At 30.6% G+C, this 72,089-nt stretch overlaps 1 protein-coding gene across 1 annotated transcript; it reads right to left on the reverse strand.

Annotated features, from left to right (window-relative positions):
- Positions 1–13,654: 13,654 nt before the first annotated feature.
- LOC148308482 (lachesin-like) lies at positions 13,655–44,892 on the reverse strand. Its single transcript, XM_088261640.1, has 8 exons — positions 44,856–44,892; positions 42,440–42,579; positions 31,122–31,262; positions 27,886–27,979; positions 23,268–23,461; positions 22,376–22,481; positions 17,316–17,457; positions 13,655–13,825 (listed from the first exon to the last, which is right to left on the reverse strand). The coding sequence occupies exons 1-8, from the start codon at positions 44,890–44,892 to the stop codon at positions 13,792–13,794; spliced, it is 888 nt and encodes a 295-aa protein (XP_088117766.1). The 3' UTR covers positions 13,655–13,791.
- Between the last annotated feature and the right edge of the window lie 27,197 nt (positions 44,893–72,089).

A 72,089-nucleotide genomic window follows, 5' to 3' on the forward strand; every position in this document is an offset into this window, starting at 1 on the left:
TTGAACAAATACTAGAGTGAAAAATATCACTTATATTTATTTTGACCCCTCTCTGAGAATCGAACCCGGAACCTCCAGAACGGTAGCCGAAGGTGCTGACCATTACACTACAGAGGCGCACAAAAATTTATTTACATGCAAAAACTTTAATATGTTTTATTTACTTGTGGTCTCATAGGGAGAAAGATTATCAGTTTCATCACTCAAACAAAGCCTATGACGGATTGTTAGAGCTACGAGTAAATAAACTCAGATTTCCAAAGTCTTCACAATCTTTAGTTCGTTGGAAGATATTGCTTTTTGGCAAAAAGCCCGCCATTGTACTTATTTATTTTATGTACTTGAAGTTTAAATAAACAAATAAATATATCAGTATAAAAAAACTCCTAAGAGTAAAAAACCCAGATTTAAAAAAATATTGACACACTAAAAATATTGTAAAGTTATTATTATCATTTGCTATATTTAGTTAAAGTGAGTGTTATATCGTAGTTATACAGGTGAAAGGGACCAAGTGCATTTTTTAACAAAAACGCGATTATTGACTATTTTATATCTTACTAGCTTAATATTGCATTAAAAAATTCCCAAAGGATTTTAAACTTGGTAGTATATTATATTGACGTGTTAAAAATGACTAACTGCATTGGTGTTTATTTTGTTGTCAAGCAAAAGTGACTTAAATGGCCCTCGTGAACATTTTACGTTTTGTTAGTTGGTCACTTTCTCCTGTACGACAACGATATATGAGTAACATGTTAATTATTCAATTTTGAACGGTTAAATAGATTTCGAGTCGTTTTCTCTGCATACACATGACAGCTTACGGTATTTCAATATTAATAGATTAGTTATTTAAATCACTTTCTAGACATTCATTTCGAAATACGATTTTAATTATTTGAGGGGTCGTTTTATGTATTTTAAGTGCAATTGGCCGTTAAACTGAGGCGCCCTCTTGGGGTACACAGCGATGTTATGTATAATATATGATTTCATGTTCAAACAGCCGGTGACTTTTCAGCACTTTGAAATCTACAGCTTGCCTTGTAATGTGAAATTGTGCTAAAATAATCGCACTCAAGAGAACAAGGCATCTTTAATACTTTATGACACTAAGGAAAATTTATATACCTCATGGAAAATTTTACAAAAATATGCATTTTCAAACATATTCGTTTGAAAATGCTATAACTAGGTGAATATATATATATATATATATATATATATATATATATATATATATATATATATATATATATATATATATATATATATATATATATATATATATATATATATATATATATATATATATATATATATATATATATATATGTCTAGGCAATATGTATTTCTATAACCACTGCTGACAATTCGCTCGCAGTTCTCTTCAGAACTTCGGGACGCGGATCTGACTTGGGAGGATGCAAGGGAGCTGGCAGCTGACAGAAAAGCCTGGAGATAGTTTGTGGACTCCCTATGTTCCACCTAGGGAGCGGATATGGTTTTAATACTAATAACTAGGTGAAACAATTGTCACAATATTAATTTTTATGTCATGACTCAAAAAGTCTGTGTTTGATTTATAAATTAATTTTGAAATACAATTTATGTACATTAATTTTATATTTTGAATTAAATTATTCATCAGACATTCGTAAAGATTATTCGATATTAAATGTACTATAAATCTCGGTAAGCTCATTTCCTTATTAATCAGAGGTACTATTAAAAAGGCTATATGGGTACAACCTTGTGCAGATGTATGGCACCCATACAACGACACGCTGTAAGGGTTAGCACATCAAATTTATGCAAAGTTATTCCACTATCGAGAACACCTCACTCGATCGTTTTTATTCGCACACTATATTCTATGGGGCTATTACGACACTCATACTTAGTACAGTTAATTCATGATAAGGTAGTCTACATTTCTACGAGCTTAACAACCCCATATAAAAATATACATAAGTATACACTTATAAAATATAGGGTAACTTATTAATTCAAAAAGTAACAGAGAGTAGGCAGAGAAAAAAGAACGCCATACCAATCTGTAATTGTAAACAATATTCGCCTCCAATTTATGCACTTCCTTATACATACCAGTCGATCAATCTGACCTAAACAGTCAAGTATATGAAAATCGAATTTATCATGTCAAATTTTCCTCGGTCTTCCTCTGCTCTTATTTCTATCTACGAGTACATTCAGCTGATAATATGTTTCCCGTTCTATCTTCATTCATTCGTTTCTCACCACCTAATATATATGTATATATATATATATATATATATATATATATATATATATATATATATATATATATATATATATATATATATATATATATATATATATATATATATATATATATATATATATATATATATATATATATATATATATATATATATATATATATATATATATATATATATATATATATATATATATATATATATATATATATATATATATAAATATATATATCATTTTCTATATTTTATCTCAAGTAAACGTATAGTACTGAATAATTTCCATTGTTTGTATTATACGAGTATATATTTGTGAAAATTTAATTTCATTCTGATTAATATTTGTGTTATTATTATTTTTTTTAATTGGCATCTTCATTCGTGTCTCTACGAATGAAGATACCTTTTAATTAAAAAAAATGTCATCTAATTGGTAATTGGTTAGATTAGACAAATTATTTAGGTAAAACTTTACCCTAATTTGTGTCAAAGTTGGTTGAAACTGAAAAAAATACATCAAATTGAAAAGCTTTTTTAAACGCTCACACAGATTAAAAGTCTTAAATGCCCATTGAAGGGTAACGCTAGCTTTGAATCGACTTATTGGGACGAAAATATCGAAAGTCACCTTAGATGTCCTTCATTCATTATTAATCTAATCTAAACTCCGAGTGCTCCCAAACTATTTTATATTTTACCAAAGGAAATTAAACTTGAATTTATTTATCAGAAATTCGTAGAATTTTAATGAAGAGCTTTAGCTGATGGTTAAACTTTTTTCACTTTAGACATCTCAGCATAGATGAAAAAGAATATGGAGGTCTGGGTTTTACAAGGCTTATGACCTGTCAGAGGTTGGATAAAAGATGTAACCGGTAACGCGTTGCTGTGGCTTTAATTAGTTAAACGAAAATATATCAGATTTACAATCATATTAAGAAGGAAAAAGAGGAAAGGAAAAAGAAGGAGAAATAGATGTACATAGGATAAGAAAAAGAAGAAGAAGAAGTAGAAACAGGTGAAAAAATGCAAGGTTGAGAAATGCATTATCGATAAAATAATGAAAGGTGTATTAAGATGACATGATGATGATGATGATGATGATGAATATATTAGGAAAAAGGGGCAACGGAAAACCGTAGAAAACCTTGCATTAAGTATTTTAAATATTTGACCATGTCACATACTTGAACATATCAAGATCATGGACGTGATCAGATTAGTAGTCGAAATAATTGGAGGATATATATAAGATGATTTTTCAATGTTTAAGAGGCGAAGATTATTTGCGAAACAGATTGTGGTGACATCTATCCTCCCAACATACCTTTGCATGGAAGCAGTGTGACGGTTTGTTTAGTTTTTAACAAAATAAAACGTTTGTTTTGACTAACTATGCACATAAACGTGAAACAAAAAGAACAAATATATTAATTAAACTTTAAAAGGTCAGAGAAGTCAAATATCGATCACTTTATATTTAAATATCAATCATAAAACCCTGTTTCACAGTCAGCTGAATTTGTGAACAATAATACAACGATATGAACGGCAAATCTGCGATTAATATATAGTCCGAATAATTCTGGATGTTTCTGTCGTGTATCGTGGTCAGACGTGTCATAGACACCCTGGTTGCGAAGGATGTACAATCTGAACTACATACAGCAGTAAAGCAAAGCGTCGCTTCAAATGTATTTAAGCGCTATGTCTCTTATTTTAAGAAATATAAAAAAGCTTTAGAAAATGACAAACCCATCATAATAAAATTCTTCCATAATCAGTTTCTATTTAGACCTGAAGATGGAAGCATAGCTTCTAAAACTAGTCGTTATAATAAAATAATCTCAAGTGCTAAAAAACAACTGTTTTTTTACAATTTTATCTTGTCTCACCACAAAGTGAATGCCGAAACAATAAATAAAAATGTGTCATTCAGTATATTTTTTCTGTAAATATTTATTTTTTATAAGGCAGTTTTAACTAGAAAAAAGGATTGAATAATACCGAAATTATTAAAAAACTCGATTCCTTAAATCGCAATATGTACTCATATGAAGGTTTAAAAATTTATGATGAGATGCCTGAATGTAGGAAAAATGAAAAGAGCTGGAATAAATTTAATAGTAAATGATTTTTGTATTGTATGAAGATATGTTAAATTACGTGCAAATATTGGTTTGTTGACTTAATGTTATTCAAGCTAACTTAATACAAGAAGTAAACAAATAAATAATATTAATTAACACAGAGGGTGTGTTAAAAATGAAGTGACTTAAAGAACACGGGTTTCCGCTTTAATTCATGGGATATGCTTGATGGCTGAATAGTTTTACATAAATTTACAGGGGTTTGAAGCAAATGATGGCATGCTCAAGCCTATGGGATGAAAGCTTAGTAAGAAATGTGTTGTGGGCGAACGTAACGAAATTTCAATAGTAAGCGGTGCATAATAAGGGATAAGAGCCAAAGGAAATTTCCATTCAAAGAGAGAAAACATGTTTTTGTACCTCACGTGTATTTCGCCTTCGAAATAAAAGGGTTAAACCATCCTTCTATTATAATAACTTCTATTTTCTGCAGATATTGGAACACATCTATATATGAGAGAAACATACGTTGAATAGCATATTAGATGAATATCAATAGAAAGTGGATATTTATACTCGTATCACGAGATAAAATACAATATAGCATGTCTGTTTTTGTAAAAATATGAATTTTCGTTCGAAAAAGAAACAAAAAAATGTTTATACATTACAAATAAATACAATTGAAAAATAATACAAAACGTTAAAATCCAACATCTCACCAAAATCCATTTAAATTATATTATTAATGAATCGGCATTAACTTTGTCGAATGACATGTTAATTATTTAAAAAAAATTAAACACTGGAATATACCACTTAAATGAGTTTTATTTATATAAATACGACTAGTTTCAAAAACTTACAAATGTTTTCATCTTCTGGTAAAAATTAAAACATAATTTTAATTTTCATAGTTTAGTGGTAGTTGATAGTTTAGTTTAAGTGGTATAAAGTGTTTAATTAGTAAAAATTAATCAACAATTCAATAAGTTGATTTGGTAAATACGAACATTTATTAAAATCTGATGTGACACGTGTTTCGATGCATTCATTTTCATTTTTCCGAAAAAAATCTTTGTATGAAATGAATTTTATGAGATTTTTTTAGAAGGATTATATAGGAAGTAGAATGGCCAAGGCCGTCTCCTAATAATATTATTTTGTCAGTATAAATAATTAGCAAAGTTTAAATGTCAAATTTTTTATTTTATTTAATTTTTTTAATTTTTTTTTATTATTAGATTAAAACCAATATTTTTAGCTTTTCCACTTTTTTATTTGACCAGCGACCGGGTTTCGTCGTTACCGACATCATCAGACTGGTCGGTAACGACGGTAATGTCGGTAATGTCGGTAACGTCGGTAATGTCGGTAATGTCGGTAACGACGAAACCCGGTCGCTGGTCAAATAAAAAAGTGGAAAAGCTAAAAATATTGGTTTTAATCTAATAATAAATTAAAAATGCGATTCCATCACGAAGTGTCAGTGGATAATATAAATCTATTTAAATGTCAAGTATTTTTTATATATGACGTTGTTGAAAGGAGTGAGCGATATGTTATGTATATTATCGTGTGAACGCAAGTTTCAAATTGTAACATCAAATCTGCTCAAATGTTGATCCAATAAAGCCTTCAAAGCAGCGTCGAATAACCTGGATAACTTATTATTATAATAATATCAACCGCAAGAGACGCTTTATTAATAACTTGAGCAAGTACTCACGAAATATTATCAAAAGCAGAGAGTTATTATGCTGATAAGTTTCTCGAGAACTCTCACCGACTCGAGTGCTACTTTTGGTTGATCCTCATGAATGGAGTTACTCTCAAAACGATAATAATTCATTTTGATTGTACCTATGAGGTTATAAAAACAAAAAAGGGTCATAGGCGTTAATGATATGATATAAAAAAGATATTCTGAATATTGTCAATATTTAAAGCTTTTACTTTGTGGTTAGTTATTTTAATTTTTAATTTTTTTTACAAAAATGTTAGTAATATTAGTATATAACCACTCACTGACATTTTTATGTCTACCGGTTTCGAGTTATGTAGTTTTAAGTGAGTGAGTAGTGATATGGTGGTGAAGGGTAGTATTGTTTGCATGCAGCAACTAATAAGAACATATATTGTAAAGATAAACTAACAATATTATTATTTTTATAGAAATATATTTATGTAAGTGATTAGTTACATTTTCTCATTTGTTTCTTTTCAATATGCTTCTCACCTTAGGTTTATTTTCTATTTTTTAAACCTGTTTATTGTTTTATATTTTGCCCCGGTTTGTCTATGATTTTGTATTTTTTGTATGTTTCGTATTTGTTTTTCAGTCTTGTAAACCTTTATCATACAAACATATTTATTAATTTGGCGTTTGATTTAAAGAACTCCATTTTGATGAAAGTATTAATTTTTAAAGCAAAAATTGAAACAATTGTCACAGTATTAATTTCTAGGTGTTTTTTTCTTAATAAAATACAACTTAGTAGACTGAAAAATCTGTGTTTGATATAAGAATATATATATATATATATATATATATATATATATATATATATATATATATATATATATATATATATAAATATATATATATATATATATATATATATATATATATATATATATATATATATATATATATATATATATATATATATATATATATATATATATATTTATATATATTATATATAAATATATATATATATATATATATATATATATATATATATATATATATATATATATATATATATATATATATATATATATATATATATATATATATATATATATATATATATATATATATATATATATATATATATATATATATATATATATATATATATATATATATATATATATATATATATATATATATATATATATATATATATATAATTTACATAATTTGATACTGTTACATTGTATATGTCAACGAAAACTTATTAGTGCCTAAAAGTTGTCGAGTTAAGTAAGCGATTAACGTTTTTATTTTGTATATGGCTAAATTTTCTGCCAAATCAGTGCCATAAATTATAATATGTATTTAAAAAGAGTTGATAAGGTTTTATTAACCTAAGGTATTGTTTCTCAAACTTGGAGTCTCACAGCGAAACGTAAAACCCACAAATTAAGTCATTCAGGTGTGGTAAACTTCTGCTAGTTAAAATATGTAAACTAGTAATTTTATAATTAATTTATTAATTCCTCTACTGACGTTCTGTAAATTTGAGAAAGGCAAATTCCAATTTGTATGTTCTGGGATGCTTCAGACTTTCAGAGTCAGAAGCAAAGTCAAAGCAGTCGGGTCAGAAGTTGAGATGATCGACGGGTATGTACGAAGAGATGCATGAATGTGTAAGAAGCTAAGAATGTTTGCAAATACAGAGTAGTGTGGCGTTCTATTCTCTCTCCCTATCATCGAAGGGAAGCTGTGTGATGTTTAGTTACTTGGTTAGTTTTAAATAAAACTGATAAAAAAAAACCATTTTGAGTGTGCCCAAATACTTGTTTTCAATTCTGAGTTACTCCACTTAGGAGAAATTTTATATTTTTGACATCTCAACGTAGATGAAAAAGAATATGTTAGTCGTCGTTTAAAAAAATTGAAAGTGTGTTGAATGGTGAATTTTAAAAATAATAAAAAATATTTTGGATAAGTTATATAGCGCCATTTCCGTAAAATACTACCTCGAGGGCCCTTATATTTTACACTTAATAAGTCTATGATAAGGCGTTAGCCCTGCAAATATCCAGTCTTTCATATACTTCCTCATCTGTGTTGGGATATCAAAATATTTTTGTTTTGATCGTGTAAAATAAAAATAAAACAGTTTGATTTTCCAAAGTTGTTTTTTTTAATGCATTGTGTTTTCAACCACTGCATGTAAGCATACCGTGCAAACTAAGTCACGATTCGGCCAGCGGTCCGAGTGGATGTGTTAACAAGGGCTTCATCGTTTATGTTATTAAAATATTCACAGGCCAGCGACAAGTTTGAAGAAATGATGTGATTAAATCTAACGACGCAGTACCCAACTATTTCACGAGGCAGATTATATCGGCCCGGACTGCCCTTTAAAGCGCGGACCGTAGTCGTCACAACGGCTGGACTAATTGAACACAAGGATTGTCTAGAATCAGCGCTGGAACAAGCGTCGCGCCACGTACTGAAAAGAGGCAAATTTGTTTACAAATTTTGCGTCTTAAAAGCAGTTAACTTTTTTGTACGGCAATATTACATATAACTATGAGACTTGTAAGCTGTCCCACCGCATGCCCAGATCTGATACAGAAGCATCTAGGCTTTCTGACAGATCAGCTATTGCAAAACATTTTTTTAACTAAGTTGCGAAATTTATTGAAAATGTGAAACAATATAAAATTGTTTTCCGATTTTACGGTGAATTTATATTTAAAAGCTTTCAATATCCCTGTCACTGCCATTCTAAATAAATACAAGTTTGTAAATCCGTCACCAAATTTTCTAGAAGTACCCCCGGTCTAGGCAGTAAAGGGATTAGATCCGATTCCGACCCGACGTTGGCCGGTACACAGACGCCGACAACCCCGACCAGCACAACAGACGGACACGGAATAGTGCAAGACATTTACAGAGAATAACTATGAGCAGTCTATCGGCTTGGCGCTTTTAAGCTGCCTAAATTATTAAACTTTATAAAATACCTACAGACAAGAAAAATTTTAAACACCTAAAACACGCCAGCTTGCATCTACTACATTGAGAAAAAGAATTTGGACTTGTGCGCCCGTATACCTCACCGCCGTGATAGAATACCTAGCTGCCAAGGTGTTAGAGATGCCCAGCAATACCGTCAGAGACAACAAGAAGACCAGCATCACCCCCGATATCTAAAGTACTGACTTCCATATCCTTCTTCATCTTTGATGATTCTTTGAGATGTCAAAAATAATAGCAAAAATTCATTATGACATCCATATTATTCCCTTCTTCCTTGTAAGGAGGTGCCTGGGTCTGCGATGGCAAGTGAACCCATGTGGGTCCGGCGCTGCGAGAGTAAACAGTAAACCGTTTTGTAAACACGCATGCCCGAGTGGGGGGCGGCCGAGAAAACTTTGAGAAGCGCTCATTTTGTGGCTACACACTATTGGTTATAATCCACGATGTGTATATGATGGTTTCGAGGAGGTTTCTGGGGCAAAATTAACATGCGTAATATGTAGTCTGTCCCTTGACACGAAGTCGGGCACTTTAGCATTTCCGGATTTCTTTGGCTCGCGAATACACTATACTTAAATATTATTGACGTATAGTTAACAACATTTTAAGCGTGTCCTAATACTTGTTCACAAATCTGGACCATCTCCAATTATAGGAGTTATTTATTAAATTCTTTCATCTCACCAATGGATGTCTCTAGTGAAATTCTAGTGATTCAAGCACAATGTTTCGAAATTGGATCATATATATAAAACTTCCAAGAATTCGAGTAGTGTGGTTGTCAATCATGGGTAATATTGCTGAATGTTACACGTGTGTAAAGTGATCGCTTAAACCAGCCTGCGGCAGTCGTAAGACCCGTAAATGCACAGACTTTCAAATTCTTCTTCATCTTTATTGAGATGTCAAAAAATAATATGACGTAGAGTTAAATTAAATTAGCTTGGTACAGTCGTATCACATTCAGTCATCATCAAACGTGGTCATATTTACATGTTGCGGTAGAATTTCCATATATTGGTTTTTGTATACAGTATTGTCACCTTTCATCAAACAACTATTACTTCTACTTCTACTTTTGATCCAATGGTGCATAGGGCACTGCAACTTTACGTTTTTGCATTGACCTATAAAGCTTAAATAGATGTTTCAAATATGTTACGTTATTCAGTGTAGGTTGATTAATGTACTAGTATTTTGTCAGTGAAATCATGCCTCTTCCACATTCATGAGTCTCCTCAAATATACCCGTAGATAATTTCGACTCCTGACCTTACCACTTTCAAGTTTTCCTCGATCTTCGTCTGTTTCTTTTACTACATTCGCCTAATAAATTTGTTTTGCCGTTCTTTCCTCACTCGTTCGTTCCAAATGTCCAAACCAACACAACACACCTTTCTTAATTTGATCGATAATGCTTATTTCACATTTGCATTATTTCCTTTTTACCACACGGACATCTATTAAATAAAGATAAAAAAAATGCCTTTGGATTCTGTATTTCATTTAACATTTTCTTCTTAAACTGATTGTTTTCCTGATCAACTAAATTTATAAATATTATTTTAACGTTTTTCACCGAAATATTGAGAAAAAAAGGATTTTTGTACTTCGACTTGCGTTGTAACCCATTTATTTATATTTTTACACCCAATATGCTACTTCCCATTCTGCTTACCTTATATCTGTTTTTTTTTATTCAAAATGTTATAAATAGCTTTAAGCCATTATATTACCCTGTGTAATTTTTGTACAACGCGTGATGGCGTTTAAGACTCAAAATAAAAATATTCTATACGGGGGTTCGTGTGTTCTTACATTTACAGTCCGTTCGTTATCCTTGGATTTTCAATTGTTTATAAATATTAATGGTTGTATTATACTCGTAAGGTATTATTATAAATTAGGTTTACTGTTCTCTACACGCAAGATGGAAAATAATACAAATGAAAGAAAAGCGATACAATTTTGCACTAAAATAACTACGTTTAATTCAGATTTATTGTAATATTTTATTTGAATGGATGTACTTAAGAATAAATAAATAATTACATCAAAAGTATTTGATATTTTTAAATGGCCTTTCAAATTCAAAAAGGTAGGAGGCTTGAAGTAATAATGTCATATCTTACAGGAGCATTGTACCATTGATAAGGATATAAGACGCTAGTAGGTACTGTGTTCAGTACATGTGGTCCAATATGCTGGCACGTCACTTTGCACACTGCTCTACACTTGTAATAAAGAATTTAATATAGTCCTATGTATGCGACATGACACCAGTGAATTGAAGTGTAAGTTTACATAGAGATGCCCAAAAGATATAAAAAATGATGGATACAGGGCCCTCAAGAAGTAATGCGAGTGGTATGTTTGCTTCAGCATACTTACCATACTGGGATGGGCTAATAAGACATTAAGTGGCAGGCTTCTTGGAGAGGCTGATGAAGAGCTCCAACCTTATCATAAACTGCTTATGGAGTACAGATATGAACTGGACATGTGGCAGCATTGGAGCGTTGTGTTGCAATTACCAGTGAGTTGATCTTCTTACACCATCTCTCCAGAATCACAATGTTATTAAATATTTCTTTTTGTTTTAATTTTATTATTTTATTTCATAATATTATATAGTTGTAAACAAAATATGGCTGACTAAATATTAAGTATTGTCTCCACCCCTTGGTCAAGCCGAAATAAAAAAAATACCATGAAACGGTTAATAAGATCGTAAAAGTTTTCTTAAATTACTCATTGATCTGTCGTCAATGAAATCTGATCGTCAAAGAAATCATAGACTTAAATTATGTGAATTTAAATTGTAGTGACTCTTTATTATACTCTCCTTATCATTTATTGTACATATTATGTAACACATGTTTATTAGTAGAATTATACAATGTGAACGATGAATGATAAGAATAGCGTTATAATACCATAGTAAAAAGTTAAGAATGCCTTTAATATACAAAATATACTCTTCATTTTATTTTTTCTGTGGAAATCCTGACGATTTTATAGGATATTTTATAAGATTTATGATTCTTAACGAGTGCTATAAGCAAACAGTTGTCAAAATATGTCTGTCTGTATGACGAGAGATCAATCTTTTCTTCACATCTTAAGTTTGATACTGATAAAATCGTGATAATCTGTAATATATAAAATCATGGCATTTATTACATACATATACTCGTAGTCCAGAAAAATCAATCATATTTTAGGATAAACCTCAAAATAAAATAAACAGTTTTGTTTTTTGGCATAAGTGTTCCTCAGGACCCTAAAAATGTCCTCTCAAAAGTCCGTATCCTTCGGATGTCTTCTCCCTACTCCTTAATGTATCCCTGGTCGATTTTCAACAGTAAGTTACTTAAGTATATCAACATCGCATAATTTTTATTATTTTATGAAAATAAAACAAAAGTTGGAGTTTTAATCATTAACATTTTATTTACAGTTCTGTACATTAAATTTAATGTTACAAATGTAATAATTAAATGGAATAGTATTTCTCTTACATTAATTATGAGTCCACCTATTTTCTTTAATAAATAAAAACGACATTTTATTTACAATTTAGGTTAGTATGCAGTACTAATATTTAGCGTATTTTGCTTTGACTCACAAATATTTCCTAGTACAAATAAACTCAAATATTTCAGAATACAATGTTCATTTAATATATTTGAAAAATGTACATAATTATTTTTATATATATAAAAAAATAATTGAGAAAATTTACATACAATGTTTTTATTTTTGAGAAATCACAGTAAATCATTTAGTTAAAAAAATAACTTAGTGAATAAACACAAATTCCCTGTTTGTTTTGTATTTTTATGAAAAAAATCATTGATAGTTAGAAAACCAATTAAAAAAGATAAAATAATGATTTGCTTAAACAATAAACACTTGTTTAATACCACTTATTGAGATTTATATCATTACACACGACTAGTATCGAAAACTACAGTTGTTTTCATCAAAAGGTGATTAAAAAACTAATAAGCATTTTTTGCAGGTATTATGTAAGAGGTGGCTAGAGTAATAACTGGAAGAGGGTGGGGGGGGGGGGGTTAAAGGCGGGACTTTTCAATGGAAAAGTAGATAATAATGGTGATGAATTTTCATATTATCAATTCATATTTTATCACAATGATTTTTTATGTATATCTGATTTGTTTCTGACTTGACCTTTGTATGTGACTGAGTGTACTAGTTTGAGTTAAAATAAAGTGGTATTATACAAGAACTCAATAAAAAAAATCAACATGTCATTTCACAAAGTTAATGCCGAATCAATAAAAAATAATGATTGGAATTGTTTAATTTTTAATTTTTTTTTATTCCATTTTATAAATCCCTTTTCTGAAAAATTTAATGCACTGAAATAGTAAAAACTAATATCTAATTTATTTTTAAGTTTTTTTTCGCCGTTTATCGAAACAATTTTACAAATATTTCTTAACATTAAAAAACAATAAACTATTTACAATTAACTGGAAATGTTTGTATTTTTTATTCATTTATTTCGTTTGATATTATATAATATAAATATATTAATATTTTAACATTGTCTATAGTATTATTTTGATTAGATATTCAAAATCTTATCTATTCAAAAATTACAATTCTTATTTAAGTTATTTATCTTAATTAGTGGACATTATTTACACTCCTCCAATTTTTTTATTTTTATTATTTTGTTCTTCTATTTTCCATCGTCATTTTCGTGGCAAGCAATTCTGCAACAAAAAATATCACATTAAAATATGTTTTATTGTATAAAAACCACATTCAAAAATGTTTTATTGTATAAAAAACCATTTCAAAATATGTTTTATTGAATAAAATACATTAAAAATAAGAAATTGAACAGGTAATCATTAAACATTAATTCATAATAATAAACGAAAGGAGAGACGTCAAAATAGACAGCAATATGTGTCATTTTCGGAACGATACATCGGTAGTGTAAAGGCAAACGGGTTTATCTATCTCAGACCAAATTTTACAGGAGAGCAAAAACAAACATGTAAAATTAAATAACTCATTTGTTTTATGTATTTTTGTATGCACATATCTTAATAAAACTAAGTATGTATTGCAACTATAGCTATATCCTTTTTCCAGATTATGGAATACACCATTTTACACACTTTTGTGGAACAAAATGAGAAAATGAAAAATTTGACAAATATATCCCTTTGCCTTTACACTACCGACATATTATAGTCGATTTTACGCCACTCGTCGACGCGATGAATCAATCGTATATAAAGGTGGCATTTAAACGGTGGCCTTTACATTGACACCGAATAGTCCGCTATATGCAACCGCTAAATACCATAAAAATGTAAAATTGCACAAATTTTCTTTTGTATTCTAGCATATAATTAAATTGAACCTTCCTTTTTAAGTTCTTAGTTAAAAAATATTGATAAAGTGATCACTCAAGCCAGCAAAACGCAGTCTAAAAGTCCAAAACCCTACGATTCTCAGACTTACATCTTCTTTCATATTCGATACATGTTTCATACCAAGTTGAGATACCTTTGAATTAACATCTCATCCGTAGAGTGAATATTACAGTGTCTGATATAATAAATTATATTAAAATTCCATATTTTTATTCATCTACGTTAAGATGAAAATATTATTAGTAAAATTATTATTAATAAAATTCCATTGTGGATATCTTCTTTTATATACAGATAAGAACGATACACGATTTAAATTAAGTTGATAGACCCTATTTATTGATTTGACGTTTAATTTGTAGAACTCGATTTTAATTTATGCTGTATTTTATTGTTAAAAAAACACATCATTTTCATAATTCTTAATTTTTTTCAAACCGTTATCTGCACCCGATGGAGCAAAAAGCACTGCACCATAGAAATGCACTGTTATCTTGATCGTTAACACATGAAGGAAAGGTGATCAGCCCTCCGCTTCAGGTCCAAAATAATTTTGAATAAACATTAGAGTGAAAAATCACTTATATTTATTTTACTCCTCCCTGAGAATTGAACCCGGGACTCCAGTGCGGTAGCCGAGCGGGCTGACCATTACACAACAGAAGCGGATAAAAATAATTAAAGACAGTTAAATTCTTTACAAAATTGAATTTATAGTTGACGAAGTATGTAATCAATAAGTTTCTCGATAGAGTTGGGGTCCCTAAAATCTGGATTTACATACACTATCGACCCATTAGTAGTGCAAATCAGTGTTCCCCAAACTTTTTCTTTTCATGATACACCTACCGTATCAACCAATTTCTAAGGTGCATATTTACCATATTATGGTAACATAATAAACAAATTATGTTTAATGCGAAATGTGAGCCACCTCAACTGAACACATGCAATCAAAATTTGGAGTAATTGTGTTATTTTCAAAAACACTAGAATTTTGAAGATTCTTGGGAATGATTGGAATTTGAAGGATGGCCCTATTATCGACACCAAATAGTTCAATCGCTATATACCGTAAAAAATAAATAATTACACCAATCAAATTCCAATTTCCTTTTGTATTCCTTCATTTCATTATGTTTTACCTTCATTTGTAAGTTCTTTGTCCAAAAATATCGATTAAGTTCAAAAAATTATGGTAGACAAAAAAATTCTTACATAATGAGTCTAAAATTAACACAATATAAAATTCAAGATGGCGTTCATGGATGGAATAAAAGTGAAATTAAAACTAACATTTTAAAATTGTGTTAAATCTTAAGATCTAAATATTTAAATAAACGACAATGGTATGCGCATGTGAGGAGAATTGAACCATCCAGACTCCCCCACATTGAATTGCATGGCCGAAATCAAGCTAGACGACTCAACATCGCAGGAGGCTAATCCCTCTTAAATATAGGCCACAAGGCTGACACCAAGAAGAAGAAGAAGAGAAGCTAAGAAATGCAGTTTCACTCAAATTTATTTACTTCAGAATACACATACTTCACATATCGTTCACTCCTTTCTAAAAACGTCATAAATCAAAAAACTTGATTTTTCAGAAGAACGTTTTTAAAGTTTAAAAATATAATACAATGTATTTCAAATAAATATCAAGTCACTTACTGAACTTTTTACTATGCAACAGATCTTTTTAGGTAAAACCTAAAGGTTTTTTCTCCATTTGAAAAATATTTAGTTTTTTTAAAAAATAATTAAACAATACATTTTCTTCAAAATGCAACAACACTTTCTGTCATGTGGCGGGTAAATATTAAGTTAAAATATGCTTTTTTTGCTGGAATATAGTACATTCTCTGGACATTCCGAAAACATGCACAACTGAAAATTGACGATTTTATTTATGACGTTCTTGAAAGGAGTGAGCGATATGATTTTTTTTTGAAGAATGAATTAATTCATCAGTGCCCTTAAATAACTTAACACAAGCAAGTATCAAACTCCCCATCCACACTTCTTTGTGAACCTTATTCTTGAATTGCGGTCATAATTTCTTAAATGATAAAAATAACGCATTTAAACTATGAAAAAATTCTTAATATTATTAATATTTAAAGCATTTACTTTGTGGTTAGTTATTTTTTTTTTTTTTTTACAAAAATGATAACAATATTAGTATTAGTGCATGTTTAACCACGGCTCGTAACGCATGTCTGTGCTGAAAACTTCAGTGCATGTTGGTCTTCAGGTCGACCAAAAATCGCATGTGTTAAACATTTTGTGTAGTTTTAAGTGTGTAAATGGTGCTAGGTGGTGAAGGGTGGTATTGTTTGAATGCTGTAGTAGTGACTGTTCCGACGAAGAGACGGGTATTTCTGAAACCGGTAGACATAAAAATCTCGGTAAGTGGTTATATACTAATATTATAAACATTTTTGTAAAAAAATAAATAAGTAAAAATGACTAACCACAAAGTCAATGCATTAATTTATTGGTTGTTATTTATTATTTATTATTATTGTTTTGTTTGTAAATAAAACTAAGTCTTGGAACTGGCAAAAACATCCTCTCGATGGATGACTTATAAAAAAAAGTGGTGTACTTATATTTTTTATAACAAAGGGTTAGAGTCCAAAAATATGGATTTATACCACTAACGGGTCGCAATGGATTCTAAAACGAAAATTGTCCGGTTCAATTTCAACTTCTGAACTAACTTTACTTCTATAATGGTGCCTTGAAGGTAATATATTATATCAAGAGTAGATAACAAATAATTGGCGAATTTTGGTGACAAAATGAAACTCACATGATAATCACAGCAATCAGTAGTAGTAAAAGTTTGGGGCGCATGGCGAGCAGTAGGGCGACCGGAGCCGCCGCCTGCTTCAGCTCGGCTGGTCGCGCACGCGCCCCGCTGTTTCCGTGCTGCATCGCAGCGGGCTGCTCTCCTGGTAAACAAATACAATTTATATTATAACAGTAAATCGTCGTTGACATAATAAAAGGTACTAACTCGAAAACAGACATTTTTACAGTGGTGTAAAAAATTAAATGGTGTCAATCATGGGTAGAATTGCTGAATGTTACACGTGTACAAAGTGATCACTTAAATCAGCCTTTGACGGTCGTTAGCCCCGCAAATGCCCAGACTTCTATATTTTTCATCATCTATGTTGAGATGTCAAAAAATAATACAAAAAAGCTAAACTGACAGTACACAACGGAGTCCTGGTTTCTCCCTTATGTATGGAAGCGAAGCATGGAGTTAGTAAAATAAGGATAAAAGCAGACTAAATGCAGTCGAAATGCGATCCCTCAAACTAATTTGCGGCAAAAAGATGTATGGCAGATGTTCGAATGGTGAAATAAGGAAAGAATGCAAGGCTGAGAATGCGAAGTATCGATAAAAATAAACGCTTGTTGAGAGGATTTGGATATATGGAACGTCTGAGTGAGGAAAGAACGGCAAAACACATTTGTGAAGCGAATATAGTTGGAAAAAGAATCAGAAGAAGACCGAAGAAAACTTGGCAGATCAGGTTTATCAAATAATAAAATAAGAGGCTGGGTCAGGAGTCCAACTTATCGGCAGGTTTGTATGGGGAAATGCATGAATGTGAACGAGGAGAAGAATGTTTGCAAAGACAGATAGTTGCGAAGTTCTATTCTCTCTGCCTACCCCTGCAGCATATAGGCGTGATGTTTAGTTAGTTAATTTTTATCCAAAATAAATGAAGTTCTCTTTATTATAAAACAGTTGTTAATTTTGAAAAAATTCTTAGTTAAATTTTTAATTATTATTAAAAATGCAAAATGCAAAGTATTGAAATTGATAATAATTAAATAAGCATACCTTAAATACGAATATAACATAATTTTGTTATTTTAAGCAATACTGTTTTATTTTATTACCAGAATATTGATAAACGCACATCAAAACTTATGAATTTTTATTTCAGAAGTGGCATTTTATGGAGCTTTTCAATTCATTCATTCCTTCCTTCCAAGTGTTAGTTTTACATAATGCATATGACCCAGATTTTTGACTTCAACTTGAATTGGTATTTTATACACATAACAACACTTGTAACATACCAGCAAATAACTAATTTTCTCATCATTTAACCATAACAAGAATTTGCACAATAAGTGTATTGGAATCAAGATAAAAATTAAATGTTATCAATATGTGTAAAACTCATTTTTAGTATAAAGATGCAGAGCATTCTGTTTAATAAATAAAAAAAACGAAATAAACTACAATTTCATTTATTGATTTAGCATTCACTTTGAGCGCATTAAAATAGTAAGTTATCCATTTTTATTTAACTTTTACTTGGTAAATGTCACTTTTTATTAAATTCTATTACGAGACGTGTTTTAATACAGTCTACAAAATGATTATCTTTTGTGATATCTTAACAAAGACGAAGAAGAATATGGAAGTCTGACCATCACTTTAATCATCCTACCCATAAATGACAACCACACTACTAAAATTTCGGAAATTATATTTATGCTTCAATTGAATTATTATTGAAATTATTTTATTTCAAACTTTATTTTTTAAAAAAAACCTTCAATATTCGTTTGTTTGATATCTTATAGGCTTTTAACATCTTAAGAAGGTGTTTGATAATAATGTCGACTGCATCGAAGCGAAAATTTGAATTTTACTTGGTAAATACCAAATTTTCTTTTATCTTTTTCAGACACAAAATGAAACAGGTGTCATTATATATTTTAAGAAAAAAGTGGTATTTATCACGTGAAATTAAAATTGGAAATATGAGTACATTACCACAAAGTGACTGCTGAATCAATTTATAACGCGATGTATTATTTGATTTTCAATATTTATTTTATCATTTTTATTGAATTAGACAGAAATAAAAAAAGTGTTCATTCTAAAATTTTTAAGAAATATTTTCTAAGTATACAATTTTCTATTCTATGCATGATTAAGAATTCACCTCAAAGGATTAAGAAGGATGGTGTTTGTCATTTCAAGGACACGTATGGCAAATTCCCATCGCCTAGCGAACCAAAAATCTCCATGTGGTTGCAAGTGATAAGACCTCGAACAACACTTAGCTATCTAAATATTGATCTAGCAAGGATAAAGGTAGCTTTGCTCTCGAATCCGTTATTGAACGAAAGGTGTCCTTGTGGTTTAACCCTTAGACAAAACCCCATTGTTAGACGGCACTAAGGATAATATTATTAAGTCTAGTAAGAGACTTATTTATCAGAGCTGTAGGGTGATATTTAAGAGGGTTGATAATATTTTTTTCTCTAATTTTCTGAGGGCTTCCAGTTACCTTGATTACAGTGGTAGCCTTATGCGGGTCCTGCTAACGTTACCGCGATTAAGTCTAATTGATTACAAGCCGTTTTTTTCAAAAACCATTATTCATTTATTTTATTTTATTCTTTGTTATATAAATAGAAATACAAAAAAAAAATAAAAAAAAATCTTGATTAACTGCTAAATAAACAGTTTATCATTGGGTTATTAAAGTAATCGTCAGTGAAATTAAAAATACGGGCCTCTTGTCGCTGCAGTATTTTCCTTGCAATTTTTCACAGAAACAACTAAAAAACTTTTTTTTAAATTTTCTTATTTTCTTCTGGGTAAACTAAAATAAGTGATTTAAAAAAATGACATTATAATTATAAAAATAAACTTTTTGATCAGCATATTTTTCGTTTGTTTTTTAAAGTGATATTACACATTTTGTTAATTTATTTAGTTCATTTAGAAGAAAATTTAGTACTAAAGTAAAAAAAAAACAAAACATTTGTTTAAAAAATAATCCGCTATCTAACCCATTTTAACTATCATGCCTACCGATTTAGAAATTTTTGAAAATAACAACTGGAGAAAGCGGGTTTCAAAGTATTCAATAACAAGGCGAGCACTTGTACGAGATATCTGGCACGATGCTCGTCTACTTTCGGCTTTATTTTCTTGGAAATATTTGGATTTGGCATCTGTCACTTTGAAAACATATTCTTAGATAGTATATCTATCGATTAAAGCAATAAAAAAAACAAAGTTAAAATAAAATCTGATTCAAGACACCCCCTTAAGCTAAATGCCAGGTCATAAGCCCTGGGATGCACAAACTTCCACTTTTTTTTTCAACTAATAAAGAGGTATGCCTCATTTCATATATGTATATAGATGACTGAACTGCAAAATTAAATAGATTTAACGTATTTCAAAGCATGATTTTTTTAAGACACGATTAAATTATTACATGATTAGTTAATATTTAAACCCGTAGACAGAAGCATCTGTAGCTTCCGAAACTTGTTAAAATTTAATACTCAAGAGATAAAATAAAAGTGTTTTATTTATAATTAATTTCAAAGCATTTTAAAATCATTGCAAAGTTGAAAAGAATAAGATTGTAAATTGCTATTAAATTGCATTAATATTACTAATTTTTCTAGTTATGCTACCCATAATATTTATTTTTATAATTCCACATATTTTACACATGCACATTCACCCTCTCATAGATATGTACGCGTTTGTTTGCTAGATCTACACTATATTTTGTACTAATATTTTTGTGTTTCTGTGGTTAACTATAATTGGCTTTATGTAATTATATTCTTTAAACGTTTTATTTTCCATATGTTGCTGTTGTTAACCCAAACAAACAAATAAATAAAAAATAGATGCCAGATCGTTAGCCCTAGGATGAACAAACTTCATTTTTTTGTAAAATAAAGAGAGAGATGCTTCATATCATGTTGAGACACCTATAAAATTTACATTGTGTATATTGTACATTCATTTTTCACTTACGACCGCGTAAATTAAATTTTTCACGAAGCAATTTAAAGCAATAATAAATCACGGGGGCAAACGTAAAAAGAGGTTATTTGTGTGAATTTTATGTAAAACTCAAAAGTAAAAATACTTAAAAGTGATTCGGAACCCGCGCCGTTTTATGTAAATATTTAAATAAAAAAGAAATCACTAATTGCGCCCGAAATTCAAATTCAAATTGTGCTCACCGCGGACATATTTCAGTCAGCGCGGCGGCCATTTGCAAATCCAACTTACGAGCGAAACAAATCCAGGAATATTTTATTCAGGCAAAACCTATAAATAAATAAATTCGACGCATTAATCCTGCACTGGATATGGCAAAACCAAAATGGTCGTAAATATTATTTTATCCGTTTTTAATTCGCGATACTTGCGAACAAAGCCGCCATTCATATGACACCGGAACTAATACCAATAAATGGTCAGGAACAATGATTAAATCTGTCCTTTTTACCTTTATAAATAACGTCATTAGTTCCGCTAATAAGGGTTTTAATTATTAAACGCAATAATTTTTGATACTGTTATTTATATCTTCGTATTATGAACCGCGTACAAAATTAACAATAAACAAAATTAATAAATATGATATTTTAAATTGAATAATTGAATATTGTTATTATTTTGATATTTGTATGGAAATTCGTACTTTATTGTCATTAAACAACAATATTCAGTAATTAATTTTTCTCCAACTGGTTATTCCATGTAATAAATTACCTCTTCGGGTAAAAATAATTAAAGTAGTGTGGTTGTCAATAATGGGTAGAATAATGATTCAAGAACAAGGTTTCTAAATTGGTTCATATATATAGAACTTCCAAGAATTTGAATGTGGTTGTCAATAATGGGTAGAATTGGTGAATGTTACACGTGTGTAAAGTGATCACTTAAACCAGCCTATGACGGTCGTCAGCCCCGTAAATGCCCAGACTTCCATATTCTTCTTCATCTTTGATGATATGTCAAAAAATAATGGGTAGAATGGCAAAATGTTGCAAATAAATGTTTTTTCTTACCATTTAGAACATGGAGCATTACGCTGGCAGAGTCTAAGTTGGAAGGACTACAGGAGTAATTTCCAGAGTCCTCTCGCCTTGTGTTATAGATGATAAGAGTCCCAACCTGTTAAGGTAATAAATACATTAGTCAGTATGGCCTATTGAAAGGGTGTCGAACTAAAAAGGCACCAAAGGCTGCATACGGTATTTTAGGTATGCCGGCGGGCCACATCAAAATACTCAAAAATCTCTTTTTCATATTCATCTAACTTTAAGTGAATAATTTATCATCAAAGACAGTCACATGAGGTACAGTAGATTAAACTTAATGATTTGGTAAAAAAATTGTTAAAAAAAAAGTTTTCAATGAAGAATTAAAATAAATGAAAAATATAGCCTGACATGCCTGACATTTTGTATTGTAAATATAAATCAATACATAATTAACAACCATGTAATTTGCACAAAATGAATTTAATTTGACCAGCAACTGGGTTTCGGCATTTAATTTCCGGGGAAAATGACACAGTTGTTTTATTCTTTGAAATGGAGTTCCACCAAAGTTGCAGCAAAGTTGCAATGATCAGTTGCAGTACGGCTGTCCAAACTCAAAACACAGTAAGGAACATTTTTTTTGTAGTAGTTTTTTTTTGCATTTTTGGACTAAGTAGAATCTACTTAGTCCAAAACTGCAAATAAAAAACCCACAACAAAAAAATGTCCCTAACTGTGTTTTGAGTTTGGACAGCCGTGAACATGAGTGGACAGGAGTACAGAGCGTCAAGGAGCTGTTTTGGACTACGCAAAATAGGGACACATTATCACAAGTGATAGTCAACGTTAACCCGACACGGCACGTTAAGAATAAGTGCAGTCATAGTAAAAACAGGCTTTGATCAGGGCTACTCACGGTGGTGTCGGCGCCTATCCGCTCCATGCGGATGTCTATGAGGCTGCGGTCGTAGTTGAGCACCCTCTCGCTGTCCCGGTACCAGAAGATGTAGGCCGGCTCCTCCAGCGAGCGGCTGATGACGCACCGCAGGCTCACCGTGCTGCCAGCCTTCACGTACATCTCCGACTCTCCGACGATCTCGATTTTCGGAACTGTGAAAAAAGTTCAATGAATAAATTGTTAAATATAAACCGTCAATGGTTATATTTTTCAAATTTCAATTCGAACTTTACTTTGTTTCTTACAACTATTTTTAAAATGAAGTACCTATGTAAAGTGTTTCGATGCATTCAGTATCATCATAATAATGATTATATTTAATGCATCGAAACACCCGTCAGAATAGATTGAAAGAAAACCTTGAACTAAAAGCTGCGTTGATGAACGTTTTTGTAAGGTTTGAAAATTTTAGCATATATTACATGTCCGAGATTTATTCAAGATTCGATATATAACCAAGCACAAAGGTCAATATATGTATTTAGTACACACATACGAGTATATTGTAGTTTCGAGGCATTCATTTAGTCTTCTGATGTATACTTATATAAAATATTAATTGAAGGTCACGTTGTTTGAGTTCGTGTAAGGTTTGAAAATTGTAGCACATATTATCACATGTCTATATTTCATTCATTATTTGATACAAAACCAAGCAAACGATCAATATATACATTTATCTATTAAAAATTCGTGTTATTCATATGGTTTTCATACGTATTCTTTTATAATACTCAAATTTACAGTCAAGTTGATATATGTCGTGTAAAATTTGAATATCATAGCGGTTATTACATGTCCATGTTTCATATGTAACATGTAACATTTTTTGACATCTCAACATAGATGAAAAAGTATATGATTGTCTGGGTATTTATGAGTCTACGATCGTCATAGGCTAGAAAAAGTGATCGTTTTACATACGTGTAACATTCACTAATTCTACTCACGGTTGACGACCACACTTCTCAAATTCTTGGAACTTCTATATATATTGTTTGAAATTCGAAACATACTGCTTGAATGACTAGAAAATCACTAGAGACATGTCAAAAAATAATTTTTTTTTTCCTATAATCCAGATTTGTGAACAAGTATTTGGACACATTCGAAATATTGTAAGGTTACATTAATAATGTAGGTCATGTAAGGTTTGAAAACAAATGATTTTTTTTAAATAACCTAACGTCCAAGTGACTCTAAAATCTAGCTACGGCTTATGCAACACCGCTTATCATGACCCTACTCAGGCTTCAACTTTTTGAGTTTCACAGCCTATGCCTACTCGTGAGTGGATTTACTCTTTCATTCATGTATTAATTAATTACATGATTTCATGTAATTCATGCGTCTAAAACTAGGCAAAAACACTCGCAATGAGGTATATATTACATGTCTATATATATATATATATATATATATATATATATATATATATATATATATATATATATATATATATATATATATATATATATATATATATATATTTTTTTTATGTTTCAGATAAGATTCTTTACGTAACCAAGCAAAAAGGTCACCCATCTCGACTTCAGAATCGATTCAATATTCTATCATGTTCTTATTCCAACAAACGGAATCCTATATCTATCTTATTGTGAAAAAGAAACAATATACTTTCGACACGCGTGTACAAAATCGTAGAGGCTTTAGTCAAACAGCCACGGCGTCTTCATTTCAGGAGATGTATTTAGCTTTTATTCAGACTCCGCTGGGAAATCTAAAGGCAATTCTCCCGATCTATGGTGTCAGGCCAACCTTCTGTAACTTACAAGCTGATTTTGATCCTTATTTTCTCGGGAGACTTCTATTATTTCTTTACTATGTGAATCCTTTAAATATACTTCGGAATCGATGAAATGTAAAGTTACTTTTCAGGGGACAAATATGTACAATGCGAAATATAACACCGAATCAGATATTTCTCATAAAAATACAGAAGTCATCCTTTTGAGTTGCAACAAAAGGCTACTCTCAAACGACGCTACGGCTTTGTGAATTGTGTTCTATAGATTTCCTAATGAATACATTTTTTATATCAAAGTGCGAGGATATTATAGTCAAATAATAATAAAAAAACTCCTAACAGTTGAAATGAAAAGCAATATTTCTGCTTTAAATATATTTTTGTATTAGTTCATTGTTAAAATTATTGTTTTATGACTTCATCTCCAAATAAATGATATTAACAAAGACATAACTTTACTGCTTAAAAAATTAATATCTTTTGAAGTGAAACTTTTTGAGCGGCGATGAAATGATCGATAATTGGACGCAAATTAAGAGCGAAATTTAAAGGACACGTCACGTTTATTAGGCTCATTTCGTAACGTGAAAAAGAAGAAAAACATTTCGTGGAGAGAAGGAGAATGCGAACTATACAATCTGACGCTACGGGAGCAAAAGAGAGAGACTTATAGTACACAACGATACAAAATGATATTATAATAATATAGTGTCATGCATCGCGCGTCGTAGATATATACGTCAGCTGCTGTATATGAACAGTTAATGTATCACGTATTGTGTAAATAATATTTTTGAATGTGTTAAGTGATAAAATATATTGTGTATTTCATCTATAATGCAAATTTTGTATTGTTGTGTTTCTTTTGAAACACTCTCTCTGTCTCTCACACTAAATCTCATCAATCCTTATGTTGTAAGAAATTTCACATTTATTTGATATTTTTCCTCTGCACATATTTTTTCGAATAGACAGAATATTGAAGGCCCGAATGGGTTACAATGTTTGCCCGAAGGGCCAACCAATAGCAGAGTCTACCGTATGTCATTCAAAATTAATTATATTTATGCGTAAATTTGGGGAACAGGGTAGTAAAGATAATTCCAAAAGGTGAAACGTATTAAGAAATCAAAATTTTATAAGCAGAATTAGTGTGAACGGATTATGAAAATGTAATGATATAATAAAGCAACATTAAAATCAACTTTGGCGAAGTTCAATGTTTGTGATTTTGGTAATTGAATATGCCATCAAAAATTTACACGCGAATGCGAAACAACACAAATTGTTCATCGCTTTTCCTTAAGTATTCATTAAAAACAAGTTTTACGAAGTTAAATACTTTTTGAACGTATTTAATGGGAAGATTAAATATTTTACATCCTAGGAAAGTGATTAAAACTAGCAGTGCACAATGGAATCCTGGTCCTAGACCAAATATGTTTATATTTTCTCATTTATTATATCTTCCCATTTGTTTACTTTAAGTATGCTTCTTTCCTTATATTTTTCTCATTTATTTCTTTTAAATATGCTTCTTGCGCCTACTTATTATACCTGTTTATTGTTCTAATATTTTGCCATGTATTAGTGTAAAGGTCAAGGGAAGACGGAATTACGAAGTATGGGTAAAATAAAGAAATTGGATGATTTAAATTTAAGGGAGTATTTTTTTACCTTAGTATTATTTTGTAACAGTAAAAAAAGGTGAAGGAATAATAAAAAATAAAGAAAAATGATTTTTTTACCATACATTAACGCATAATTCAGGCCCATTACACAATGCACAGTCTCCACCCCGATGCCAGCTAATATTATTTAATAAGCAATATTACTGGACTAACATATTAGTAAAAACACTAATTCTTGTTAATACTTTTGTTGATTTACAACATTTTGAGTGTGCTTAAATACTTGTTCACAAATCTGGATTACCTCTAATTATAGGAGTTATTTTCATATTATTTTTGACATCTCATCAAAGTAGGAGAAGAATATGGAAGTCTGGGCATTTACGGGGCTGACGACCGTCATGAGTGACCACTTTAACCAGCCTATGACGGCGTAATAAAAATTAGGTTTTGACGTATCATAATGTGTCTCTTTTTTATATTTTTTAAACATTGGGTGAAGTAGCAACATATTATATAAGGTATTAACTAGTGAATATTTGTTGGCTGAAAAACATCTTTGAATTTGCGATTGGTACCTTTTATAGAAATCATTAGATTTAGCTTAATTATGTAAAATTAAATCCGGCTAATGGCTATCTCTAATATTCATACAAGCGCAGTTTTAGTGCACTTTTTGTGACATGATAATATTAGCAGTATTCTTGTCGATAGGTTACCTTTTAGATCGGCAAGAGACTGTGCATATTGATTTTAAAATACATATTTAAATAAAGGAATGGGTAAATGATCAACAGTTAATATTGTAATTTTTTTCTTGTGTGTATATTATATTAACATAGTTAAAAAATAATAAAAATGTGAGGAAATAAAACTCCATCGATAAGACATATAAGGGGACTTAGTGAGACGCTGCAATTAAAAAGGGATGTTAATGAATTTATAAATGCACGTGTATATATCATTAAAATAATAGCCCGCAAAACCTCTACTATCAGAGGTTTGTCTGCAGGTAGGATAGTAAGTATAAGGGATGCAGGTACGTACCTACCAATTGAACATAATTTAAAAAAAATATATATTTGCAATTAATGGAAATCGAACTCCCGATGCCAGTTTCGAAGTCAGCTACGCCACTGGGCCTGGTATTACACTGTATTTGAACAAAAATACTCACCAACAACATTAAGCTGGATAAAGTGGCTCATTTTAGGCTCCGTGCTGACTTGACACTCGTATTGGCCTGCGTCTCTTGGTTGCACGTACTTAACCTGTCAAAAGAAAATTGCATCAGTTACGTGTACAGACAATTATTTAGGGTAGTGAATAGAGGTAGAAAGTAGGGTAAGCTAGGTACTACTTACAAGGGTAGGCAGTAAGCTGGTATACGTAGTAAGCTAGGATAGGGTACTGGTTGCGTTTCTATATGTCACGCGGGTGAGTTAGGATAGGCACTGCTTTTCTGCTTATATGGAATGAGCTTCCCTGATGTTCACTGATGAGTTTCATAATGTACAAAATATTTACAATAAGCACCATCCTAAATACAAAAGAATCAGTTAAAAATTACCAAGCTTTTTATCAGTCTATACTAAAGCATGGGAATATTAGTTTAAGTACAAGTGATGCATCATTAAATAGTGTTACTGTTGGCCATAAATCAGTCTTGAAAATAATATTTAAAGTTCAAATACGGACTCCCATAGAGGAAATAATTACAACTGATGACAGTCAAACTTCTAACTATGCTCTAAAACTATCCTCACAAATACATTTCAGAATTATTCTCGCATAACATAAAAAGCACCTCACAGAAAGTACTAAAATCACAATTAACACACTGTATGGAACTGATGTGCATAGAACTTCAAGATTCAAAATACAGAAACACATCAAACAATATCCAACACATACCTCTTTTGTTCAAAAGAGCTTTCATTTTTTGATATAATAAAGTTGTATAACCTGCTTCAATAATACGTAAAGTTAATGAAAATATAAACTTTATATAAAAATGCTATTCATAAATGGATTTTGAATGTTAGTAGATTTGAAGAAGATAGTATTATTTAGCTTTGTCGTGTTTGATTGTATAAACAATTTTCTCTCATTACTATTTTATAAATAAATATTGTAAAATATGCTTATTTTACAGAAAAACTGGGTGAAGGCACATTATTGTAATTTGCAATTACGTATATGGTAAAGCATTGTTCACTTTGTGGTATGGTAATATAACAATCTCCTTATCATTCATCATTTAGTGAAATGCCACTTTAAAAAAATGAACTGTCAGAAAAAACCTTTTTAGGTGGTATTAGAAAAAATGAACGATGAATGATAAAGAGAGTGGTAAATTAAGGGTACAAACGTTTCATTTTGGAACATGAATCACTGATTTAAGCGTGTTTTGCATTAATATACTATTGTATATCAGCTTGAGGCATACGTAAAACTAATTTGAATGTTTTCGATATGTTCATTAATAATTAAAAGAAAAATTAAAAACAGAAAAGTGATTTATTTAGTCGTTAACGCAATGTTGAATAAATTATATTTGATATTTCCGTAGAACGTTCAACGGAATTTCATGATCGCCGCGGAACATTTAGGGAAATTACCGTTAAACTTTTATGAGAATGTTAAATCCTATACAGAAACGTGACAAATGACATTTCGGCACAACACCGTAATGATTAATGGTTGACCACCGTATTCCTTAAAAATAACAAATTCGAAACAATAATCTGTAAAATAATTAAGGAGTCAAAGTTGTGATACTGTCACAGTTAGGATTTCTGCTTATAAAGTCTTTAATTTGCCTCAATTTACTTCTCTCTTCCGTGCCGGGAATCTTTTCGTATTAATAAAAGTGTCAACCAAAGTAACATTGATAAACTAACCCTATTTTTCTCCAAAGCCTCATGGCAAAAACTAAAATATTAGTATACGGGGTACCTAATAATATAGCTTCTTTTTCCTTGGCTATTATACTGTCAGCTTCATGAGAATACATATTAATTAATCTTACATAAATATCCTGAAAATATATATTTCTTTACAGTGTTATTAATATTTCAAATACAGACTTTGCGTCTTATCCCATATGCATAGTTAAATTAATATTTAATGATTTTATGAATGATTGAAGCAGATCATACAGCTTTATTCCGTGATATTAAAAGACTAAACGAGGTACATGTTACTTCTTGATCCAGTTATATAACACATCGCAGTCATACAGGAGAAAGTGACCAAGTGCATTTTTTACAAAAACGTGATCATTGACTATTCGATATCTTACTAGCTTAATATTGCCCTAAAAATCCCAAAGGATTTTAAACTTGGAAGTATAATATATTGACTTGTTAAAAATGACTAACTGCATTGATGTTTATTTTGTTGCCAAGCAAAAGTGACTTAAATGGCCCTGCTGAACATTTTACGCTTTGTTAGTTGGTCACTTTCTCCTGTACGACTACGATATATACATATAATATTGTTTTAAACGCTAAAATGATGACAGTAACTAATGTCGATTCATGATAAAATTACGTTACTCTAATTTCATATTAAATAAATATTAACAATCCATATGTATTATTCTATACATAAAGATGTTACCAATTTTGAGGGGTAGTAGGGTTGGTGAATTTATTTGAACAAAATGTATTTATTAATTTTTTTGTTTTGCTTTTTGGAGTAAATGAAATCAGAAGTTCTCAATATCTTTTGGTGCATGTCCAACAAATGTAGTATTTTTTTAGTTGCCAATATTTTTTGGCATAATTTTTAATCTTTTTTTCTAATTTAGATATTTATAAAATATCGTTTTTCCTAATTCATTTTCTAGAAACGTTTTTTTGAACCCAAAATTTAAAAATCACCCTCTAAGTGACATTTATCGCTCAATATTGATTGTGTTAGGAATAAAAGTAATCAATTAATAAAATATGATAAAATTTGCAAAGAGTTATTTTTGCGTTAATTGCATTTATATTATCAAATACTCATTTATTGTTTCGGCATTAGCTTTGTGGTAAGACATGTTACAATGATTAAAGAAAACACTTCTTTTTTTACAACTTGAGTTTTATTATAGACTACATGTTTCAGTAGTTAAACTTCCATCATTCAGGTCTGTATAGTAATTATTATACAGACCTGAATGATGGAAGTTTAACTTCTGAAACATGTAGTCTATAATAAAACTCAAGTGATAAAAAACGAAGTGTTTTCTTTAATCATCAAATACCCACTCATACATATTTTCGGAAGTCAATCAAATTTCTATCTATGTGAATTTTATTATATTTAATAAAAATAGTGCTTAAAAGATTTATTTTAGTTTAGGTTCCAAAATGTTGTAAGACCCATGTAGAAATGTTTTTGTTTAAATCGAAATCATTTTACCTGCAATGTCCAAGTGTTGGTAGCTTCAACGAGGAAAGCCTGAAACCTTTCATCAGCTATGAAGGTGTACCGGTCCACGGTGAGGATATGTGCATCCCGCTTCCTGATCCAGGATACCGATTTGTTTCCTAATTGTTTCACCTGAAAGAATAATTCCAATGAATATACCATTCCTACGATTTCATTGCAAAGGGCATAAAATAATTATAACCCAAAAAAAATGTTGAAAGTATGTTCAACATTTTGACTGTGTCAAAATATGTACTTGTTCACAAATCTGGATTATCTCCAGTTATGGGAGTTATTTTCCTTTTTTTTTTGCTATGTCAACAAAGATAAAGAAGAATATTTAAGTTTGGGAATTTACGGGGCTTACGACAGTCATAGTCTAGTTTGAGTGATCACTTTACACGCGTGTAACATTTACCAATTCTACTCATGCTTGAGACTACTCAAATTCTTGGAAGTTCTATATTTATGATCAAATTTCAAAATATTGTACTTGAAGCACTTTAAATTTCACTAGAGACATCTATTGGTGAGATGAAGTAGCTTTTTTACTGAGCAGAAACTCTTAAATGCCCTGACTTACATATTCTTGATCTATGTTAAGATGTAAAAAGTATTTTCAGCACATAAATAGTATATACCATAATATTCATATGGGAAATAAAATACGAAAAAGGACTTTTTCCCTAGCAATGAGCAAATGATATTTGTTTTTTTGGTAAAACATATCAATTTTTAATTTAAATTTTACAAAGTAAATACCACCGTTTATTTAAATCTACTGTGACACGTGTTTCTTGGAAAACTAATAAATATTATTAAAAAAAAATCGTAACTATTTTTTACTATTTTTTCACTAAGCCTCCTCTCGTTTACGAGTGAATTAAAAAAAAACTAGCCATGTTTTAGGTAAATTTTCAGGCGGTGATTACATGCGTAGGTAGGTTCTATCTAATAAAATACTTTTACTGTAGGACTCGGTTATTATTTCTCGGTAAGTATTAAAAAAACAAACCCTCCAGGTAATAAAGAATAATTATGTATAACTTTTGAGAGCGCGTAAGACATTCGGAAAATTTATTTTTTATAAGCGCGCCGTTAAAATTTGTCGCAAGTCATTTGCTTGAAAACCATTAAACACTTTAACGGCTGTCGTAAAAGAAAATTAAGTTAACATTGTCGAAGCGTTATTCCTGCCGCCATAAAAGGGTCAAGGCACAAACAGGGAGGAGAGGAATAGGGATCAATTTTATGCCTCCTCCGAGAGTTATTGGCTTTTGTTTATTGTAGGGCCGAGATTCTACCGCCGACGAATGGCGAGGCGAAGAGCGCTCCACGCGAAAATATTCAATACAGAAGACACACATACGGGGTGGCGCAAAAATAATCACTCTATTGAAAGATGTTCTAATTTTTAATTTCTAATTTCTAAGTAGCATCCTACGTCAATATTTGACGTTTGTAAGCTAGATAGTTGCAGTATACAAATAAATTCAAAGTGGTGCAAAATTAATCATCCAATTTTGTTTTTGAATAACTTTTTATATGTTTAAAATGTAACTTTGTTTTAAAATCGCTATAAAGTTACATTTTAATTATATAATGGAAAATAACCAAGTTAGTGCTTCAAATATAAATTATAATAACTTTTTTTCTATTTTATTAATTGTTTCGTTATTCACTTTGTGGTAAGACACCATGATATTGTAAGAGAAAAACACTTGTTTTTTTTTACCACTTGAGTTTATTTTAGTTATAGTTAGTTAAGTTTAAGTTTAAATTTAACCTGAAGATGAAAGCAAAGCTTCAAAAACTAGTCACAATAAAATAAACTCAAGTAGTAAAAAACAAATGTTTTTCTTTTCCAACTTTTTTTAAAAATCAAATAAATGATATGACGGTTGTAAGCCCCGTAATTGCCCAGACTTTCAATATTCTTCTTCATCTTTGTTAAGATATAAAAAAAAGATTTTGAGCAATGGAAATCTTTATTTGGACCTTTACATTTTTTCTGTTAAGTAGAAAAGATTCAGTTCAATTCAATTCAATTTATTTATTTTTATGATATCCGTCAAGTGGCTACCGCCAGTGTTGATATATATACATTTTATCAATTCGTTTATATACTGCAATTATTTTGTTCACAAATGTTTAATATGATTGACGTACAACGCTATTTGCAAAAATTATAACAACTTCCGATAGGGTGATTAATTTTGCGCCATCCTGTATATGATAGTTGGAGAATTTAAAGGTTACACCGGGTGAGGCGAGCGTATAAAGAACGTAATAAAAATAGTTATGTTTTACGCGATATCTGATATAAAAATCTAATGTTATCAAACTGTATTTTCCCTTTTATTATTCTGATACCCTGATACTTTGAAATGGTAAAATCGCTCGTATTTTTTCAAGAGAAAATTTACAGCAGTGTTATCTTATATCGATATATTAAAAAAGACGAAAAAGACTTTGGAAGTCCAGATATCTACAGGGACTTATTCATAAAATGGTTTAAGCGATCACTTTATGCACTACAAAATGATGAAACTCTAGATCGAGCTATATTTTTGTTATAGAGATGAAAAAGACCACCTGCCATGATGCCATTATTCTTTTATGATATAAAATTTGTTCAAATTGAACAAATTGAAATAAAAGAACAAAGATTTTGACACACTTAAAATATTGAGAATGTTATCATAACTTCATGTTTAACTTCACGATGTTTTTAGTGTGTCTAAATATTTGTTAAAAAATTATGGGTACAGTTGACAAGCTATTTACAAGAGTATTTTCTTTTTTTAAATGTAAACCAAAATGAAGAGTAATATATAAACAAGAAGTCTGGGCATTTACAAGGCTAATGGCCTGTTACAGGTTGGTTAAAGTAATCACGTTAAACACATGTAACATTCACCATTCTACCCATATTTGAAGATTAAAACAACTTGCAATATGAGAAATGTGGTTTTCTGAAACACTTTGTAAAAAAAACACTATATTTATTTTAACCAACTATGGGTAAAATACTTAGTAAGCCATATATATGTTTTACAATTATTATAGTATTAAATCGTGGGGGTACTGGTAAAAATTTATGTGGTTTTACAAGTAAAGTCTACCTTAAATTCAAAAGCGGGTAGGGATTATTCAAACAGGGATTTTAGAATAAACGTTTTTTGCCAATATACCCACAATATAATGAAATTAAAATAATTAACAACAAAATGAAATAACGTAAATCACATTTTATTTATTGTTTCGGCATTAACTTTGTGGTAAGACATGTTACAATGATTAAAGAAAACACTTCGTTTTTTACCACTTGAGTTTTATTATAGACTACATGTTTCAGAAGTTAAACTTCCATCATTAAGGTCTGTATAATAACTAAAATATAAAATATAAAATTGTTCTAAAAATAAATAAATACTAATCACTCATTTCACTCTCATAAATTAAAATTATTACACCTTGTTCCATATAAAGGCCAAATTATGAATTATCTTGAAAATTTAGAAATCCAAAAAAACCTGAATTCTAATAATAATTTATTAAATAATATATTGTTTCAAAATTCTTCACCATTGCTTTCCATTTTTCCTTTGTTTTCAAACTTCGTCCTTTGACTAACCCCTTCCCCTTACTTTCCCCTCTCCTTATTTTTAGAACAATTTTTATTTTATATTTTAGTTACTATACAGACCTGAATGATGGAAGTTTAACTTCTGAAACATGTAGTCTATAATAAAACTCAAGTGGTAAAAAACGAAGTGTTTTCTTTAATCATTGTAACGTAAATCACGGCGAAAATTTTTAAAGAGATGTATATGTAATAATAAACTTCTATATGAACATTTAAAATTTATACATTTTAAAGATAAAATTCTATTCGCTATTCGGAGAGGCATAAAATGCACAATTGTAAGGGCTGAGGTTGGGGGTCGAAGCGACAAATACGGTTTTCTTATTCACACTCTCCTGTCGCAAGTCAAATATGCCTATGTACGCAGCGTATAATATAATCCTCGTACAACCTTCAGATGACAAAGGGAACATTCTTTATAGGGTCTGGAATGTTCACTATTGAGGTGGAATCGCTATGAAAAAAGAAGGAATGAAATTCATACCGTACTTTGGAAAAAATATTGTGCACATTTGGCTGTGTATTTTTTTCCATGGGGTTATTTAGCTTTAGTAAAAAAAATGTGCAAAAATATTTTTCACGGTAATATTTTTTCACTGCGCAAGATTTTAAATGTTTTTTTGTATTAAAATATTAACATAAAACAAACTAAAATGATGTGGTTTCATATAACTAGCTAACTAAATAACCACCACCTCGCTTCCCCACAGCGGTAGGCAGAGATAATAGAACGTCACAAAAATCTGTCTTTGCAAATGATCTTCACCTCTTTCACATTCGTGTATCTCCACTCACCGATTATTTCAATTTCTGACTTGCCCACTTTCACGTATTTGAAAAACTCGGTCATGCCAAGTTTTTCTCGGTCTTCCTTTGCTTTTATCACCAACCACATTTGCCTTATAAATTTGCTTCATTGTTATTTCTTCACTCATTTGATTTACATACCCAAATCATCTTAACATACTTTTCTAAATTTTGTCGATAATGCTTATCTCAGTCTTCATCCTTTCCTTATTTCACCATTCGAACATCCATCATTCATCGTTTTAGTCTACTTTTCTCCTTCTTTTGGCAACTCCATGCGCCACTTTCACACATTAGGGCTGGAACCAGGACTCCATTGTCCATTGTACCTATTTAATTATACCAATTATTGAAAGTGTATATTGTATATATTATACATATAATATATACACGATAGCTCACAGTTCACTTCACCTTAAGAAATATATTTATTTAATTGAAATAAATCCTTTTTTTACAACATTTTCAGTGTGTCCAAATGCTTGTTCACAAATCTGGATTATCTCCAATTACAGGAGTTATTTTCACATTATTTTGAATGAACACACTCAAAATGTTGTAAATAAATTATCTGGTCAAATTATAAGCTTAATAATAAAAATGAAAATGGTATTTTCTGGCGTTTCTCATGTGTGTCATTATAATCCAGGATTCGGACCTCACATACTAATAAAAGAGTTTCTGCTCAATAAAAAAATTATTTTCATCTCACCAATAGATGTCTCTAGTGAATTTCTAGTGATTCAAGAAAAATGTTTTGAAATTGGTTCATATACATAGAACTCCCAAGAATTTGAGTAGTGTGGTTGTCAATAATGGGTAGAATTGGTGAAGGATCGTGTATAAAGTGATAACTTAAACCAGCCTATGACGGTCGTCAGCCCCGTAAATGCCCAGACTTCCACATTCTTCTTCATCTTTGATGAAGTGTTAAAAATAATATGAAATGAATCCTGTTTATAGTATTCTCAATTATTTTTTCAAAACATGTTATCCACATTTCTGTTCCACCAATAATGCTTAAATTCTGACATGGTGAAGCTCCGGTAACGCCACGTTTGCGCTTTATTTTAAATATTTGCCATAACCCATGTTTATGCCGATTTCAAATTTGATTTTGTTTGGATAGCATTTTATATCAAATTGAAAATCAGGGCTCCGGACAATTATTTGCTGTTTTTAATTACTAAACGTGTTTCGTACGCGACTGAGAGCATTATTAATTACAATCGTATATTTACAAAATGGCAGTGGAAGAGCTTTTTCCACATTTTGTGACGTTGTTATTCGAAAATTAAATATTTTATTTATTTTTCGAAATTGGGATTCAATTCTTTACTCGTTTAAAAAGTGTGTATGAATATTTGATGTATTTAAGCCATCTCAAGGGTTTATTTCAATAGGGGGAAAGGTGGCGGACAAAGCGTTTTGCAATATCAAACCCTAGTGTACTTATATATTATATAATTTAATTAAACAACGGCATCCTTCTTTAAGAGAATGCTTTACTTTAATCAGTTTAAAGATTGGATCATTTACACTGTGCATGTCACTTTTTTCTAATGCCTTTCTAACAACTTCTCGAATATTCTCAATTTTATCTTTTATGATAGTTGGAGGAATGTTTACATATCACCTCTCATCACTTGACAATCAATGAACATTTTCACTTATTTCACGCTCTAAATAAATTAAATAATTTACCACCAAAAACTTGATGCTATATGCATTGAAACATCCGTCACATAGATTTAATGAAATAGTGGTTAGACTAAGCTATTATAAGTAAGAAATGTCTTTTCATCTATTCGACAGTCACTTTGTGGTAAAACCTATCCATTTTAAATTAATGTTTTACTTAGTAAATATTACTATTACTTATAATCTACTGACATGTGTTTCGATGCATTCCACATCATTTTCAAACACTGTGTTAGATTCCCAGGTGGTTAGGATATGAAAATGATCCTTCCTCGGAGCACTATAAATGTTTAAAAATCGAAAAATCGACGAAATTACATCGATTTTTTAATTATGTATTATATTTGATTTAGCATTGGCTGTGTTAAAAAAATGATAATTCGATTATTAAAATAAGACATTTATGAAATACCATTTGTTTAGTTTATGTATTTTAAATTAATTTAAATAAGTTAATCTAATTAAAAATATGAATTAAAAGCAGTTTGTACTTTCATTTTGTCATTAAAACATTTGCAGTTTTCAAAAAAATCGTTTTTACATTTGTATACTGAAAAAATCATTAAACGTTAATATAAGTTTAAAAAACGCTTATCATGTTAAGTATAATAAAAAAAATCAAAACAAATAGGTGTTTTTCTGACCACACAGTGTAGAGGTTGATATCGTTTTACGAGTGTAATTTTGACAGCGATAATGATCACCGTTTCGGTGCTTCTGTTTGATAGGCTATTACTGGTGCCCAAATGTGAGCTTTCCTTTATGTCCATTGGGTGATTTTCCAGGTATATTTTCAAGCCAAAACAAATAAGGGCTCATAACAAAAATGGATTCGGAAATGACCCCACATTTTTTCCCATATGCACAAGTATGTTCCTACTCGGTGGCGAGTAACAATAGAAGACCTTACAAAAAAGAGATGTAGAACTAGATTTCTGTATTTTTTTTAGTTATTGAGATTGTTGTTAACATAATTTAAGGTTAGAATAAATACATTTAAAAAATGTTGAAATAAAGTTCTGGTAATACGAGTATATTTTTGATCGCTTTCATGGTGTAGAAGTTATCGCATTTGGCTACCGTGTTAGAAGCACTGTGTTAGAATCCCAGGGGAGTAAAAATAAAAACCAAGTGTTTTTAAATTTTAATATTTATTTAATATTACTCTAGACTTGTACCTGAAAGTAATACTGATTACTAACTAACTATCAACTTAACATTGCATCAATTTGATAGAATGCCCTATGCACCATTGGTTGCAAATGAAGATATGAAGAAAAATATGGATTTTTGTCCCAAAGACAAGTGACTAACAAATTTTCATTATATTATTTAAGAAAACAATCAAATGCAAAATAACGATTTCATTTACTAAGCAGATATTTCTATTTTATTAAATATCTTAGTTACGCTGTGCATCTCAAAAAAAGAGACTAAGCTCTTGTGCTTGAAGAGGAACTTACACTGATTAGCTTTTTATTGTATTATAATACAAATTAAGGATGTACCTACATATAACAAAATACAAACAATTTTGTTCTTCTTTTTCATGTACAAGAGGCAATCATTATTTTGTTCAGTAGTTTTATAGCTTCAATTTTTGGTATCTGCAGGGAGGGTGTAAGAAATATTTGATTCTTAAATGTTTACAATTCTTTTTAAATTAGTAAAATGGAATATAAAAAAGCAATTTGACTCCGACCCCAATGCAAGCCGCATCGGCGAAATAGCTGGTACTATTTATTTTATACTCTACCTCTACACATCTAACACAATTATATTAGTTTCATTTTAAAGATGAAGGAAGCGCTTTTTACTAGACACCGAGTGAAACAGGGATAAAAAATCCTTGATATTTCGATTTATTTTTATTTGGTACTTTATTTGGTATCAAAATTGCTTCCGTAGCGATGGGAAAAATCGCTACCGCAATTCATTGAATGCCTAAACGAGAAAACTAGTGTTTTTGACAAGAATTTTCACTCACAAATTACATGGAATTACCATATAGTAGTTTTAAACATACAGAGTAAACCCACTTACAAGTAGGAATAGATTATAAAATTTACAATGCTGGAGCCAAAGGAGAAACATGATAAGCGGTGTTGAATAAGCGGTAGCTAAATTGAGAGTCACTAGGATGCTGCGTAATTAAATAAGATTAATAATAAAAACATGAATATAAAGTAAGGTTATAAAAAAAAACGCTGTTGATTCGCGATCAGTATCAGAAAAAAAAACTTAAATGTAAGTCGATTGTTTGATTAAAGGTGAAATTTTTCATGAAAATTAAAAACAGTAAAAAAAAACAAATTGTATATTCACCATAAGATTATAAGAAAAAAAATACAAGCTTAAAGGAAAAGTCAACCAAACAATTGTCAGTCCAGCACTGTTCTATGGCTCCGAATGCTAGACGATGTATTGTATTACACCTACTCTAGGCAACAAGTATCTGCTAAAATGCGAATGCTTAGATAGTCACCTGGAGTGTCCCTTACAGACAAAATAAAGAGTTCACGCATTCGTGGAGGCCTGGGTGTAACTGATATTAATAGTAAGGTAGAAGAAAGGCAATTGAGATGGCATGGGCACATAGAACGTAGAGAACCTGAACATATTGTAAACCAGGCAATCGCCATGGAACTTCCTCGTAAGACATCTAGAGGAAGACCAAAAAAATCATGGACGCTACAGAAAGACAACATGATTCAAAGCAATGACCTAGGTGATGTTCCATATGATAGAAGGCCTACAACCTGAGGACGAGGAAATTTAACCCTAACAGTCTACAAAGGTGACAGGTTGGGATGAAGCAAAAAAGAATAAAAAAAAACGTAATATAAATATTAAAAAAATATTATTGTATCCTAAACTCCATTTCGTAGTAGCAGAGAAATCGACCTCGGTTATATTGTTTGAAACTCAAAATAAGCTTGTTGTTAGATAATTTCCAAAACGTAAAATAATCAAACAATCTAGGAAGGTAAATTACAAGGAAGCTATGTACAAACAGTAGAAATAACATAAACGTTAACGGTGACTGGAAATCGACTTCCAAAAGGTCAATTAGTTTCCCTGATATTACAATCGCTTCCGACAGTATTGTACAAAGATGTATTGAGTATACAAGTATTGAGTACAAATTTTGTAGAGTCGTGTATTTTACAATACGTACAGTCACATCAAGCAGCTTTAGTGGTGTTATAGCGTGTTTAGCTACCGTTCTGGAGGACCTAGGTTCGATTCCCAGGTGGGGGGGGTGAAAATAAATATCTGTATATTGACTCTCTAACATTTAATATTACTTAAAATATCTAATACCTTATCTACTACCTTTAATATCTAATATTTAATATTACCCTGGACTGGTCTCTGAAGCGCAAGAGTGATAACCTTGCCTTTATGTTAGTAACGATAACGATAAAACTGCTTAAATACAATGCAGTGCCCTATGCACCATTGGGTGCGGATAAGAGTTAGAAGAAGAAAGTTACTTCGATTCTAGGCTTTTCTTTGCAAGAGAACATTTTATTATACACTTGAAACTACGTAGTTTTAGGTGCGTAAATAGTGCTATGGTAGTATTGTTTGCATGCTGTGGTAGTGATTGTCTTGACGAAGGGACGGGTACGTCTCGAAACCGGTAGACATAAAAATCTCGGTGAGTTGTTATTTACTTATATTACTAACATTTTTGTAAAAAAAGAAATAAGTGAAACAGACTAACCATAAGGTAAATGCTTTAAATATTAATAATATTGAGAATAAAATAATATAACGATTTCCCTGATATGCTTGTATGTTTCGTTTATGAGAGGTTTCTATTAATATTCATATCCTCCCACGAGGGTATTAAATATTATGTTCTAAACAAAAGGTATGTACTTCACGTTAATTTCAGAAATAAATAATTTATCATCTCAAAATATAACGACTAAAATTATTAAATACGTATGTAAATACGTAATATTAAAATGAATATTCCTTTTTGTATAAATTACATTACTCCAATATTAGAACCATGAAAGGTAAAATTAGAAAATAGTCATATATTATAAATATTTTTAATAAAAAAATAAAAACCTTCCCATTTTACTCACAAGAATGACACACTGGTAATAGACAGTGGTAGTATTTGATGGTTACATTATACACAGTGAAATTAATCTGTACGTTTTTTATTGAACAAATATTATTTCATTTAATACTATTTTTTTGAAAAAAATAATAATAACCTTTTATTCCATATAATGTGGACTTTTAGGGGAGGCATTTAAAAGTTCACAAATAAGGTTATTCGAGCCCCCAATATATACCCCGTCGTTCATAAAAAAAATAGATTTCAAACATCGCCTTAATTTGAATTTGCTGGATAACGTAGTGCAAGACTGAAAAATAAATAAACAGTTAAAAATAAATAAATAAATAAATAAATGAACAGTTTTTTTAAATGTTTTCTCATTAAATAATTTATAATTAGTTAAATATTGTTAACATACACTTATTAAATTAGTAAAATATTGTTAACATACACTTGTTAAATGATTTAAAAAAATCCTAACGTGCATTGATTTTTGTTTTCGGTATTTACAGCTATTTTACTTACAAGTTAACCGAACTTATTTCCCGTAGCCAATAATTTTCCCTTTATTCCCTTTTTCCTTTGCCTTCCTCGTTATAGTCATTTTGCAATTTGTTTTTTTTTTATGTTCAACCACTATCTGCCCTCTGATTGCAAACAGCTGTATATGGTATCAAACGTTTTGATCAATATCACTAGTCTGTTTTTGGTTGGTTGAAATTATTGTTTTTTAGCAAAGAGCCCGCCAATGTACTTATTACTTTTCTGTCCATGAAGTTTAAATAAATATTTTTTTCCAAATTTTCAACTTTATTTTCCGAAATTAAATTTTTCCAAATGAAAACTTTCAGATTGGTAAAGCAACTTCGTCACCATCAGTGCTTGATATAACATGAGGAGCGTTCTAGGACTGTTTCTAAAAGTAGGAACACCGTTGGGATAAGTGTGTGCATCGTAAAGGTGAATACTTCGAAGGGGACTCAAACATGTAACTTCTAAATAAAGTACGTTTTTGTTTTATGACGTCAGTCTACGTATTAATTGAACACGCCAAGTGTATTTACAAACCTTGCATGGAAGATAGGCGTGTGTGCCAAGTTGGGCGGTTATATTTGTGGGTGTAGCTGGATCAAAGTATGGTCCTGTGTAGAGGCCGGAAAACCTTTTTACAGCATGCCTTGGAAGTGGAACCTCTCCACATGAAAGCACTGTAAAAAAAAACAAATAATAAGTTCCATAACGACACAAAAAACTTCCATCTTTAGTAATTCCACAGCGCCACCAAATTCAAGGAGTACCACTTTAACGAGTGTCAAATTGTTGGGCGTATTCTTAGATTATGATCTCTCACTTAAGACTTACATAAGCAAACAAGTATATATTTTATTTTTATCAGCTAAAGTAAATCCTTTCTCTTAGTGTAATGGTCAGCATGCTTGGCTACCACGCTGGAGGTCTGGGTTTGATTCCCACAAGGGAGGTGATTTTTCACTCTAATATTTATTCAATATTACCCTGGACAGATGCCTGCATCGTAGGGCTGATCACATTTCCTTCATGTGTTAACGATTAAGAATAAGGATACTGCATTTATATGATGCAGTGCCCTATGAACCATCGGGTGCAAATAAGGGTTTAAATAAGAAAAAACAATAAAAAATCAAAAGCTAGCAAGTGAAATTTTATTCCGAAATAACAATCCAGCATTTCTGTAGAAAATATTTGGACTTATTTCAAATTCTGAAATGTTATTTACGAAAAATATTTTAATGGGAAATTTGAAAAAAATATAGACTTTTTGTCAAAATGGTTATGTTTTATATATATAATAATAAAATTTTGTTAATTAACTTTGAGACTGAAAATAATTTTCCTTCAAGACTTCGTTCAAGGTCTTGTTTCCTGTACAAATTTATAAAAAAAAATCAAATTAACTTTAATAAATCTTTGAACCTTTCAGTTCAAAGAATACAGTTTAAAAATTATTTCAAGGCAGAAAACTAGCTCAAATTATATTTAGAAATACTGTTTCATTACTTTATTTCATGAAAAACAAGAACACTGATGTTTGTTTAAGACAATCTCTTACTACAGAGAAGGGCAAAAGGGCCAAAAAAGACCAAATCAATCAGAATTCAAAATGTAGATGTAACAAAATCGTTCGTGAATGAAGAACAATGTATGATTAGTTGTCTGGAAGTTAGGAAACTTGGAATGTTTGTCAAGACCGATGCGTGTAGCCTTATATCCTCTCGGTCTACCCCTGAAGGAAAACGGCGTTAAACTAGTGTTGACGAATTTAAAACATGCAAATATTACTTTGAATTTTTTTCTTAATATTTTTCTTCTCAGATGTGCCGGTTTTCGTATATGGACCCAAAGAAATGAATTGCTTTAAGTGCTATAGTAATGACGTGTAGGATAGTGTAGTAATTGTCCTGACGAAGAGACGAGTATGTCTCAAATCTGGGAGACTAAGATCACGGTAAGTGGTTATATACTAATATTATAAACATTTGTGTAAATATAAATTTCAAATATGTAACCTAATTCAGCAATGTTTGCAAAGTACATATATATACATATATATATATATATATATATATATATATATATATATATATATATATATATATATATATATATATATATATACATACATATATATATATATATATATATATATATATATATATATATATATATATATATATATATATATATACATACATATATATATACATATATATATATATATATATATATATATATATATATATATATATATATATATATATATATATATATATATATATATATATATATATATATATATATATATATATATATATATATATATATATATATATATATATATATATATATATATATATATATATATATATATATATATATATATATATATATATACATACATATATATATATATATATAAACACACATATATATATATATATATATATATATATATATATATATATATATATATATATATATATATATATATATATATGTATAACCCTTATCCGCGCCCCAATGGTGCATAGGGCACTGTGTTATATAAACGCAGTGTTATCTTGATCGTTTACACATGAAGGAAAGGTGATCAGCCCTCCGCTTCAGGTACCAGTCTATGGTAATATTGAATAAATATTACAGTGAAAAAATCACATTTATTTTACCCCCCTTGGGAATCGAACCCGGGACCTCCAGAACGGTAGCCGAGCGTGCTGACCATAACAAAATATAATAAAAGTATAGTAAAAGTTTGCAAAGTCCATAAAAAAAATTAATAAAAATAATGTCCTGTCGTAGGCTGGTTACATGATCACTTTATAAGCTGTTGTATCATTAAAAGCTGCATAAAAAATCATGTTTTCAGGCGTCTTTAAGCATATTAAATAATTCAGTAAGGATCATGCATACGTTTAAATAAGCGGGTTTCTGCTTAATGAAAGCTTACTCAAATCAACCATAGATGGTTCTGCAAACTCAAACATGATGCGATAAGAGTGGTTATAATATTTACACTTTTATAGAATTCTATAAAACTTAAAAATATTAATATAATTATCCTATTTTAAAAGTTTATTACTAACGAAAGCTTCATTTGCTAAGGCCATTAATAACCATACGTTATTTAAACGTGTGCGTGCACTTTAAGTTCAGGAATAAGGAATATAGTCGCTAGCAGGTTAAAACGTTAATACTAATTTACATTCTAGGTTAGTCAAAGCAATATACACTGGTATTACTAATTAATAGTAGGGTTTACATTAACTTTGGCTGTCATAATTACGAATATTACCACTTCTATATTTAAATATATTATTTTAATTGTATGTCGCGAGCACGCAATTACTAATTGATGTTTGTGAAAATCACAAATAATTTTTTTTTTACTTCGTAATAAAAATAGTTTTGGATAATTTGTAAAGCGCCATTTTCGTGAAATATAAAATGTAACTGAAAAACTAAGAGTATGTATGAGGAGATGCATGAACGTGGAAAAAGCGAAGAGAGTTTGAGTGGTGTGACGCTCTATTCTCTCTGTCTACCTTTGCGGGAAGTGGCGTGATAGTTAGTTAGTTTAGTTATTAAGAGTGAAACTTTCACGTAGATCTATTAAGAAAGATTTGGATTTTTTCAATGTTAATTATTTTGTGCTATGAAATATTTTTTGTTTGTTTAAAATTCACTGTTAATCAATTCCAGTTTTATTAAAATTAATATTTACTATGTAGGCATAATATAAATTCGATACACACAGAAAATCATCCCCAATAAGTTTTCAGCCGAACTGGGCAACGAATAAGCTAAATGTAAACAACGAATTTATTTGAAACTCAAGCAATTTAGAGGAAAATCGTATCCGTCAGTTTCCCGAGTTTTATATGAAAACATAAATGTACATGTACCTGACGAGGTCTCTCGGAGGTGGGAAGGTGTGGATTTGACCCTTCGTATGAAGTTTTAATTAAGTACACCTCCTGAATACTGAATTTCAGGAACGGGCGCTTTCAGAAAAGTTAAGAGCATTAACAGAGTTCAGTTTGTCTTTGCGACCCAAAGCGGCAACATTTCTCATCGCGCTACGTACCGGCTTGTTTTCCACGACTTTGGAAATTTATTATGAGGTTACATAATCGTTTTGGACGTGTGCCAATTTCGTAGGCACAATATTAGAGGGTGTCGGGGTTGCGCACACTCCCTATAGCTGGGTGTACTATAAATACACGCCTGTCTATCATTCTGCGGCCTGTTAGGAGATTATTTCTGAAGGGTTGGGGGTAGTTCACACTGGCTTTATTGACCCACTCGAAACCGCTACAAAATAATGTTGAAATTGTAATCTATTTTGGGCTATTCTGCATCTCGAACATATATGTTATTAATTGAAAAATATGGCATTTCTTATTTAAGTTTTACTTGGTAAATACCACTACTTTTTAAAACTAATGTGACACGTATTTCGATGCATTCCTAAAAGTCAACGTAGAAATGTAGCGAAATGTATCGAAACACGTGTAACAATATATTTCAAGAAAAAGTGGTATTTATTTAGGCAGGCGCTGTGGCGTAGTTGGGTAGACACTCGACTGCGAAACTGGCATCGCGGGTTCGATTCAATTGCAAAATGAATTCAAGAAAGATTTATTTTCAATCGGTCTGGGTGTTCGTAATGTATTATTCACATTTACATTCCCTATCTTTACTTTCCTACCTGTAGACAAGCATCTAAAATAGATGATTTGCGGGTTATTTCTTTTTAAAAAAATCATGTAAAACTTCAAGTAAATCAAGGAAAACTTAATAAAAAATGGATAATAATTACTACATAATCCACAAATCAAGTGTTTTTCTTTTATAAACCGAATCAATTTGTAAAAGAAAAACACTTTTTTTGTACCACTTGAGTTACGTTTATTTATTTTATTATAACGACTAGTTTCGGAAGCTATGCTATCATCTTCAGGTGTAAATAGAAACTAGTCGTTAAAATAAAATAAATATAGCTCGTTGTAAATAACTTGTGGTTATATAGTAATAAAAAACAAGTATTTTTCTTTTACAATTCCATCATGTCTTACCACAAAGTGAATGCCGAAACAATAAACCGAATTAATTCATGAAAAATATTTCAACTTTTCAAAGTCAAGTTATTCGTAAAGATAATTTTGTACTATCTTGCACAAGTACGGGTATGCAATTCTAATTGTCCTTTATGTGAGACTGATATAACCTATTACAATTTTAAATTTATTAATATGTTACCTTAAACCGCAGATTCTCATAGTTTTTTAGTCTAGCACCTCCTGCCAAATTATTCCGTCGATTCAGGCAATGAAATTAACAGAATGTCATATTATACATACGGAAGAAGGAACTATACAATTATATTTTTTACTTTCCAGTCATCCATTTTGTCTCCTTGGGTCGTAGAGCCTCTAGTATTCAGCGGTCATCTGGGAGCAGTATCACCTCCTTGAAAACCCATGCCTTAAACTGTTAGACTTGATCACCTTGCTTTTAGTAACTTTAGATCAATGTCATAGCACATTGTGAACCATTGTGCGTATTATGAAAGTCTTTTCGAAAATTCCATGGTTTCTGAAAATTGCCTCTTATTTTTTTTGTAACAAGAAAACCTTTTGCATTTACCCTCATCATATTTCCTTTTCAGTAATTACTTTCAGTGCAATCTTTTAGCCTTCGGAGTAACCTATTTTTCTTTAAAAAGCATGTACCAATTTTAATACCTTTCAAAAAACGTCCGACTTGAAATGACAATGCTTCTCCACGAATACCCAGGGGATAATTAACATTCTTCCTTCTTATTATCTTCATCCCTATAATTTAACTTCTGATCGTATTTCATTTACTTTTTACTGTTGTCATGTTGGAAAGGTATATTTTTTAGGAATAAAGTAATTATTTGCCAACTTCTCTGAGGAAAATTTCTCAGTGTTTGTAAAGTGAAATTGAAAAATATTAAATTTTGTGGTATGCTTTAACAAATTATTTTCACGTATTTAACTCAATGTATAAAATTTTTATTTAAGCAGATGTAATTTTTATGTTAAGATTTAGTTTATTATTATCATTTAAATTTGTTATCAATATTACTGTCGGTGAAAGCTGTTATTGTATTTCTTTGTGTAGCTGATATCTGGTAGTGATTATTTTTTCTTCAAAATGTTGTATGTAAATAAATTTCCCGCGCACACATATCGTAGTCGTACAGGAGAAAGTGACCAACTAACAAAACGTTAAATGTTCAGGAGGGTCATTTAAGTCACTTTTGCTTGGCAAGAAAATAAACATCAATGCAGTTAATCATTTTTTAAGAAGTCAATATATTATACTTCCAAGTTAAAAATCCCTTAGGCTTTTTTCAGGGCAATATTATGCTAGTATGATATCAAATAGTCAATGATCACGTTTTTGTCTAAAATGCGTTTGGTCACTTTCTCCTGGAAGACTACGATATTTATATCATAATAATGTACGATATAGCCAAATATGAGAATGACGAAATATTTCTTTTTGATAAAAAACCTTATTTTTAGGGGCTTGTCTATAGGTAGGATAGTAAGGATATGGAAGGTAGATATCAAATACATCACAAATATTCTCGATTCTTTTAACAATTAGGTATAATAGACAAAATGTCAGTTTTGTAGTCAAGCATCTACCCAACTATGCTACGACGCCTGTTTATTCCGTACAAAGTAATTTCAAAAATATTTTTTTGAGGTTTTGTTCTTTGTTTTGATTTTTTTTAAATCACACCAACATAAAAAAATGTTTTTTAGTTGACATAATTTTTTTTAGATATTTTTATCGTGTAAAATGTACGATAAGGATAAATGTTTCTATTTGAACCGTCAAATATACTCATCTGACTTATTTGTAATACAATTTACAAACAAAATTTAAAACAGACAGTACAGAGCTTATCTATAGCAGAAAAAATATTTATGTATTAATTTTTAAATCAAACACAGATTTTTTGAGTCTACTAAGTTGTATTTTATTAACAAAAACACACAATTGTATAGCTATTCTTAGAATTGTATACATACATAAGGAGCGTCAGTCCATTTGATCTTCACATTCGTTTAAAAATGCCATAACTCGGAGAAACAATTGTCAGAATATTGATTTTTTTATGTGTTTTTGTTCATAAAATACAACTTGGTAGACATATAGACAATAAATAAATACAGCAGAAGTATCCCTGTGGGTGACTGACAGCTACACTTTATAAGAAAAATCAGTATTTAAATTATCTCACGACACTACTAATACTTAGTATGCTGTATTTTAAAATAATAAGGTAATGCTGCCTACTTCAAAATAACAACTTATTATACCTTGTGAGGGAAGAAAGCGTCTTTTATCAGAATCTAATATTAAACAAAAAAGGAACACATCTTAGTTTATATTAGTGAGACTGTTAATAAATTTTTCAATTCAATTCAATTCAATTCAATTTTCCAACGTTCTTAAAGGTAATTCCTTATCATAAATTAGATGAAAATTAAGAATTAAGTATACTTCAAACTTTGGGTTTTTTGGCAAAATATCAATAGAAATAATCCGATATTAGACTTGGTTTATTTTTATTAAAAGCCGTGCGCAGGCTTTAGTGCAAATATGAATTTAATGAATAAAGTGAAGATATTGTGAGCTCCGAGTGTAATATTTCCCAAGTTTATTATAACTTTTGCGTGACTCATGGCAAAAATTAATTATTTTTTTTTTATAAAAAATATTATTTAATAAATAAATAATAACATTAGAGTTTGATGAAATAATATTACGTTATACTCACAGGCGACCAGCGAAGTGAGGGGTGTTACGGGTAAGATAATATTAAGTGTAAAGGTCAAGGGAAGACGGAATTACGAAGTATGGGTAAAATAAAGAAATTGAATAATTTAAATTTAAGGGAGTATTTTTTTAACCTTAATATTATTTTGTAACAGTAAAAAAAGATGACGGAATAATAAAAAATAAAGAAAAATGTTTTTTTACCATACATTAACGCATGATTCAGGCCCAATACACAATGCACAGTCTTCATTCCGATGCCAGCTAGTATTATTTAAAAGGCAATATTACTGGATTGAAATATTAGTAAAAGCGCAAGCTGTTGTCAATACTCTTTGAGTGTGTTCAAATACTTGTTCACAAATCTGGGTTACCTCCAATTATAGGAATTATTTTCATATTATTTTTGACATCTCATCAAAGATGAAAAAGAATATGGAAGCCTGGGCATTTACGGGGCTGACGACTGTCATAGACTGGTTTAAGTGATTTATGAACAAGTATTTGGACATACTCAAAATGTTGTGAACTGGTCAAATTATAAGCTAAAAATAATAAAAATTAAAATGATATTTTCTGGCGTTTCTCATGTATGTGATTATAATCCAGGATTCGGATCTCACATACTAATATAAGAGTTTTTGCTTTATAAAAAACTTATTTTCATCTCACCAATAGATGTCTCTAGTGAAGTTTTAATTCAAGAATAATGTTTAAAAAAATGGTTTATATATAAATAGAACTTCCAAGAATTTGAGTAGTTGTCAATAATAGGTAGAACTGGTAAAAGTGATCAATTAAACCATCCTATGATGGTCGTCAGCCCCGTAAATGCCCAGACTTCCATATTCTTCTTCTTCTTTGATGAGATGTCAAAAATAATACTTTTTTTATTGATATTTAGTCTTCATTGTAATGTCTGTAAATGTTGGTAAATAGCCAATATATGAATGAAATGTTTGTAAAAGTACTAACAATTTTTGTTAGTACTCTTTCCTGATATATACGTCATCTCTGCAATGCTAGTAAATGTATTGTGACACGTATTTTGATGCATTTCGTATAAAATTTTAAAACACCATGCTGAATAAAATTTGAAATAAAAGACATAAATACTCCCCTAAATAGACTGCCGAGTCAATTCATGAAGTTAAACAACATGTAAAAATATGCTAATGTTTTAATAAAATACAATTCTAAAATAAAGAAGGACCTTTTAATTTATATTTTGTATTAAATTTTTAAAATATTATTTAAGATGTAAACTGATTTCATTTTGCTAAAAACACAAGTCAATTTACTAAATAAATTGTTTTGTTTATAATAATAAAAACTCTTTGTTAAAATAGCTTCAATATATAAAAGGAAAAGGATAATTTTAGTTTGTGTCAGTCTCTGATGGGCTTTTAGTTGGCCGTTAAAGTTTGAATATCTTAATAGTAATTATATATATTTTTTAATTTTTAAACAGGTGTTAGTTTTTCTTCGACATCTTGTTAAAATAACACACGAGATCTTATATGTACGTTGATGATATGTAGAAGTGTGTGGTATATTAAACGCAAACCATAAAGAACACCATCTCCCAGTATATGGAAGAGTAAAAATATTATAGTCCCGACATTTCTCCGAGGATTTCTATAAAGATAAGAGCTTTAAAAGGTAAAGTGTAAAATCTGAAACTATCCAAGCTTTCAATCCAGCAACCTGACACTTCGCGAAAATGGATCATTCATTACGAACTAAGTGCTGATGATTTTATAGAGATAAATTACGTTTCCTGCGCCACGACTTCAAATAACTGGGGTGAAGATTTATTACTGGAGATAAAAGCGGGAATATATTTTTAAAGGTAGTATAAATTAATATCTCCAGAGAGAACGCTACAAGAATTAAATTGAAGGAATTGTAAAAGAACTCAGGATTTGTTCTTTTGTAATTGTGATAGTAAAATATTTACTTTTATAAATGAGAACAGTAAAACACACTTATGAGGCGAAGGAAAAAGAAGCATAAGAAGACCAAGAAAAACTTGACATGGTCAAGTACTTAAAATTCTTGAAAGTGATCAGGTAATAATTATATGGTATGTATCAACCTTGAAAATTAATATTAGTGATTTTACACTCTAATATATAATTAATATTACCCTGGACTAGTCCCTGAAGCGCAGGAGTGATCACCTTGCCTTCAAGTAAGTAACGATCAATCAAGATAACACTGCGTCAATACGATGCAGTTCCCTGTACACCATTGGTTGCGGATAAGGGGTTAGAAATGTATGCATGAGTGTGGAATAGGCGAAGATCTTTTTAAAAAGACAGATTGGTATGGTATTCTATTCTCTCTGCCTACCCCTGCGGAAAAAACGGCGTGATATTAAGTTAATTAGTTTACAAAAACAATTCATATATTGCCACGGTTCTTATTTACTCACAATTCAGCCATTGACATTTTCCATTAATTCGTCAACAGTTTTATGTGATGATTACACTGTGATTTTTAAACATTTAAAATATAAAACTAGAATTTTTCAAAGTGCGTTCGATTGCTATGTGATTAGGAATGCTTTTACTAAGCAGAGATCCTTTATTTGGATGTATGCAAGATACTTACCAGATTATTAAACATACAGGGGAACGCCTGTAAAGATGATTTTAAAATTTTTATCCGAATCACTCCTGAATAGAGACACAGATTTGTGAACAAGTATATGGAGACACTCAAAATCTTCTCCATTTTTATATTTTATGGCTATTTCACAATACTTGTCAACATAATACAAATACAATATAACGATTTAAAATATCCATTACTGAAATCCAGATTCAACAAAGAATTTGCGATGAAAGGGAATATTCGGATTCCATGAAATTGTGTTTACGATGATATTTATATAGAGCGAAATAAAAAGTGACGTATATTCCCACACATAACTTAATAACTCCTGCTTATGTCTTTCTATTTTATTTTCAGAAGACTTTATAGCCAAAGCTCGCAGAGAACAGATAAGGTATTTTGACATTTGGAAATATTTAGAAGTTGGATTTTATTACTTTAAAACTCTCCCGGGAATCTCGGTATCAAATTTACATTCCGACGAGCATGACCTTATGCGAAATGTTCTGACAGCTCTTTCACATTTAAAAGTAAATTGTGTTCACTATAAAATTATTTCATCCTTAGAATATTGTGAAAGTAAATTCATGATTACTGGGAAATATGGGAAAATGATAATTATTTCCATAAAAAGGTTTTCAAATATATTTAAAGCTTCACGAAAAATACATAATTATTATTTTGAAATTTATTCTTATTTTTGGTAAGGATTTATGTAATATCTTGAATGTTTTTCAAGAAATTAGATTTAGGAGTTTTTAAATCATATTATCATATGGTGTACGGAGTTTGTGGAAGTTTTTGGGAATGTAATTAACTACGAGTATGTTAATGTTTTAAAATTTAATAAACTCTGATGATGACAAGGTTCTTGTCGAAACCGGTTGGTTAAAGTGTACTTATAATAAAAAAGTGGTTAAAACAAAGCTGTTTAATTTTAAAAAGATTTATTTAAGTTTTCATAAATATGTATTAGAGTTTATTATATGTATAAATATAATATAAATAAAAAAATACATATGTATATATATATATATATATATATATATATATATATATATTTATATATATATAAATATATATATATATATATATATATATATATATATATATATATATATATATATATATATATATATATATATATATATATATATATATATATGTATATATAAATATATATATATATATATATATATATATATATATATATATATATATATATATATATATATATATATATATATATATATTTGTGTAATGTGTGTATTTCTATACGTTTTTCGGGGTTCAACAAGAACTACAAGATCCAAAACAATCAGATACAACACATACCTCTTTTGGTCTTAAATTTAAGTTTTAAATTTTAAAACCGGCTTTCGCTATCCAAAGATATTTTAAAAAAAAGTTATTCATAAATGGACAGTGGAAGTAAGTAGATCTGAAAAAGATTAAATCATTTGGCCATGTCGTATTTGATTTCATGTTATAAACAATTTTCGTTCATTTATTTTTATAATAGTAATAACTTTTGTAAAAATACTCTAGAAAACTCCGTGAGCACATTATTGTATTTTTTTAATTATGTAAATGATGGAATAAAAAGTACATACTTTAAAAAAATATCCATTGTAACATGAAATATGAATTCGGGAAATTTTAATGTAATATCTGTATTTTTTTCTAAGAGACAGAATTCAGTGCCAACCCTTAGTTTTATGCTATCCTTGGTTGTAACCAAAACAAACGCTTGTTATTTTTGAATATTCTCTTTTAAGAGACAGTCATTGTTTAAAATATGGAACATCGTGATTGCGGTAAAAACAGCGAGAATTTTTTCTTTGAATGTTTGTTCAGTGTTTTGTCTTAATCTTGCGATGTACCTTAGTTCTCTCAAGCACATGAGATTTTGCACAGTAAGGATATTTATTGTGACATTTTGTACGTTCATATTTCATTGAACCAAGTTCGCTTGAGGTCACAATAGACCTAATATGGTCGCAGTGACAAAAATTATGCAAGATCCCCTTGACGTCAAAAAAAGATCGTTTGTGATATTTTAAAAATCAATTAACGTAAATTCACGTAATTCCTTCAACTCCCCTTTTCCTTTGCCCTCCTTATTATCATCTTTTGTGATTTATGTTTTTTTAAATGTTAATTTGTAACTTGTGTTTTTTTGTTTTAAATTTAGTTAGTCCTTCTCCGTCCAGACTATGGAATGAATTCACTCTCCATGTAAAAAATGCACCTTCTCTAATAACTTTTAAGAAACTTCTGAGACATTACTATTTATCATTAGAATCCTAACTGTCCATCGAACCTCCTTTCTTACTTTTTCCCTCTACCTCCTTCCGTAAACCCCTTTTTTCCTTTACTCTCCTTATTATCATCTTTTGTAATTTATGTTTTTTAAAAATTTTAACTGTCATTTATGTTTTTTTTTAAATGTTTAAATATTATTTACCTTCTGATTGCAAACAGCTATATATGGCATCAAACGTTTTGATCAATATCAGTTGTCTGTTTTTGGTTGGTTGGATATTGATTTTAAGCAATAAGCATGAAGTTTAAATAAATAAATACATGTTATTCTTCTTTTTCTTATCCTAATCCGCACCAAAAACAAAAAATAAACATAAATAGGGTGATTGTGCTCAAGATGTCATTAAGTGAATGTTAAATGCACTCAATGGTGCATAAGGCACTGCATTTAATAAATATAATATTTATTTGATCGTTAATAATATGAACAAGGTGATGATGCTGGGTTTTAATCAGTCCAAATTTTAAAGAAACATTGTACTTTAAATCACTTACATATTATTTTCACTCAATAGCTCGTAATTCTCTCCTTTAAGCACATGCCCCAGATAGGACACCTTCCAGACTTTGATATCAGTTAGAATTTTAGGAGTATATTCACGTTGCTGACTAAATCGGTTCATGGAACTAGAAGGAATGTGTATTTGATTACGAGTTTTTATCGATTATTGGGCGGTATGATCGATAATCCTGAAATTATCCGGAACATTGGTCTGTATGTTCCCGATAGTTACCTAAGACAGCGTCGACATATATTGTTTCACATTCCTATACACAGGACCAACCTACCGATGGTTATGCCTGTAGGAAGAGCTACCGCTATGTTGAACTATATCTCATTGGATATTGATCTGTTCCATGTGTCTGAAGGAGTTTTCCGAAGTGGGATTCTTCTACACCTTTACCAATAGTTCTTGCATATATTTTATTTCAATGTATTTTTAATGTATACGATTTAATTTTTTTTATAGTTTGTCATGGATATATTAATTGAAATAAATAAATTGAAATTTAAATTGAAATGGAATGCGTACCATTGATGTTATCATATTTTGAATGCCTTACCTGTTCAAAGGACTATTTTAAAATGATTATTTTTTAAATAAAAAAATATCATTAAATAAAAAGCGTAAAATTTAAAAGCAGTATCTTTTTCTGGTTGTAATACAAGACTTGGGCAAACAAAATGCTCGTATTTAATTTTTGTGGTTGTATTTTGTTAGAATGAGATTTGATCACGCTCTAAAAACTCTCGAATATACATATTTCTGCAAAGCGTATGTATATTAAGCCATTTCGAAAGCGTAAAAAACTTTTTCGTTTTCACCGTGTATCAGGAACGTGAGAAAATTCACAGTTTGTTCCCGTCATATTTTCTAAAGCCTTGAAAAGTCGTAGAAACTTTCTCCTAGGTCATTGAATTTCACACAAAAGTAGTCCACATTTCTTTGTTCTAGATAGAACATTGTATGAGGAAAATTCAAATATATTTTGTGGAGGGGTTCAATGTCTAACCGTTTTTTTTAAATATTTATTTATATATTTTTTTCTTAAATATTTTTCGCAGATACTTTGTGACACAATTTATAAACTTTATTAAATGAAACAACTAAGTTTTAACCACTTTTTTAATATAAGTACACTTTAACCTACCGGTTTCGACAAGAACCTTGTCATCATCAGGGTTTTTTAAATTCTAAAATAATAATAACATTAAAATACTCATAATTAATTACATTTCCTCACCAAAAGTGTGTGGATGTTTTTGGTAAGGAAATGTAATTAGTTTTTGAGTATTTAAATGTTTTAGAATTTTATAAACCCTGATGATGACATGGTTCTTGTCGAAACCGGAAGGTTAAAGTGTACTAATGATAGAAAAGTGGTTAGAATAAAGTTGTTTAATTTAATAAATATTTTTTTATTATTTTGCATTTCACAATACATTATAAGTACAGTCAAAATATTATAACAAAAAAATCCCACAAAGGCATGGTCTGTGGGTGGGTATATAATAGGGGGTTGAATTAGTTCTCGCCGTTTATAAAAATTTAATATTTCTCTGTGATTTAAATAGATTCCTTTCGTTTTTTTTTGTTTTCCTGTCCCCCGCTGCCTCGAACACCCACGTGGCACTTTCAACTGCCTCAAACAGCCTCAAAATTAAGGCTATGGGCCTTTTTCATCGGCAGGGAAACTGGGTCCCGTATGCTCTGAAGGGGAGAGATATGGAAAGGCGACTTTGCATGTGTGATTCACTCTTGCAACGGCATCACAGAAAAGGTTTTTTGCATCGCGTCATCACCAGCGATGAGAAGTGGATCTTCTTCGACAACCCCAAACGCCGCAAAGTCATCTGCCAGCCAGGTCAGCCACTCCCTGCTGAAGCCAGCATTGCAAAACGCAACATTCACGGCTCAAAAACGATGCATTTGGTGGGATCAGCAGGGAGTAATTTTTTTCGAGCTTTTAAAGCAGGCCAACAGTCACAGCAGAGGTTAACAAGCAGCAAATGATCAAACTAAAAACAGCAATTGAAGAAAAACGTCCAGAATACGCAGCCAGGCACGAGTCGATTCTCATTCTGCTCGACAACGCGCGCCCGCATGTTGCCAAAGTGGTAAAAGAACAGATAAACTCCTTTGGTTGGGAGGTTCTGTCACACCCGCCCTACTCCCCTGACGTCGCACCATCCGATTATCATCTGTTTCGGTCCATGCAGCATGGATTATTGGGAGAAATTTTCAAAAGTTATCGAGAAGTCGAGTTATGGGTTGAAAATTGGATTGCCTCAAAAGACAAGGTTTTCTTTTATAGGGGAATACGACTTCTTCCTGAAAGATGGGCCAAAGTAGTCGAGAAAGAAGGGCAATACTTTGAATAAATTCTTACTTTTAAAAAAAATAATATTTTCAATTCAAAATACTACAAAAAACGGCGAGAATTCATTCAACCCCCTAATATTACGTTTAAGTTTAAGGCTCTAATAAAAGAGCACTGGCAAGAAAACAATAAATATTAACAGAAATAAAATTATATTAAAAGTGCTTAAATAAACTACAAATATTTGATTTTAACAGAAAATCAAAAATCAAAAGATGCAAATGAAAGAAGTTAGCAAATATGTACTATATAAGTTATATGTATAAAAAAGGAACTTAGATCTGTTTTTTCAAGAAATAATTTAAGCAAAATTTTAAATCAAAACTATATTATTAAGAATTATAAAAAAAATCCTTTTCTTCTTCTTTATAAAATTAATCGACTTTGTTTTAACCACTTATTTATTAATAGTACACTTTAACCTACCGGTTTCGACAAGAACCTTGTCATCATCAGGGTTTATTAAATTCTAAAGTATTTTAATAATATACTCTTAAATAATTACATTCCCTTACAAAAAATCCTAAATGTTATTTAAAAAAAAAACATTTACGATTTTTTACGGAGTGTGTGAAAGTTTTTGGTGAGGGAATGTAATTAATTTTGAGTATTTTAATGTATTTTATGTTTTAGAATTTAAAAACCCTGATAATAACAAGGTTCTTCTCGAAACCGGTTGGTTAAAGTGTACTAATAATAAAAAGTGGTTAAAACAAAGTTGTTTGGTTTTATAAAGTTTATAAAATGCGCCACAAAGTATCTGCGAAAAAAATTCAATAAACTTTTCTTCTTCTTCCAGGTCAGCCTTGCGTTGGCAATCATTCTGGAAAAAGGTTCTCTGCCCTCTACTGCTTTGAACAACTTCCCCATTCTCTTAGCGTCCCACGTCAATCATTTATATTTTTAGGTCAGGACATCAGTTTTCTTTCTACTCCTACCTTCGTACTCAAGAAAGGCATATTATGTTTCTCACCTTTAAGCAAATTTCACAGGTAAAAGATCTAGCTTTTTTTAAAAAAAATATTAAGAGCTCACTCACTGCTGACTTTGCATTTGCAAAGAACTTCGGAGTTTGTGACTATCTATCTAGATATATGGGGTACGTCTCTACATATGTGTGTGTTATTCAGTGATTTTGAGTGTGTTTAAATCTTAAATGTGAAAATGTAGAGTTGTATAAGACCACTTTTGAGTTGATTGATGTAATAACGTCTTATTTTGAGAACTAAATATATTCTCGACATCTTGCGCATACTTATTCATAGGCACCATGGTTAAATTTAGTATTATTATTTTATAAGCAGAGATATTAACGAAATGTATATAATATTATTTTCGAATTATTGTACATTCCAGGAGACGCCTGAATTCATCTTATTTCATTATATCGTTTGACATGCATTAAAAATAAATTTTAAAAAATTCTCATTATAAAAAAATGTCTCTGCTAATTAAAAAACTTACCTAACTCAACAATAGATGGTGCTAAAGGAGTAAAATGGGTAAAAATGTGTTAATTGAAGCATAAATATAGGTTTTGAAATTTCAGAAATTCGAGTTTGTAAATCATGGGTGGAATGGTGAATTTAACATGCGTAAAGCATGCATGGCTCACGACCTGTCGTAGGCTGGTTTATGTGACCACTTTATACACGTTTCAACGTAAATGACTCCTGAGTAGACAACACTAGATTAATGATGATTTGGACACAATAAAAATATTGTTTTAATTAAATTAAACACTTGAAAAATCCACTGAATTGAGTTTTATTTTTATTTACGACTAGTTTCGAAAACGACAATTGTTTTCATCTTCTGGTACAAATTTAAACTAAAACTAAAAACTAGTCGTATTTAAAAATAAAACTCAATTCGGTGGATTTTTCAAGTGTTTGATTTAATTTAAATAATCATGTCATTCCACAAAGTTAATGCCGAATCAATAAATAATATAAAAATCTTGTGATTTTACAATCGAATTCAAAAGTGTTGATATTCAAGAAGGACTTCTATATATGTATATCTTCGTTATTGAAGTGTTATACGTACTGTATCACGAAGGCGTCATAATAATAATTTTTCCAAAGCTTAAATTTCCCGACAGTCAAATCGTCCTGAAGGCACAGAAAACCTATTCTTTATGGTTATATTAAAAGTAACGGTTTTCCCCGCTATAACGTACATCACGAACAGTATGTCCGAACGAATTTCCGCTGAAAAATGATCCCAGATTATTTTGCGATAAAGTGGAATTATATAGCAAGCGGCGTATACTGACGATGATAAGAATTATTTATAAGGAATATTCAACGTGGAGTTTCTAAGAAATCTAGGCTTTGTAAACACGTTGATCCATTTGACAATAAATCGCTTGGTTAGTTGGTACCTATTCATCGACATATATTTTACACTTATACTTAATATTATTATATTTAATACTTCTTATGCCTATTTATTATACCTATTTATTGTTTTTTTTTTTATATTTTGGCATGTATTAGTTTTGGTTATTCAAAATAATATTTTTTGTAACTTTTTTATTTGTGTTCCAGTCTTGTTAACCTTTACCCCTTGTCCCAAAATGAGAAATAAAAACTACTCATCGGGAATATTATATATATGACTTATGTATGTAACATGTTTTGAAAAATAAATAAATAAAAAACTATAAAAAGATAAAAATGCTTTGACAAATCTTTAAATAAGTTTACATACTTACAAAATCAACTGATAAAGTAAATTATAGCGTAGACAGTAATTTCAGACGATTATTATTTAAGATTGATTTCACGAAACACTTTAAACTCTAAATTTATTTTTTCTTCAATGTGTTTCGCAGATACTTTGTGGCATATTTTATAAACTTTATAAAATAAAAAAAAACTTTGTATTTAACCACTTATTTGTTGGCACATTTTTTCTCCAATCAGTTTCGACGAGAACCTTGTCATCATCAGGGTGTGTCGAAACCGGTTGGAGAAAAAATATACCAATAGATAAGTGGTTAAAAACAAAGTTGTTTTTATTTTATGAAGTTACTTAATTTATTCATAACATTTTGAGCGTGTCCAAACACTTGTTCACACATCTGGGTTTCTCCAATTAGGAGTTATTTTACATCTCAACAAAGAGTTGGTTTTCTCCACTTATCTTAAATATAATCTTAAATATAAAAAAGTTATTTACCGATTGGTTTGAAATGTTGGCATAACATTGCATTCGAATTCCCGCGTGTGTATAAAAGTGTATGACAGGTTAAAACATGCTAATATTTTACTGCTATGGCAGCGCCATCTGTTGTTCGTAACAGAAACACGCGCTATACTAAATTTTGGTTACGGCGGAGAGCGCGCTTCTTAACAGCTGTAGTTATATTTTTGAGTGATTACTTAACCAGCCATGTTTACAGGTCAAAAGAGATGTGTGCAACCAAATTTCCATTTTCTTCTTCATCTATTTTCGGATGTCATAAATGTCAATGAAAAATGTTGTCGCCAAATTTAAAATAAATGATTTCTTATTCTATTTGATGATACTGCGTAATTTTTTTAAAATTTCTTTAACTTAGTATTTGAAAATATCTATATTTTTACAAATTGTCTTCGTAAAAAAAGGTAAAAGCTTGTTATTCACTACGCCGATTTAGTCAGTCGTAAATTCGAATCGAGCTTTTGGTGTTTTTTTTCGGGTCGATATATTTTCTCAGCCGAATAATAAGAAAATGAAATTTCGAAAGAACAACACTGTCATTTAATGAAATAATATTCATAACTTACTTTTACAATAATGTTTTCTTTTTGTCGCCGAGCATGTCTCTTGTAAAAGGCTCTTGTTAATAGAGAAAATACACGGGTATGAAAGGAATGAAAGACGTCCATTAGGGTTTACAAAAAACAAACAACTTTCCGCGGGATGGAACCTCCTCTGAGGGGTAGAAAATCTTTACCAAGTTACACTTCCAAAGGCGGTTGCGCGCTGTTTTCTCAAAACGGCAAAGGACTGTCAAAGTTTGCGGTACTCAAAGTAATTAGTTACGACTTCAATGATCCGCACTTTTAAACTTCTGCTTCTACAAACCTTTTTATTTTAATAATAATTAAAATCTTGAAAAATTTAACTTTTTTAAAATTATTTTAGGTTAGGTGATAATATTGGCAATATATCGACGTAAAGTGCTCTAACTACATTTTTGTCAATTTTAAGATATTTGGTGTATGTTATCAACTGTTATCCATCTACAAATAAAAACATCCAAAAAAAATTTATAAATTACGCCTTATTTTTAGGCGTATAAAACGCTATTTACATCGAATTACCGAAATGAACTGAACTCCTAAAACGCTAACTACATACTTAATTTTGACATGTTCAAGAATCAAATGTTCTTCATCTAAATTTTTATTGAAATGAACTGATGGTTTTATCGTTGATTTTTACATTATCTAAAAAAAAACTGAAAATTTCAAATAAAAGCTTTTAAAATAACTTAAAGCCGAGTAAAATCACATCAAACAGGAAAAAACAAACCATTCACGTTTTAAATATCAAATGTCAATATGGTTGATTTCCAGCCATTAAAGAAAAAGCGACGGAAATTAGGCGAACATAAAAATAACATAGTGGTAGAGATAAAATGAGATATATGCCCCCGAAATTCGTTGAAACACTATCCTGGGGGTAGGATGAACTAGCAACCCTTAATAATGAAAATAATAATGGAGACTTAGACGATAATCTTGTCGAATAAATTCTCGGAATAGTTTGCTCCAAGAAACGTATTATGTTGAGTTGTGAGATTTATGGATGATAAGATTTATGCTCTTGCGGGATTTTTATCTTGTCATTTGAGATGTTTACAACACTCTTGAAATAATTTCTAGTTTTAAAGATAAACCATTCTTATGGAACAGTGAGGATTCATTTGACATTTCTTAGGAACGAGTATCTTGCTTCCAAGACATGATAAGATTAGTGGAAATGAATAGAATGAAAGAAGTGATTACTCAATGATTGTCCTCGAAAATGATCATTTTAGAATAAAAATATAGATAAAGTCAGCTTATCTAACCTTAACCAATATCCATTTGTTTTTTCATCACTATTTTAGTTTTTCTTGCCACCACTCTCATCTAACCTAACATAACCCTACATAACCTAACCTAATAAAAATTTACATAATCTTATGTAACCTTAACCAATATTTAAAAGTTTTCACTACTATCATGTTTTTAAAGTAGAGACAATATCAACGGCCCATACGTAAAGTACTCTATCTGCAAATCTGTTATTTTACAGGGGAGAGCTTAGAAGATTTTTTTTACGTATTTTTTTTATTAATTGACGGTTTTATCTGAAAATGTTAACTTGTATAATACAATAAAAAACACGATATAATAATGTATTAAAGTAAAAATTAAGTACTTGGCGTTTTAAGAGTTCAGTTCGTTTCGAAAATTTGATGTAGATAGCGTCTTATACGCCTGAAAACTTGGCGTAATTTATTTAATATATTTTTGTTGTTGTTTATATTTGTAGATAACGGTCATTTGATAACATACACCAAATATCTTAAAATCAATAAAAATGTAGTTAGAGCACTTTACGTCGATATATTGCCAATATTATCACCTAACCTAACATAGCCTAACCTAACCTAACCTTAATTAATTTATTAATTAAATAACGTGTCAAAATATATGCAAGTATTTTTCACTCACATATTTATTTATTATCACCCTGAACTGGTACAAGAAGCGCAAGGCTAATCACTTTGCTTTTATGCGATTAACGATCAAGATAATACTGTGGCGATACGATGCAGTGCGGTATGCACCATTGGGTATAGGGATAAGGGTAAAAAGAAGAAATATGAAACTGAGAAATTGATGAAAAAAGGAAGACAAACGTAGGAGGACCAGGTAAGGAGTTATAAGATAGGGATAGAATATGCAATAATTGTATTTTGTCATGTATTGATATAATTGAATAGTTTTCAAGAAAACAGGATTAAATGATTTATTTTGACAAGTATTTTTAACGATCAAGATAACACTACCCGGTGCCAAATGTAATGTTAAGTGCGTATAGAGGTAAGAAAAAAGTATAGGTACACGCAAACAAATTGCAAAAAAATACTTTATTAATGTCGATATTACATTTTGAAGCCATAGAATGGAAAACGACGTGAAATTTTGTACCTCAATATATTGTACGCCATATGAAACCATTTTAACAAAATAACATTTTTTCACCATATAAACTATTTTTCATATCGGGTAAGAATTTCTTTTTACATATTTACATTTCGAGCTATTTACCGTGGCGCGGGGTGGGGCTGGGTAGCCGATTTCCCCCGTCTAACTTTGATTACAACGAAAAGCTCTTCGAAACGGGTCTCTACAACAATAACACCCCCCTTGAAAGCTTACCCTGTAGGCTCATGGTGGCAATGGTCCTCGGAATACATATCTTGGGACACTTGGACTAGGACTTAGTGTCAATAACACGATACCTTTTGTAAATTTTCAAAACATTGTCGGAGAACCCTTTTCGAGAATTGTAAATACTTACATCCATACGCAAATACTTACATCAGCGCCTATATGGCTGGATTATGTAAATTATTTTGTAACATACGAGTACGTTGGCGCTTAAATGCGATACTCTTCGTTCGTTCAACTTTTAACAGGAGAATTTAATATTTTAATATAGGTGTCTCAGTTTGTGATGAAACATCTATTCTTCTAACTGTGAATTGTCTATTCTTGACATAGCATTTTCTGTAAATGTCTTTGCACTGTTCCGTATCTATCTGCTGTGCTGGTCGGGGTTGTGGAAGCATCTGTATACTGGTCAACGTTGGGTCGGAATCGGATCTAGCTGACTAATTAAACTAACTACCTACTAATCCCTTTCACCGGGACACTTCTAGAAAAATTGGTGGTGGATTTAAAAACTTGTATTAATTTAGATTGGCAGTAACATGGATATTAAAAGCTTATATATATGAATTCAAAGTAAAATCGGGATACATGTTTCGATGGTAGATGCTTCTGTATCAGATCTGGGAATGCGGTGGTACGGCTTTCGAATCTATTCTTCTGCGTGTGTTACATACAATCTTAGTGATGATTGGTTTGCGTCTTTCATGGTCAGTCTACACCCGGTTTGATCCCACGGTCATCACTTCAACTCGGTGTACCCGCTACAATGCGTGTCGGAGGTAATTTGGTCCATGTATGTTAAGCGGGGTCGTCCTCTGAAGTTTGTGCCTTCGCACATACCCTCCACAATTGGCCTATCCGTTTGGCTCGCTGTTGTGTTACTTTATTTAGTAAGCATAAAGACTCCCCAGCCCCGCTTAAAACTTCATTGTTCTCTACATGTTCCGACCAATAAATCCCAACATGCGTCTGAAGCACCACATTTAAAATGCCTCCAGCCACCCCCATTTTATACTTAGTACAGAAAGTTTCTGAAAAGGTGGTGTTGTAAGTCATTTGTAAATGAAAAAAATTGAAAAGAGTTTCAGCTGAAAAAATATTTACTATTGGTTTCTAAAAAATAGCTTTAAAAAGTGATTAATCTTCTAAACTGTTCATGTCTCTATGTTATTTATCCGCTTTCATGGTGGTCAATGGTTGGCGTGTTTAGATACCGTGCTGGAGGTCCCTAATTTCGATTCCCAGGAGGGAGGTGAAAATAAATATTAGCGAATTCACATTCTAATATTTATTATTTATTACTCGGGACTGGTCTCTGAAACGCAGGAGTGATCTTTGTGCTTGTATTGTTTATAAATATAAATATTTTCAAAATATTTATTTCAATTTAAATCTAAAAATATTTTTTGCATAAAATATAAAATGACTGTTGGAGACTGAAAAGTCCGATACAGAAATATATGTAACAAGTTAAGGACTTAACATTTTTAATATTGTAAATATTCTCAACTCAATGAAGTAAGTAATTAACAAAATAACACTGTGACAATACGATGCACTGCCCTATGACCCATTGGGTGCGGATAAGAAGGAAGTATAATGATGATTATGAGAGGGGTGAGTAATTTTTGTCAAAAACTGAGACATTTATATCCGGAAGAGTGGTTCAACGTTTTTCATGAATGGTTTTCAGGCTTTCATTACAATCAACTAGCCTGAAATTTTCCGATGCCGATGAAACATAATATTATTTTGATTTTGCGAACAAAAGTTTCAGCGGCATTACGAGTATAACAGGATGAATGATAATATAGAGCCTTCAGGCGTTCCAATAAAGATTGAATTACAAAATAAACACAGGAGAACTTTTCTGATGTTCTGAAGAACTCGGGGAAGCTCCAACACAAAGTTTGTTTAGTCTCATTCTAGTATAACCTTTCATCCCCTCTTAACACGACTTGAAGCCTTAATTGATTTAGAGAATAAATAGTGGTTCTTGTGATCAAGTACTAGCGTAACGTGGTTATCGCAAAAGCGGGATGTTTTCCGGATACCGAAGATAAACTTTCATAATCATTTTAACTAACTAGCTAACTAACCATCTCACCGCCGCGCAGCAGGGGTAGGCAGAGAGAATGGAACGATACAGTTCTCCGTTTTTTTTGCCGATTTCACACTCATGCATTTTCTCATATGTAACCACCGATTATTCCGTATCCTGAGTTGATCCTTTCAAAAAATTGAAACATTTGATCAAAAACAATTTTTTTTCAGTCTTCTTCTGTTCCTTTATCTAACTACATTCGTTTTAGTTTGCATTCATTCAATAAATATTAAAAAAAGTCCAATCCATGTTTTTTTTTTATATGGGCGTGACCGGCTCTCAGCGTTGCCGGACGCTAACTGAATTACATTTGATATTGCATGTAAGGCCTTAAGACCTACTGAATGGTTACATCGCCGAAGTTCAAACCATTGGCTTTCGATAAAATACAAGAAAAACCCCAAAAATTCATCGATTGAAGAAAAAATTCTCAATAACGTCACGAATTTATTTTTAGATTATTTCCTGTCACACAACGGATGTCAATCCTGTCTCTACTTATGTGGTGTACATTCTCAGATAACATGATGCAAATTCTAGGAAAAAAACAGGAATAATATATATATAACAGAATGTATCTCATTAGTATAACTAGAATCATGATTTTAACTAGTTCTTTGCAATTTTTACTAGTTCTCTGCGATTTTTACTAGTTCTTTGTGATATTTACTAGTTCTCTGTGATTTTTACTAGTTTTTTGTGATTTTTACTAGTTTTAACTTTATTTTACACTTCATTCTTAACTTATTCGATTCACATGCCTAAACCATATCAATACATTTTTCTTAATTTTATTGATAATGCTTGCATTCTTTTATTGTATCTTACACCATTCGAACATCTATCATATATCGTTTTGTCGCACATTTGTCCTGGAGAAAGCTTTTTGGCTGCATTCAGCATAATTTTTTTCATCTTTTGCGAAATAAATAATGATGTGCTTTTAACTCTCCTAAGCATTCATGGTTCACTTTGTATAGTACCACTTAAAAACACAACTTCATGATTACTGTTCCGGAATAACCATTCCATCATCAGGTCATATTTGCGTTATCACAGTCTACATTTGACCTGATGATGGAATGGTTGATCCGAAGCCGGTGATAATTATGCGTTTTAATTAACGCTTGATTATAATTAAATAAAATAAACACCCAGAATTAAAAATAATAAGCTTAAATTGAGATTCCCATCACATTTTGAGTTGTAATCAGAACTGATATTGTAATTTATGCAATGGGCGTCTTCTCAGGGACTGGTATTAATTATTTTCGCAGATATTAAGATTTTTTAAAGTGTCTCACCGTACCTCAGTCTCCCCGCAGAGGCTTCGTGACAATGTGATGAAAATATTTATAGCGGAATTTTTAATCTTGTTCCTTGGAGATTTCCAAGCCCGCTCGGGGTGAGCGGGGCGCATTGTTACACGGCGAAGGAAAATAAGAATTCCTCCCTAGCGGTAAGATATTCTATCTAAAAGATTCATGTTTCAATTTTTAAACAGCCTAAAATGTCCCTAAAGCGTGTTACGAGAACATTTATCAAAGATTTTCCTTTATTTAGATTCGAAGACATTTAATTTATTTGCGTTTTAACAGGAGAAATTTGAATATTTCAACGATATTCTTGTACACGGAGGTACTTTTCTGAGCCCTATTTTCGCCAAATGGTGCACAAGGCACTGTATCGTGTCGAGATTTAATACGATGTAGTGCTTTCCGCATTGTGCGATCAAGATGCAGGCGAGAGTCTGCATCTTGATCGTTTATTAGAAGTAGGTGAGGTGATTAGTGTTTTTGAATGAAGGTCTGTAAGAGATATAGATTTACGAGTATATGACGTAAGTAAAGAAGCTGAGAATTAAGAATTATTATGTGTTATGTAGAACGAAGAAATATTATGTTATTTTTATAGCGAAGATTCTGTTAAATGTTATGAAAAAATAACAGTAGGCAGAAAACAAGAATTGCGATATCGCTTGTACAGGGAACTCTCAGATGCATATTCGTACAAAGTTTTAATTTTTGTTTAGGTCAAAAATGTATGTGTTCGCATTTCTTAACAAAAATTCAAAATATGAAATCAAAACACATTTTGATATCAAATTGTTTTCGTAGGCCGTGTTTGAAAGGATAAATGATACATTTTCATAGATTGACCCTTCTCTGCACCAGTGGTGCATTGGCACTGTATCCGATTAATATAGAATTTACACGATCAAAAAAAACAAAAATAAACAGGATGAAAAAAAAACATAGATTTTCCTCTTGAATCCAAAAGGATTTCAGAGGAAAATCTATGTAAATTGATTTTTCTTCCAAAAGCATATTTTATCTCATCTTTCGATCAGAAAAGATCAGGAAGATCTTTCTATAAAGAAAGTATTGGATAGTTTTTTTGCTATGAGCCTGACAATTGTGTATATGTTTCAAGATTTGAGTACTCGTTTATCGAAATCTGGATAAGAGTTAAGATTTTTTATTATTATATTATGTATGGTAGACAAAACCCGTTTACATGAATAAACGAGTATGATTAGCGTCGGAGAGAATTCTACAAGATGGGAAATAATAGAAATTACCGACAATGTAAGCTCTGATTGTTCTGTGGTTCTCAAAATGTGCCAAAATTGAATAAAACTGTCATTTTATTTGTAATTGAAATATTTTTATATAAAATATGCAACATTTTGAGTGTCCAAATACTTGTTCACAAATCTGGATTGTCTCTTCATATATTATATTCTTCACTAACATTTTGTACATTTTACAAATTGTAAGTGAAGAAAACTCAGATTTGTGAACAAGTATTTGGACATATATTTCTAATATTTTGAAATTTTAAAAATAAATGATCAAATATCTAAAAAAAAAGAAAATTATGTTTTTAGGCGTTTTTTTCAGTTTGTGAATAAAATCCCGGATTTGGACCTCGCATACAACATGGAAAGAGTCTATGCTTAATAAAAGCCTTCCTCTTCCCACCTTAGATGGCTGTTGTGAACTCTTGCATACTTTGTCACGAGTTTGATCATTATATCTAGAAGTTCCTAAATTTTTAGTAGCGTGGTTGTGAATCATGGGTAGAATTAGTGAATGTTACACTTGTGTAAAGTGATCGCTTTAAGTCTATGACGGTCGTAAGCCCTGTTAATGCCCAGAATTTCATATTATTCTTCATCAATGTTTAGATATTAGAAAAATATATGGGAAAAATTGATCATTTGTATGATACCACGTAATGAGTTTTATTTCATTATACACGACTAGTTTCTAAAACAACAGATGTTTTCATCTATAGGTGAAAAGTAAAAATAACGAGCAAAAAATATTAAGTACCCATATATAAAGGTTGATAGGGGAATAAATAGAAGGGAGAGGGGGGTTAAGGAACAAGACTTAAAAAAAATGAAAACATAGATAATAATGGTGACGTATTTAAAAAAAGCGTATCATTAATTAAAGTTTTATCAGAATTGAATTTTTTTGTATTTCTAAATTTTCTAAATTGTTCATGTCTTGACCTTTGTTTGTGACTGAGTGTAATAATTTAATTGCATATGAGTCAAATGAGTGGTTAATTTCTATTATGTGATTCGCGAATTCCGAAAAATAATTCCTAGTAAGTCCACGGCGATGTTCTCTGATTCTAATTTTTTGATTTCTCGCAGTTTGGCCAGTATATATTTTGTTATCGCAGTCTCCACAAGAAATTTTATAAACAGTCAAAAATAAATTAATACATACATACAAATGTTTGAGAAACTCAATCGCGATTTTTAAGCTTTCCATATGACTCGCAGACTACTTACCCGGGGCTGGCTGTATTTGTCTAAAGGTTTTAAGCATTCTGTAGCCTTTGTGCCTCACGCCAGCACTGTTTCCCGGACGCGATGAAGGCACGCGCGAAATTTATGCAATATCAAATAAATTACATTGACACGGAGTATTATAGACTTTGTTATTCTGTTGTTCTTTACGCCGTACATATGTGGGTGTTGTCAGGCGCTTGTTTTCTGAAAATAATCTATCGTCAATTCTGAAAGCATTTTACAACATGATGAAAAAATATGTTATGACGCACTCGTACATAATACGAGTATTATCGCGATGTTGTTAAATTTGAATTTTTTAAGTCAACAATGATGTTAACGTATGAATAGTATAGTATAGTAGTAACGTATTGATAGTTAAAATACTTGTGTGCAACCCATCATTGATTATCGCTCACTCCTTTCAACAACGACATATATTAAAAAACTGAATTTTTCAGGAGATTGTTTTTTAAGTTTAAAAATATAATAAAATGTATTAAAAATAAATGTCAAGCAATTTATTGAACTTTTTACTGTGCAACAGATCTTTTTATTCTCCATTTGAAAAATATTAAGGATTTTTTTTTTCATAATACCTTTTCTTCAGAATGCAATAACAACACTTTCTGCCCTATAGCGGGTAAATATTTAGTTGAAAATATGCCGCTTTTGCTGGGATATAGTATATTTGCTGGGCATTCCGAAAACATGCACAACTGAAAATTTACGTTTTTTGATATATGACGTTGTTGAAAGAAGTGAGCGATATGGGATCGAATTCAGAACGGACACCGCAGTAACTTAAAACGCACTAAGAATGTCAGAAATGAAGACTCTAAGGAAAATGTCTGGCATGAATCTACGAGATAGAATAAAGTACAAGATAACAGGATTAGAGAAATATGCGAGATCAAAGATGTCGTTAGGTGGGGAAGAAAACGAAGAAGATAATGGTATGCGCATGTGAAGAGAATGGAACCATTCAGACTCTTCTACATTATACTAAACGGCCAATCCCAAGGTAGACGACTCTCGGACAGACCACCAATGAGATGGATTGAGAGCTGGGAATCGACATCGCAAGAGGCTAATTCCTCTTAAAAACAGGCCACAAAGCCAACACCAAGAAGAAGACGAAAATTTGATCAAGAATGCCCATCCACTACATCTAGAGTGTGTTCAAATACCTGTTCACAAATCTGGGTCTCTCCACTTATTTTGACATCTTAATAAAGATGAAGAAGAATATTAAAGTATGTATATTTACAGGGGTTATGAGTTAAGGCTAGTTAAGTGATCACTTTACACGCGTGTAACATTCACCATTCAACCCATGATGAACAACAACACTACTCATATTATTAGAACAATCCTAATCTCAATCCAACCCCAACGAACGATGGACACAAAAAACAACCCTTACTCACAACTTAGCACAAAGTCATCAACACAATACATTAACTAACATAAAAACAACACCCTTATGATGCATTACCTTCGATCAAATATAACCCTTTGCATTTTTTCATTTAGAGCTGTCCCACCGCATTCCAAGATCTGACACAAAAGCATCTAGGCTTTCTGACAGACCTTCTCTTGTAAATCAATTTAAAAGAAAAACTAAGTTGTGAAATTTATTGAAAATATGAAACGAAATTGTATCCAGATTTTAATGTGAATTTACATTTTAAAACTTTCAATATCCCTGTCACTGCCAATTAAAATAAATACTATTATAAATATTAAAATAAAGTCCTAATAATCCTATGCACCCTCGACCGCGCGCGAAGTTTGGAAGAATAATATTTCACAACCATGACGTCACACAAAACATGAATTTATTTGTTTCACAAGCCGCCATCTTATTGCAAATTCTTCGCCGAAAACGCGCGCTTTCCTCTTGTTTCCGCGTGATATATTCGAGCTTTAAATTCTCAAGTCGCGGTATTTTTTTGTTAGTTTTCTGCCAAAGCCTTTTCAATATGAAACCAAATACAAAGAGTAATCCTCGCGCCAGATGTCGAATATCCCACATAAAGGTGAAAAATTGTAAGAACTCTGTGGTATATTTCATCCCGGCGACCGCGCGACTCTCGCAATCCGAATATAAAAAAAAAATACTTATTTTATTTTCTGGTAAAACAAAGGCATTACGGCCCAGCTGGGGAGAGA

Source organism: Brachycentrus maculatus, unplaced genomic scaffold, assembly GCF_059751285.1.
Source record: "Brachycentrus maculatus isolate JH-2025_06_01 unplaced genomic scaffold, ASM5975128v1 h1tg000163l, whole genome shotgun sequence".
Lineage (NCBI taxonomy): Eukaryota > Metazoa > Arthropoda > Insecta > Trichoptera > Brachycentridae > Brachycentrus > Brachycentrus maculatus.

Excerpts from the sequence above, each read along its gene's own strand:
- LOC148308482 (XM_088261640.1), bottom strand. The coding sequence starts at position 44,892 with ATGTTTGAGTTTGCAGAACCATCTATGGTTGATTTGA. Across the intron at positions 23,462-27,885 it reads TATCCAGCTTAATGTTGTTG|TTCCGAAAATCGAGATCGTC; the intron begins GTGAGTATTTTT and ends CTTTTTTCACAG. Across the intron at positions 17,458-22,375 it reads AATGCTCCATGTTCTAAATG|GAGAGCAGCCCGCTGCGATG; the intron begins GTAAGAAAAAAC and ends TTTGTTTACCAG.